We start from the raw sequence: 70,903 nt of genomic DNA, 5'->3' as shown, positions 1-70,903 counted from the left end.
TGATGTGATCTCGGCCGGCTCACTGCAACCTTCCAGGTTCAAGTGATTCTCCTGCCTCAGCCTCCCGAGTAGCTGGGACTACAGGCGCACATCATCATGCCCAGCTAACTTTTTTGGATTTTTAGTAGAGACAGGGTTTCACTATGTTGGCCAGGCTGGTCTCAAACTCCTGACCTCAAGTGATTCTGCACACATTGGCCTCCCAAAGTGCTGGGATTATAGGTGTGAACCACCATGCCCCCCCGGGGAATCTTTTGAATGCCACCTGCCATGGACATAATTCACACATGATGAAATTCACAGATCCTAGACGTATAGTTTTATCAGTTTTAACAATTGAATTTTTGTTTTTTTCGAGATGGAGTCTTGCTCTGTCACCAGGCTGGAGTGCAGTGGCACAATCTTGGCTCACTACAACCTCCCCCTCCCAGGTTCAAGCAATTTTCCTGCCTCAGCCTCCTGAGTAGCTGGGATTACAGGAGTGCGCCACCTCACCTGGCTAAATTTTGTATTCTTAGTAGAGACAGGGTTTCACCATGTTGGCCAGGCTGGTTTCAAACTCTTGACCTCGTGATCCGCCCACCTCAGCCTCCCAAAGTGCTGGAATTACAGGCATGAGCCACCGCGCCCAGCCCAACAATCGAATGTTCTAATATAACCCACACTCCTATCAAGGTTATGAACATTTTCATTATGTCAGAACATTCTCCCATCCCCTTCCCAGTCAATCCCCCCTCACCCCAAGTAACTACTGACCTTATTTCCATCTCTATATAATCCACAGTTTTGCCTGGTCTAGAATGTGATAACGTTGGAATCATAGAGTATGTACTCTTTTGTGTCCAGCTTCTTTTGTTCTGCATAATGATTTGAGATTCATCTATGTTGTTGTGTATCAATGGTTCATTTCTTTTGATTGTTGAGTTAGGCACTCCCACCTTTGTGTGGTTCTCACCCTTATTAAATGTGTCCTGTAACGTGACATCTGGCAGTTAACTCTTCATTTCTACTTCTACTAGACTGTGACCCACTCAAGGACAGAGGTTGTATGTATCTCATTTATTTCTGGGTCCCCAATATGAGCTCAGTGCCTGGAAGGCAGTAGACCTGGGAACTGTCACATCCTGGAACTTGGGAGTTGGCGTGATGGGAAGTAGGGGACCGCAGGGAGTTGAGGGGCACTGACAGGAGACCTGATCACTGGGGCTGGAAATCACTCCAAGACCCACCATCCACAGGCCCCATGAGCTCAGAGGGCTCTCCAGTGAGAAATTCCAGGACGGAGAGGGGCTTCCAGCCCAGTAAACAGAGTGGGCAGTGAGTCCACAGCTGTTACTCTAGGGCTCAGTCTTCCGGCCACTGGAAAACTCACCAACTGGGGACGGGCCTGAAAAGAAAGTAAAAATTGATTTTCTCTCACTTGCTTCTCTTCCCCTTTCACCCAGAGAGTGCACCTGACAACTAGACCCAACCCTCTGGCAGAGTTTGAAGCCCCCGCCCCCTCCAGCCCCACCCTCTCATGCTGCTCACACTGGCCCTACCCTCAGCAGGGCTATGAGGAGATGAGGGTTGAGGCTCCAACACCTACAGGCTTTCTGGAATTCCAGAAGCCCTAAAGCATGGACCTGGGGGTCAAAGCTGGCACTGAGTTCCTGCTCTACCACCCTCTGGCTGTGTGGCCTTGGCCAGATTACTTCCTCCTCTGTAAAATGGGACCATAATTCCAGCTAGCAGGGTAGGTAAAGGGCTACTTACCTGACAGAAGTAGAGGGCTAAGTGCAGCGGCTGGCAGAGAAAGGATGGGGTGACTTGGTGGTGGGAGGAGCCTGTGAGACCTTCCCTATTTTTCCAGAAAGGTAGAATTAGCACCAGAGGGCCAGGCGCGGTGGCTTATGCCTGGAATCCCAGCACTTTGGGAGGCCAAGGCAGGCGGATCACCTGAGGTCAGGAGTTCAAGACCACCCTGACCAACATGGCGAAGCCCCGTCTCTACTAAAAATACAAAAATTAGCTGGGCGTGGTGACGTGTGCCTGCGATCCCAGCTACCTGGGAGGCTGAGGCAGGAGAATCGCTAGAACCTGGGAAGTGGGGGCTGCAGTGAGCCAAGGTCACACCACCACTGCACTCCAGCCTGGGTGACAGAGCGAGACTCCATCTCAAAAAAAAAAAAAAAAAAAAAGAATTAGCACCAGAGTCTGCAACTGAGAACAAAAGCTGAGAAATGCTCCACCTTCCAAGCTCAGAAGCTCCCCTCAAGGGTTGATAGGAAGTGCTATTTCAGCAGAACTAGCACTATGTACAGTGCTGGAGCTATGCAGGGCTTGTGAAAAGAAGCCACCTGTCCCTGTCTCCCTCAGGGTAGAGCAGGCAATTCCCCCAAGACAGGTTCTGCAATATAACCTTATTACTTTGTCAAGGGGACCAGTCAAATTCTCCTCCTCTTGAATATGGGCTGGCCTTGGTGACTGCTGCTAACCCAGAGAATGCAGCAGAAGTTACAATGAAAGATTTCTCAGGCTAGGCCAAAAGAAACCTCGTAACTTCTTCCTTGGTCTCTTAGAAAGCTCAGTCTACAGGCACTTCTTTTTGGTACCCAGGTCTTATGCTGTGAGAAGCCAAGCCACATGGGGAGGCCACGTTTAGGTTCTCCAGGTGACAGTCCCAGCTCAGGCACTGGTCATGTGAGTGAAGCAACCTCCAGGTGATTCCAGCCCCCAGCCATTTGAGTCTTCCCAGCTAAGGTCCCAGACATCATGGCCAAGTGTATTAGTTATGTACTGTTGCACGGCAAGTTACCTCCAGAATGCAACAGCTTAAAACAACAAATATTTATCATCTCACACAGTTTCCGATAGTCAGGAATCCAAGAACAGCATATCCGGGTGATTCTGATTCCAGGTCTCATGAAATTGCAGTTAAACTGTTGGCCAGGGCTGCAGTCATCTTTCTCTGGGGCCAGAGGATCCATTTCCAAGCTCATTCACGTGGCCATTGGCAGGAAGCCTCAGTTCCTCTCCAGGTGGGCCTCTGGCCTCTCCATAGAGGCAGTTGGCCTCACAACCCGGCACCTGGCTTCCCCGAGGGAGTGATCCAAGAGACAGAGAGGCAGAAGCCACAATATCTTCTTTTTTTTTTTTTCTGAGACAGGGTCTTGCTCTGTCACCCAGGCTGGAGTGCAGAGTGGCACAATCACAGATCACTACAGCCTCTACCTCCTGTGCTCAAGCAATCCTCCTGCCTCAGCCTCCGAACTAGCTGGGACTACAGGTGTGAGTCATTGCACTGGCTAATTTTTTTTTTTTTTTTGAGTCTCGTTCTGCACCGGCTAATTTTTTTTTTTTTTTGAGACGGAGTCTCGCTCTGTCGCCCAGGCTGGAGTGCAGTGGCGCAATCTCGGCTCACTGCTAGCTCCGCCTCCTGGGTTCACGTCATTCTCCTGCCTCAGCCTCTCCGAGTAGCTGGGACTACAGGCGCCCGCCACCACGCCCGGTTAATTTTTTTGTATTTTTTTTAGTAGAGACGGGGTTTCACAGTGGTCTCGATCTCCTGACCTCGTGATCCGCTCGCCTCGGCCTCCCAAAGTGCTGGGATTACAAGCGTGAGCCACCGCGCCCTGCCTGCACCGGCTAATTTTTTAAAAATTTTTTGTAGAGACGGGGTCTCCCTATGTTGCCCAGGCTGGTCTCAAACTCCTGGCTTCAAGCGATCCTTCTACGTTGGAGTCCCCAAGTGCTGGGATTATAAGCATAAGACACCACGCCCAGTCTCACAATATCTTCCACAACCTAGCTTCAAAAGCGACATACTATCACTTCTGCCATATTCTATTGGTCACACAGACCAACCTGATATGGTGTGGAAGGCGACTACACAACGGGGTGAATACCGGGGGGAGGGGTCTTTGGGAGCCATCTTGGAGGCCACCTACCGTAAGCAAAGACCAGTCATCCCTGCTGTGCCTTGTGAAACTCCTGACCCACAGATTCCATGACCACGATGAAATGGTGATTGTGTTATACCTCGAAGTTGAAGCTGATCCGTTACAGTTACACAAGCTAACTGGAACAGAGCTAACTAGGACAGTAGCTAACTGGAACAGAGCCAAAAGAATCATTCAGCAGGTGTGGGGTGCCACCAGAGGCTGTCTGACTTCTCCTTCCCTGATGACTTTTGCTGAGCGACTACACTTGCCAACCTGTCCTGGTGCTACGGAAATAGGGGAAAGAGCATGGAGAGGGAAGGCCAAGGATGTGATCGGGTGGCAAGGAGTGGCGAAAGATGGATTCTGAGATTTTTTCTGAGACAGGCCTGTGTCCACAGGCCCCAGGCTGGGGCTGCAGAGGGTAGATGTGATGGGGCAGCAGGCCTGCGGGGGGCAAAGAGGTGCACTGTGAAAGGTGAGCCAGAGGCCACCAGCAGAGGAGAGCTACTTGGCACCAAGCCCTTTCGCAGCGTGCTACTCCGTCATCCCGTGTCTACAGATAAGGAGCTGAGCAGCTGTGATATCCAAGAGGACAGGAATACAGACACCTCACAAGAAGCGAAGAACAGAGGCTGAGGCAGGAGAATGGCGTGAACCCGGGAGGCGGAGCTTGCAGTGAGCCGAGATGGTGCCACTGCACTCCAGCCTGGGCGACAGAGCGAGACTCCGTCTCAAAAAAAAAAAAAAAAAGGAGGGGAAGAACAGGTCAGCCAAGGGCCAGCAGGGGACACCTAAGGAAACAAGTCCCTTTTTTCCTTCTTGTTTCTCCCCACCAGAGGGCAGAGAAGAGCGAGCAGACCCAACTCCCCTCCATGCCACAGGGCCTGCCTGCTGGACTGTGAGTCCCAAAGGAGACTGACCTTCGAAAATGGAAAGACCAAGTTAATGGCTGAAACAAGAGACTGCATTAATAACTAAAAACTACTGAAAAGTTTTGGAACCAGCTGGAGATGTCATCAAGGGGGCCAAATGTCCATCAGGAAAGAGGATGACAGATTACAGTTGGTAGAAATTATTTTTAAAAATAACTGTTAGGCCAGGTGCTGTGGTTTATGCCTGTAATCCCAACACTTTGGGAGGCTGAGGTGGGTGGATCACCTGAGGTCAGGAGTTCAAGACCAGCCTGGCCAACATGGGAAAACCCCATCTCTACTAAAAATACAAAAATTAGCTGGGTGTGGTGGCACGCACCTGTAATCCAGCTACTCGGGAGGCTGAGGCAGGAGAATCGCTTGAAACCAGGAGGCGGAGGTTGCAGTGAGCCAAGATCCCGCCACTGCACTCCAGCCTGGTGACAGAGCCAGACTCCGTCTCAAAAAAAAAGAAAAAGAAAAATATAAAAATCAGCTAGAGGTGGTGGCACCCACCTGTAGTATAGTCCCAGCTACTTGGAGAGGTCGGGGCTGAAGTGAGCTGTGATCACACCACTGCACTCTAGCCCAGTCAACAGAGTAACACCCTGTCTCAAAAAAAAAAAAATTTTTTTTTGTTTGATGTTTACTTTAAGATTTTGATTTTTCTCAATCAAACTTGTCCCCAGAGTTATTGTTATTATTGTCCTTGGCTGCTCCTTCTACCTCATTCATTTGCTCACACATAAGCACTTATTGTATGCCAGGTACTGTGCTTGGCACTGGCCCTGGGATTCTGTGATAAGCAAAACAGACTCAATCTCTGTCTTCACGGAGCTTATAATCCTCTTGGAGAGGGAGTTTTTTTCTTTCTTTTTTTTTTGAGACAGAGTCTTGCACTGTCGCTTGGGCTGGAGTGCAGTGGCGCAATCTTGGCTCACTGCAACCTCCACCTCCCAGGTTCAAGCGATTCTCCTTGCCTCGGTCTCCCAAGTAGCTGCGATTAAAGGCACCCGCCACCACATCCAGCTAATATTTCTGTATTTTTTTAGTAGAAACGAGGTTTCACCATGTTGGCCAGGCTGATTTCAAACTCCTGACCTTGTGATCCGCCCGTCTCAGCCTCCCAAACTGTTGGGATTACAGGCATGAGCCACCGCGCCTGGCCTTTTTTTTTTTTTTTTTTTTTTTGAGATGGAGTCTCACTCTATCGCCAGGCTGGAGTATGGTAGCATGATCTCGGCTCACTGCAACCTCCGCCTCCTAGGTTCAAGTGATTCTTGGGCCTCAGCCTCCCGAATAGCTGGGATTACAGGCACACACCAACATACCCAGCTAATTTTTGTATTTTTAGTGGAAACGGGGTTTCACCATGTTGGCCAGGATGGTCTCTATCTCCTGACCTCGTGATCTGCCCGTCTCGGCCTCCCAAAGTGCTGGGATTACAGGTGTGAGCCCGGCCTGAAACGGAGATATTAAATAGCTAATCGCACAAATACAGGCTATAAGTACAGTTAGAAGCATAGCCAATTAGTCACACATCCTGTCCATTCAACTTCTATATCTCATAAGCCTTCTGCCACTTCTCTCCATCCCGGATGTCTCTGCCTTGGTTCAGGTTATTTCCTTGGCTCTGATCTCTTACCATCCAGCCCTTTGTCCACCCTTCCCCCAAGAGATCTTTCCAAAAGGTAAACTCTGTTGCACACATCTAATTGTTCCCCAGCATCTATTCTTCCTTTAGTAATAGAGCCTCTACCTGTTGGCTAAGTACATGTCTGTCCAGAATAAAAGCTACATTTCCCAGTATCCCGGCCGCTAGTTGTGGCATTGTAATTAAGTTCCGGCCAGTGCAATGAGAGTGAAAGTAACAGGTGCAATTCCAGGTTATGCCTTTAGAGGGAAGGGGGGCGTCCCCCACTGCCCCATTACTCCTTCCTGCTGGCTGAAATGCAGAAGTGATGGTAGGAGCTGGAGCTGCCCTTTTGGACCACAGGAAGGAAGCCGCATGTTGACGTCAAACCAAGGAGACAGAAAAAGCCAGGGTTCCCTGATGGTAGAGCCACCATATCCACTCTCCCTTGCCTGCCAGGGTTTTGACATAAGCAAGAAGTAAGCGCCTATCTTGTCTAAGTCATTGTTATTTTGGAGTCTGTTATAGTAGCTGAGCCTGTTTCCTAACCACAGTAGTTTCCTATTATCCAGTTTCCCTTTCTGCAGTTTCACTTACCCAAGGACAAATGTGATCCAAAAATATTACATGGGAAAATCCCAGAAATAAACAATTCATAAGTTGTAAATTGCATGCTTTTATGAGCAGCATGATGAAATCTGGAGCCATCTCACCCAGGATGTGAATCATCCCTTTGTCCAGCGTATCCATGCTGTTTACACCACCCACCAGCTAGTGGCTTAGTAGCTGTCCTAGTTATCAGATCAACAGATCACAAGAAGGGTGAGCAGAGCACAAGAAGGGTGAGCAGAGCACAATAAGATATTTTCAGAGCGAGAGAAAGGGATTACATTCACATAATTATAGTGTATTGCTGTAATTGTTTTATTATTAGTTATTGTTATTAATCTCTTGCTGTGCCAATTTATAATTTTTTTTTTCTTTTTGAGGCAAGGTCTCATTCTGTCGCCCAGGATGGAGGGCAGTGGCACAGTCACAGCTCACTGCAGCCTCAACCTCCTAGGCTCAAGCAATCCTGCCACTTAAGCCTCCCGAGTAGCCAGCACTACAGGTCCACACCACCATGCCTGGCTAATTTTTGTGTTTTTTGTAGAGATGTGGTTTCACCATGTTGCCCAGGCTAGTCTCAAACTCTTGACCTCAAGCGATCCTCCCTCCTCAGCCTCCCAAGTGCTGGTATTACAGGTGCAAGCCACTATGCCTGGCCCTAATTTATAAATTAAATGTTAGGCCGGCCGTGGTGGCTCACACCTGTAATCCCAGCACTTTGATTCCCTCCACAAGGATTTCCTCACAGGCCGTGTCTAACGTGTAGCACTTCCCAGCTGAGGGTGTTTTTGTTGCTGTTAATATCATACGCCTTTTCTTGGAAGCTGGCGACTTTTATGGAAATCAGAATTTGGCCACAGTGACCTCAAAACAATAGTAGAAAGGCTTTGCTTGTTCAGGTGGCTTGGACTTAGCCAATTCTGTAGAAAACCACATCTCACAGCTGTAGTTTGGGTGACAAAGGAACAGGAAGCATGTTACAGAGATTGGGAAGGGGTCCTAGGTTAAGTGGGCTCGTGAAGCCCAAAAAAGACGCAGGAGAGATGCACTCTGCCAGGTGGGGGGGAGTTGGTCTGTGTAGGTAACTGGAACTTAAAGTCAAAAATCGCCTGGAAGTCAGTCTACATCTCTACTGGCCAAGGTAAGTAGGTCTTGGCATACTCAGCAAGAGCTTCCTGTCCAGCCTTTTTGGCTTTCACGAGGGATAGAACAGTTAGGATGGGTGAGGTTTTACAGCAGAAGAAACAATTGGGGAAAACTTAAGCTACTGGACCTCTGTAGCTTAAAAATAACAAAATAAGCCTGGGCACAGTGGCTCATGCCTGTAATCCTAGCACTTTGGGAGGCCAAGGTGGGTGGATCACCTGAGGTCAGCAGTTCGAGACCAGCCTCGCCAACATGGCAAAACCTCGTCTCTACTAAAAACACAAAAATTAGCCAGGCATGGTGGCGCGTGCCTGCAGTCCCAGCTACTCGGGAGGCTGAGGCAGGAGAATTGCTTTAACCCGGGAGGCGGAGGTTGCAGTGAGCTGAGATAGTGCCACTACACTCCAGCCTGGGCGACAGAGTGAGACTCCATCTCAAAAAAATAAAAAATTAAAATAAACAAAACCCTTGCTCATACTACGTGCTCATCTGAATTGACTAGGGGGCTCTGATGCAGGTTGTTTGTCTCTCAGGGACCTAGTCTAGTGGAGGTTCCATCTCAACACAGTCTGCCATGACTGCTGAGGTCAAAAGAACATGTGACTCCTGCCCTGACTCTCAAAAGCTTCTCCCTTGAATTGTCATGCACACTACTTCTGTTCGCATTTCACTGGCCAGTGCAAGTCATATGCCGTCACCCAAGTTCAACAGAACAGAAACAAATAATCCTTTCACAGGGAGAGACATCAAATATTTAACAGTACAGTCTGCCACAAAAGAAAATGCTGTGTGGTGGGAGATTTCACTAGCTGTGTGATTTCAAGCAAGCCAATTAACCATGCTGAGTTAAGCCTCAGTGTCCCCATGCATCAAGTAGGGAAATAATAGTTCTGACAAATTAGCCAGGTGTGGTGGCATGCGCCTGTAGCCCCACCTACTCAGCAGGCTGAGGCAGGGGAACCACTTGAACCTGGGAGGCGGAGATGGCAGTGAGCCAAGATCGCACCACTGCATTCCAGCCTGGATACACAGCAAGACTCCATCTCAAAAAAAAAAAAAAAAAAAATAGTTTTGACATAGCAAGTGTATTGTGATGACTCAGTGAGATTGTATGTAGAGATCTGATCACAGGGCTTGGTACCAATCCTTGCTCAATAAATGGTAACTTTTAAAAATTAATCTGTGGAGAACTCTGATCACCACAGGCAAGAGTAAAATAAACGTCACTTCCTTCAGCTGAAACTGCTCTCATGTTAAAGGTCACGGGCAAACTCCTTGAGGCCAATTCCAAGGGACTTTTCTAAGTCCTCACCTTTGACTCCTCCAAGAAGGAAGATCGTGCTATTGTTCATGAATATTCCCTGCCTCCCCTACTGAGTCCCTCTCAGTGGAAGAAGTACATTCCTGGCCCCATTGACTGCAGCTTGTCCATGAGACTTGCTTCCACAAGTACAATGTAAGTGCATGTGACCTGTAGCATTTCCATGGCCTGTGCCGTTTCTAGGCAGAAGGTTTAAGGGCCAACAAGAGATCCCATCATTTTCCTTTTTTTCCAGTCCTGTGCTGGTAAACATTTAACAACCACCTCTTCTAGGGGGAAAATATTTGCCACATTCTGTATTATAAGTACTTCCACCATAACTGATTTCAAGCTACCAATGTGACATCACTGAGCACAAAGTTGGGAAGAGATATACACTATCAGCTTTCTCTAATGCAAGTTATACCAGCACACCAGTGTACCTTTTCCCTCTCTTCCAAGCACAGAACCTTCAACCTGCATCCCCAGCGTATAGCAGAGCCATAGCTGACCTGCAGCTAACATGTAACCCTTTCTGTAAGCTGATATTTTGGGGTTATTTGTCACTGCAATATAACTTAGCTGAAGCTGACTAATACACTCCCAGAAACTTTTTATTTGGCTTTGGTAACACTCCTTCTTCATCATTTCAATCAATAAACACTAATCAGTGTCCCACTACATATGAGAGACAACGTAGCATAGTGGTTAATAGTATAGACTGGAGAGGCAGACTGGAGAAGCTCTACTCACAGTTTCCAAGTGTCTGGAAGTAACTATAGAGGCCTAATTTGCATATCAACTGGGAACTCCTGGAAATGAGAGTGTCTCCAACAGTTGATACATGTCCAGAGAATTCCTGAATGAAAGAATCTGGGATTGTCAAGCTGATATCATGAACCCCACATTTAACACAGTTAAGTGAAGAGATGGGACAAAGGCCAGGCTTGAGAAGGAAGGAAAGATCAACAAAGGCCTTACTGGGCATTTAAAAATTGATAGAATGGGCCGAGCGCATTGGCTCATGCTTGTAATCCCAGCGCTTTGGGAGGCCGAGGTGGGTGGATCACTTGAGTCAGGAGTTCAAGACCAGCCTGGCCAACATGGGGAAACCCTGTCTCTACTAAAAACATAAAAATTAGCCAAGTCTGTTGGTGGGCGCCTGTAATCCTAGCTACTTGGGAGACTAAGGCAGGAGAATCACTTGAACCCAGGAGGCCGAGGTTGCAGTGAGCTGAGATCGAGCCACTGCACTCCAGCCTGGGCAACAGAGTGAAACTCTGTCTCAAAAAAAAAAGGGGAAAAGAAAAAGAAAAAGAATGTGGTGGCCATGCACGGTGGCTCACGCCTATAATCCCAGCACTTTGGGAGGCTAAGGTGGGGCATCATCTGAGGTCAGGAGTTCAAGACCAACCTGGCCAACATGGTGAAATCCCACCTCTACTAAAAATACAAAAATTAGCCAGGCATGGTAGCAGGCACCTGTAATCCCAGCTATTCAGGAGGCTGAGGCAGGAGAATTGCTTGAACCCGGGAGGCAGAGTTTGCAGTGAACCGAGGTCACACCACTGCACCCCAGCCTGGAAAACAGTGAGATTACATCTCAAAAAAAAGAAGGATGTGGTGCGTAGAATGAAATTTCAGGTTTTTTTCTTTAGTCTCTAGTCATTCTCTGACTCCTTTCCCCTCAAGTGTTGGCTTCCCAGCTTTTAGTCGTCGTTCTCCTCTTCTCTCTACCCTCCCACAAAACAAACTCATCTCCTTTATGTCTTTGACGCAGGTAGTAATAGTTAACATTTGCTGAGTGCTTACCATGAGGAGGGCACCATGCTAAGTACTTTACATCCATGATCTAATCTGATACTCACTGTGATCCTGTGAAGTGGGTATCTGCATCCTGATTTCGCAAAGAGAAACTGAGGTCCAGCAGGGTTAAGTTACTTGCCGTGTCACATAAGGTGCTTTGGGCAGTGGGTATCAGAATACCGACACAGATGCGACTTGAACATTAGGGGTTTCTCTGTCATCACAAGAAGTGTGGAAGAAGGTGACATCTGAGTTGCTTAATTCAGCAGCTCAGTGATGTCAGACCCTAGGTCAGCTTCCCTCTGAGTCTTGCAGGTCTCCCCTCCCGGTCCCGAGACAGCTGTTACATTTCAAGCGCTGCATCATCCCTGAGGCAGGCAGGCAGGGAGTTTTTCTTCTTGTGCATCTCTTTTTCCTGGAAAGCAAAGCCTCCCACAAAAGCCCCCGAGAGAATTTCCCATAGGACCCTGTCTCCTCTCCCCCTTTTTTCTTTCCTTACCCTCTTAAGTTGTAACTCCAGCCAGACTGACCCTCTTTCAACTCTGTACCAAACAGAAGTCTTGGTGGCTAACCGGAGCAGTGAAGGAATTTATTGAATATTGTGAGGTTTTCGCCAATTCCAAATATGAGTAGGAACCAAAAGTAATTAGGCTAAGAACACAGCCAAAGACATGGCACAGGAAAAGCCTACCTGGACAGCCACCACTGGCCACGGTCCACCCACTGCGGCTGGACTCTCACCTCCCCACCAAGAACAGGCCCTGCCCCTTCCTCTCTCTCCCTCAAGAGTCGAAGTCCTAGGCAGGACATCCCACTGGCTAAGCCTGGTCACATGCTCACTCCCCTGTTGCCAAGAAGGCAGGCAAGAGTCTGCCCTTTCAGCTTCTGCAGGGTGGCTCTGTTTTCCCCCAAGTTCCTTACAGTGAAGGATTTCCACAACACAAGAGGGGTGTTCCTCTGCTGAATATCACGGTTCCCCTCCACTTTCTATAATCTTTCTTTTTTTTTTTTTTGGAGACAGGGTCTTGCTCTTTCCCTCAGGTTGGAGTGCAGTGGCACGGTCTTGGCTCACTGCAACCTCCACCTCCCAGGTTCAAGTGATTCTCATGCCTCAGCCTCCCGAGTAGCTGGGATTACAGATGCCCACCACCATACCTGGCTAATTTTTGCATTTTTAGTAGAGATGGAGTTTCACCATGTTGGCCAGGCTGGTCCTGAACTCCTGACCTCAGGTCATCTGCCTGCCTCAGCCTCCCAAAGTGTTGAGATTACAGGCGTGAGCCGCCACGCCCAGCCTCTTGTCATAATCTTTCTTGACCCCAGGCCTTTGCACATGCCATTCTCTGTGTCTAGAATACCCTTCTTCTCCCTCTTCTCTAAGCAAATCCTCCTTGTTCTTAAGGTTTCATCTCACTTTCACGTCATTTCCCCTCAAATCTGAGCTAGGGGCTCCTCTATTGTGCTATTACTGAAGCCTGTACCTTTCCCAGCACAGCCTCCATCAATGTCTTATTTGTTGTTTTTTTGTTTTTTTCCCCCACTTGACTGCAAGTTCTGTAGAAGTGGAGAGTTTTCTTTTCTTTTCTTTTCTTTTGAGATGGGGTCTCGCTCTGTCACCCAGGCTAGAGTGCAGTGGCACAATCTCAGCCCACTACAACCTCTGCCTCCTAGGTTCAAGTGATTCTCCTGCCTCAGCCTCCTGAGTAGCTGGGATTACAGGCACGTGCCACCACACCTGGCTAATTTTGGTATTTTTAGTAGAGACAGGGTTTCACCATGTTGGCCACGCTGGTCTCAAACTCCTGACCTCAGGTGATCCACCTGCCTCGGCCTCCCAAAGTGCTGGGATTACAGGCGTGAGCCACTGCGCCCAGCCTGAAGTGGAGAGTTTTCTAAAGGTGGAAACCTTGCTTTTGTTTTGTTTTTAGAGAAGGGTCTCGCTCTGTCACCTGGGCTGGAGTACAATGGGCTAATTATGGTTTACGGCAGCCTCAACCTCCCTCCTGGCCGCAAGTGATTCCCACACTTCAGCCTCCCAAGTAAGAGTTACGAAAGAGGAAGGAAAAACGAAACATGACTTAACCCCTTAAAGACAAGCTTATTTAGAGAAAAAACCTGAGAGGGGCTTCTGGCCAATTTCGGTCAGGAGCGCTTTCTCTTACAGATTAAGAGTATATATTGGTTTTAGGGTGAGGGGCTTATTACAAGCTTGCAATGTTTATGTGTGGGGGAGAAGTTTATGGCGGGATTGGAATGTTCTGGGTAGAGGGGAGGTTATCTTGAGGCTGACATCTTTTCAGCAGGTGTGGGGTTATATTCAGGGATGGCATCTTCCCAGCTGGAGGGGGGTTATTTCGGGGCTAGCATGTCTCTGGTTGAGGAGGAGTTTGGAATGTTTCTGGTTGCAGATGTTATTTGTGGTTTATGGTCATGCTGACCTAAGCCATTAGGCTGATGCCCTTTGGATTTAGGCAGTTTTTTATTAAGCTGAATTTTATTTTATTTTTATTTTTATTTTTATTTATTTATTTATTTTTTTTTTTTGAGAAGGAGTCTCGCTCTTTCACCCAGGCTGGAGTGCAGTGGCGCGATCTCGGCTCACTGCAGGCTCCGTCCCCCGGGGTTCACGCCATTCTCCTACCTCAGCCTCCCGCGTAGCTGGGACTACAGGCGCCCGCCACCTCGGCCGGCTAATTTTTTTGTATTTTTTAGTACAGACGGGGTTTCACCGTGTTAGCCAGGATGGTCTCGATCTCCTGACCTCATGATCCGCCCGCCTCGGCCTCCCAAAGTGCTGGAATTACAGGCGTGAGCCACCGCGCCCGGCCCTGAATTTTAAAATGACAGTGCTTGTCCAAGATGGTGATACTCCTGCTCTATCAGCTAGAACTAAAGGTGCAGACCATCACACCAGGCTAATTTTTTAAATTTTTTCTGGGGTTCTCACAAATTTCAAACATGAGTAGAAACCAAAAGCAATCAGGCTAAGAACACAGCCAAAGACATGGCACAGGAAAAGACTACTTGGGCAGATATGACTGGTCACTGTCCACCCACTGCTGCTGGACTCTCACCTGCCCACCAAGAACAGACCCTGCCCCTTCCTTTCTGTCCCTTAGGGGTCAAAGTCCCAGGCAGGACATCCCACTGCTCAAGCCCAGGCCATGTTGCCCAGGCTGATCTCAAACTCCTGGCCTCAAGCAATTCTCCCACCTCGGCCTCCCAAAGTGTTGAGATTACAGGCATGAGCCACTGTGCCTGGACCAACCCTGCCCTCATTATTCACCATTGGATCCTTAGCATCTAGCACAATACTAGACACATAATAAATGCTCATTAAATGTATGTTGAATGAATCAGCTAATGAATGAATGAGATGAATACTAATGGCACCATCATCCCCCCCAGTCAGTTGGCCCCCCAACTCAGTCATTCTTATCCCCATCTGGTCTGGTGTCAAGTCCCATTAATTCTACCTCCATAGTCTAGGCCCTCATTTTCCTTCTCCTGGGCCTTTGCAATAGTTCCCTGCAGAGGACATCTGTTGTTTCTGCCTGCTCAGTATCTCTTTCCTCTTATTTTGGAAACCGCCACAACTTGCTTCTGGGAAACTACTTCTTCCATTCTCTGTAGTCTGGAGGGAACTGTCAATTAAGGTCCTCTACACCATTGCCAAGGGATGAACAGGAGATCCAAGCCAAGCCAGAAATTAGAGTCTTGAGCAGAATGACACAGATATAGAAATTGGTTGGAACTGAGTCATTTAAATCATAGCATCCATAAGAAATTGTCTGTTGGGTTTTGGGGTGGTCTCACCCACATTTAAACCCAAATGAGGGGATAACCACAGAAGTAAGGCAGAGGGAGATCAGAATATCACTCTTTTTACTGATAAAGCTGCTTGACGTATGCATTTACTGAGAGAACAGTGGGGTTATGAATTCTGGACCCCCAAGTTAAACTTTTCCACCTGGTCCCAGGCAGTGCTAGAAAATCATCGTAGCCCTCCTTTCTTTTTCTTTTCTTTTCTTTTTTTTTTTTTTTTTTGAGACAGAATTTCACTCTTGTTGCCCAGGCTGGAGTGCAATGGCACAGTCTCGGCTCACTGCAACCTCCGCCTCCTGAGTTCAAATGATTCTTCTACCTCAGCCTCCCGAGTAGCTGGGATTACAGGTGCCCGCCACCACACCCAGCTAATTTTTTGTATTTTTAGTAGAGATGGGCATTCACCATGTTGGCCAGGCTGGTCTCGAACTCCTGACCTTAGGTGAACCACCCACCTCAGCCTCCCAAAGTGCTGGGATTATAGGTGTGAGCCACCGTGCCCGGCCTCTTCTCTTTTTTTAGACGGAGTCTCGCTCTGCTGCCCAGGCTGGAGTGCAAGTGGCACAATCTCGGCTCATTGTAACCTCCACCTCCCTGGTTCAAGAGATTCTGCTGCCTCAGCTTCTCAAGAAGCTGAGACTACAGGTGTCCACCACCACACCCAGCTAATTTTTGTATTTTAAATAGAGACGGGGTTTCACCTTGTTGGCTAGGCTGGTCTTGAACTCCTGACCTCAAATGATCTGCCCACCTCAGTCTCCCAAAGTGCTGGGATTACAGGCGTGAGCCACTGTGCCTGACCAAATCATAGCCCTCTCTGGGAGGGCTAGACTGTGGGAAATGTATTAATAGAACATGGAGGAAGAGGGCAAAAAATCATGCTTCTTAAGGGCAGGCACATTTGAAAGAGAAAAAAGGAGGAAGAGCTGAGTTGTGCTCAGTTCATTCTCCCCATACTCACTAATGAGATACAAGTTGAGTATCCCTAATCCAAAGTGCTTGGGACCAGCAGTATTTCAGATTTTGGATCATTTTCAGATTTTGGAATATTTGCATATACTTAATGAGATATCTTGGGGATGGGACCCAAGTCTAAATATAAATTCATTTATGTTGGCTGGGCACGGTGGCTCACGCTTGTAATCCCAGCACTTTGGGAGTCTGAGGCGGGCGGATCACGAGGTCAGGAGATCGAGACCACGGTGAAACCCCGTCTCTACTAAAAATACAAAAAATTAGCTGGGCATGGTGGCGGGCGCCTGTAGTCCCAGCTACTCGGAGAGGCTGAGGCAGGAGAATGGCGTGAACCCGGGAGGCGGAGCTTGCAGTGAGCCGAGATTGCGCCACTGCACTCCAGCCTGAGCGATAGAGCGAGACTCCGTCTCAAAAAAAAAAAAAAAAATTCATTTATGTTTTACATAGACCTTACACACATAACCTGAAGGTGATTTTATACAATATTTTTAATAATTCTGTGCACAAAACCAAGTTTGTGTATACTGAATCATGGGAAAACAAAAGTGTCACTTAGACATCCATCTGGAAAATCTGTGGTTGTTCAGTGTCACCATCATTCATGACTCTGAATTTATATGCTGTATCATTTTTCTTATACTTATTCATATTTATCAGTAAAAAAATAAAGACCATTAATACAGTGAAAAAATAATGTGTTCAGGGTAAATAGTAGCATCATCAAAATAATACCTGGAGATGCTGAAAAAACTGTGTTGTATGTCTATGTTTTGACTGCGACCTGTCACGTGAGGTTGGGTGTGGATTTTTGTCTTTTTTCTTTTTTTTTCTTTCAGAGACAAGGTTGCTCTGTCACTCAGGCTGGAGTGCAGTGACACCGTCATACCTGGCTGTAGCCTTGAACTCCTGGACTCATGCAATCCTTCCACCTCAACCACAGTGGCACAGTCATAGCTGGCTGCAGCCTCGAACTCCTGGGCTCAAGCAATCTTTCCACCTCAACCTCCCAAGTAGCTGGGACTACTGGAGTGCACCATCATGCCTGGCTAATTTTATTATTAGTAGAGACCAAGTCTCACTAGATTGTCCAGGCTTGTCTCAAACTCCTGGCCTCAGGCAATTCTCCCACCTCAGCCTCCCAAAGAGCTGGGATTACAGGTGAGAGCCACCACACCACCTGTTAGTGTGGAATTTTCTTTCTTTCTTTCTTTTTTTTTTTTTTTTTTTTGATACGGAGTCTCGCTCTGTAGCCCAGGCTGGAGTGCAGTGGCACAATCTTGGCTCACTACAACCTCCGCCTCCCAGGTCCTGGTTCAAGCAATTCTCCTGCCTCAGCCTCCTGAGTAGCTGGGATTACAGGCATGTGCCACCATGCCCAGCTAAGTTTTGTATTTTAGTAGAGACAGGGTTTCGCCATGTTGGCCGGGCTCATCTCGAACTCCTGACTTCAGGTGATCCGCCCGCCTCGGCCTCCCAAAGTGTTACAGGCATGAGCCACCACACCTGGCCTACTTATTCCTTATATCTAGATTACCCAAAGCAGCCCTGGCTCCTATCACTTTCAAGGCCTGTGGTTGTACAACTGAATCCTCTCAGCGAATTTTGTTTTTGCTTGATGTGGCTAGAGTCTGTTTCTATTGCTTGTATCCAAAGAATATGTACTAGTTTCCTACGGCTGCTAGTTTCCAATCACCACAAACTTGGTGGTCTCTAACAACGGAAATTTATTACCTTAAAGTTTTGGAGGTCAGAAGTTCAAAATAGGTCGTATGGGGCTAAAATCAAAATATCTTCAGGGTCGTGTTCCTGTGGAGGCTCTAGGGGAGAACCCATTTCCTTGCCTTTTCTGACTTCAGAGGCTATCGTCATTCTGCAACTGAAAAGCAGGCTAGTTGCTCACAACATTCAGAGTCCAGTTAAAAAGAGAAAGGTCTGGGACAAAAAAATGAATTTATTTTGAAGCTAGCTTGGGGAAGGGGCACAAAGCATCCTGCCTTATATGTGCCGCTTCCTTTTTGGAGCAGAAAGCGGGCCTTTTATAAGGTGGTGGGAGGAAGTGAGGTGGAGGGGGTCTCCGTTAGCTCTGGTGGCTTATCTGCTGGGCAGTTGAGTTAGTGCCTTCCTGGGCAGAAGTAAGTTATAAAAGTGGCCAAGTGGACATGCTTTCAACATTCCCTCTTGGTGGGTATGAGTTCGAAGCAATCCCCCAGAGGGTAGAAGTTCCAAGGTGAAAGTTCCCTAGCGGGCATGCTTTGCTCTGTTAACTTTCCAAGAATTAGATGAACTTGCCTTGAAGGGAGTGTCTGTTGAAGAAGCTGGTAAAATTTCTTCTTTAGAAATTCAAAGAAATTTGAATTTCTAAAGGATTAAATCAGAAGTGGGAGCAGGAAGAAAGGAGAAGAGAAAATGAATTTTAAAAGGAATTGGCCGGACACGGCGGCTCACTCCTGTAATCCCAGCACTTTGGGAGGCCCGAGACGGGCGGATCACCGAAGGTCAGGAATTTGAGACCAGCCTGGCCAACATGGTGAAACCCCATCTCTACTGAAAATACAAAAGTTAGCCGCGGGTGGTAGGGGCGCCTGTAATCCCAGCTATTCAGGAGGCTGAGGCAGGAGAATCTCTTGAACCCAGGAGGCGGAGGTTGCGGTGAGCAGAGATTGCACCACTGCACTCCAGCCTGGGTGACAGAGTGCGGCTCTGTCTCAAAAAAAAAAAAAGACTTGTGATTCATTACACTTCAAAGTGTATTGACTAGATCTTACACTTTGTGTCTTTTTTTTTTTTTTTTGAGACGGAGTCTCGCTCTTTCGCCCAGGCTGGAGTGCAGTGGCGCGATCTCGGCTCACTGCAAGCTCCGCCTCCCGGGTTCACGCCATTCTCCTGCCTCAGCCTCCCGAGTAGCTGGGACTACAGGCGCCCACCACCGCGCCCGGATAACTTCTTGTATTTTTAGTAGAGACGGGGTTTCGCTGTGTTAACCAGGATGGTCTCGATCTCCTGACCTCGTGATCCGCCCGCCTGGGCCTCCCAAAGTGCTGGGATTACAGGCGCTCGCCACCACGCCCGGCCTACTTTGTGTCTTTATAGTTAGTCTTCCTTACTTTCCCTCCTGGGGGCCCCAAGTCTTGTCAGAATCACTATAGGGATTGGTGGTAGAAAGGGAAGGCTGCTCCTACTCCCCTTGCCTGGTCCCTGTGCGTAGAAAATTTCAATAAACTCTGGTCTTATTGGACTGAAGTGAATTTTGGCCACAGAGAGGCTTCCTGCAGCTTGTTCTCCCATCCCTCTCCCCATAAGCCCTGTAATCTCTAGGGCACCTGCTTGTCATCCTTAGTTGTTCTTGTTTTTGTTTTTGTTTTCAGAGTCTTGCTCTGTCACCCAGCCTGAAGTGTAGTGGTGCCATCTTAGCTCACTGCAACCTCCGCCTCCTGGGTTCAAGTGATACTCCTGCCTCAGCCTCCCTGATAGCTGGGATTACAGGCATGCACCACCACACTGGGCTAATTTTTTTGTAATTTTAGTAGAGACGGGGTTTCACCATGTTGGCCAGGCTGGTCTCGAACTCCTGACTTCAGGTGATCTGCCCCCCTCAGGCTCCCAAAGTGCTGGGATTACAGGCGTGAGTCACTGGACCCGGCCCATCCTCAGTCTTAATTGTGAGTCTGCTACTGTGTGACTTTGGTCACTACGTATCTTCAGGCCTCAGCTTCCATTCTGAAAAATAGACATAACAATCCTTTCTTCCTTCAACGTCATTGGGAGTATCCAACAAGATTAAGCAGGTACACTGTAAAAGTCCAGCGTGGCGATGAGAAATGAATGTTAACTTTTTTTTTTTTTTTTTTTTGAGACGGAGTCTCGCTCTTTCGCCCAGGCCAGACTGCAGTGGCACTATCTCGGCTCACTGCAAGCTCCGCCTCCCGGGTTCACGCCATGAATGTTAATTTCTGTGTGGTAAGGAAGAGACCACAGCTGGGCCGGGCGCGGTGGCTCATGCCTGTAATCCCAGCACTTTGGGAGGCCCAGGCGGGCGGATCACAAGGTCAGGAGATCAAGACCATCCTGACTAACATGGTGAAACCCCGTCTCTACTAAAAATACAAAAAAAAAAAAAAAAAATTAGCCGGGTGTGGTGGCGGGCGCCTGTAGTCCCAGCTACTCAGGAGGCTGAGGCAGGAGAATGGCGTGAACCCGGGAGGTGGAGCTTGCAGTGAGCCGAGATCGCGCCACTGCACTCCAGCCTGGGCAACAGAGCGAGACCATGTCTAAAAGAAAAAAAAAGAGACCACAGCTGAAGGGATAGCAAATTCATCATCAAGATGTAGAAAATGAGTTGCTAGGAGCCTGTGGGGAAACATAATCGTTTCATTACACACTCTTAACTAAAGGTCCAAAGAGGCCCTTGGGACTGGATGAAACTTTCACACACCAAAAAGCTGTAGAAATTATTTCTCTATCCAAGAGGGTCATCTCTTTTGGGAAAAACTATCTTTTCCTGACTTTAAAAGGTTAACGTTTTTCTTATTGTAAAGGTAAAACTTGTTTTAAACTTATTGTTTTTAAACTTATTAAGAATTTACTATAGAACTTTAAAAAATATATTAAAATGTACAAAGGAGAGGTGCTCCTCTAATCACACTACACAGCGGTCTACACTTGTAACAAACAAAATCGGGATTTTTTGTGGGGGGTAGTGGGACGGAGTTTCACTCTTGTTGCCCAGGCTGGAGTGTAATGGCTCAGTCTCGGCTCACTGCAACCTCCGCCTCCTGGGTTCAAGCAATTCTCCTGCCTCAGCCTCCCAAGTAGCTGGGATTACAGGCATATGCCACCACTCCCAGCTAATTTTGTATTTTCAGTAGAGATGGGGTTTCATCATGTTGGTCAGGCTGGTCTCGAACTTCTGACCTCAGGTGATCCACTCGCCATGGTCTCCCAAAGTGCGGGGATTACAGGCGTGAGCCACCGCGTCCGGCCAAAATTCGGATTTTGTTGTAACTGCAATTTTGTATCTTGCTTGGCTAACATTTCCCCGCATGATTAAATTATCTTATACAACAGGGATATTCCAGGATACAAATTTGTTGCAATTTATTTAACCAATCTCTTATTGTTGGACATTTGGAGTATTGCCTTTATTTTATGGTTTGTCTCGGGCTTTTGGGCTAAGTGTTGCAATTAACATCTTTGTTACACGAATCTTTACTCATATTCTTGATTTTATCTATTGAATTCTTGGAAGTGGAATTGCTGGACCAAAGAGTATTTGAAACATATTGCCAATTTGTCTTCTAACAGTGATTTTACCCATTTAAACTCCCACGCTCAACTTAATAGGATTTCAATGTTGTTGCTGGTGTCATCAACTGTCAAATGCCGAAGTATACCTTCCCGCCTGACCTCCTGTCCTCCTTCGCGTTTTCCCGCCCACTCCGCACGCCCGCCGCCCTTAGTCCATGCTAGCCCGCCCCTTCCTTATCCCGCACCAATTCTGTCCAATCAAAAGCAAACTTCCTCAGTATCGCCGTGCAGTTGGTAAAGTGAAGTGTCCGTCGTGCTCGGGGGCGGGCGGAACGGGATGACGGACGCGGCGATGGGCCAGTGTGAGCGGCGAGTGGGCGCGCGTGGCGTGCGTGGCGTGCGTGGCGTGCGTGCGTTGGCCTGGGAAGCACTGGACCTGTGAGGTGTGCGAGCTGGTGGCAGTGAGAGACTTCGGCGGACATGGCTCCCAGCGTGCCAGCGGCAGAACCCGAGTATCCTAAAGGCATCCGGGCCGTGCTGCTGGGGCCTCCCGGGGCCGGTAAAGGCACCCAGGTGAGCGGCAGGACTGGGCTTGGCGGCGGAGCCTGCTGAACTCCAAGGTCAAGGCGGCCGGAGATCTAGAAGCCCTGGACCTGCCCGGAACGGGCCGGGGACTGAGGCCTGCGGGGAACGCTGGCTGGGGACTCGGTTCTGGTGAGGCATTTCGGGGAGGGTCCAAATTGGAGGTCGGGGCAGTCTGAGTTAGGATTGGAGTGCCCGAGGGATTCAGTGTTGAAGTGTTGTGTTAGGGAATGTGAGGGCCGATTAATTCCACTAAAGGTCTAGAGACTGGAAAGGTTTGAGGAGTAGAGTGAGCCCTGGGCCCAGGAATCTAGATTACAGGCTGAATGGAGGCAGTTAGCTTTATGGCCCAGGTTTCCTGCGAGTTGGAGGTGAATTGTCCAGAATCAGGGTTACATTCCAGGCACTGGAGGTCGGGAGATTTTGATAGTGATTTATGACTTAGGAGGAGGGGAGGAGGAGCATCTCCAACACGTGGGGCAGAGTGAGAGCTGACATGTGCTGTGTGAGCCAGTTGAATTGAGATGGGAGGAAACCTAAAGCTCTCCCTGTTTGAAAGTTGGGGGTGAATGTGTAGAACTGGTTTATAGCCTGGAGAGCCATAAGTCGCAACCTTTGAGTAGTGTCCACAATAAGGGTTGGGAGTGCTCATGGGACCTGGCTTGGAGTTAGGACCTGAGGCTACTAAAAGCTAAGCAGCTTGGGATGACTCAAATGATTTTAGATGAAAAGGAACTTGAATTTTTTTTATTTTGTTTTTATTATTTTTGTTTGTTTATATCTTTCTTCCCTTTGGTTTTTATTTATTTTTTCCTTTTTTTATTTTGTTGTTGTTTGTTGTTGTTGTTTATAGGGAACTTGAAATTTTAACTTTATCAATCAACAGGTTAAAAAACAGACCCAGAAAGGTCAGGTGGCTTTCCCAAATTAGTGAAATGAGTTTCATGAGCCTGAGACCTCAGGAGCCATGGAGTTAGAGTCTGAAGTTACCATCTGCCCTAGCAGGCAACAGGGGCCCCACTTGGGATCTGGGCCCCTTCTAGATCTGGGACATAATGGGGCCATAGATTAGGGTTGGGATCGATGATCTCATTTCGGATTTGGAAGCCCACAGGTTGGATTATTGATGCCCCCTTCTTGCTTGGGGTCTGGCATTGCCCCTGGGGCCCTAAGCCTCTGGCTTTTGTTAGGCTCCAAAGAGGGAAGTCTGAGCTCCCAAATGAAAGGGAATCAGGACTGTCCTGTGCCCGCTTTTCTCTTCCTAGCACTTGCCAAGTTTTAAAAATCTTGGCAAACAGACTATCTTACTCATTCTTGGTACCCCCTCTGGCACCTAGCACATTACTTGGCCCTTGATGGGGTTAGTGGAAGTGGATGAATGTCACAGATTAATGTGGGTGATAAGGAAAGAAGTTCTGGAACACTCCATTCATTCCTGTGACCTGGGCACTAGGTCAGAAAAGACAACTTTCTTTTCTCTCCACAGACTGAGATGATTCTTCTTTGGAGCTTACCTGTGCCTGATCCCTTTCTCCTTTATCCTCAGCGTTGTTGACGTCTCTTTCCCGTTGCAGCCACACTCATTTATTGGGTAATCTGCAGCTTAGGGAGGTTTAATCTTAGACTCTGCAGACTTTTGCTCTGAGTGATCAAGTATAAACAGAGTAGCTCAAATGCTTCATTGTTTTTCTTTTTCTTTTTCTTTTTTTTTGAGACGGTCTCACTCTGTTGCCCGGGTTGGAGCGCAGTGGTGTGAGCTCAAGCAATCCTCCCACCTCACCCTCCCAGGTAGCTGGGAGTACAGGCACATGCCACCATGCCCAGCTAATTTTTAAACAATTTTTTGTAGAGACAGGGTCTTACTATGTTGCCCAGGCTGGTCTTGAACTCCTGGACACAAGTGATCCTCCTGCCTTGGCCTCCCGAAGTGCAGGGATTATAGGCACAAGCCACTATGCCCTGAGATTTTTTTCTTAACTCATATCGAAGTTAATAATTTCAGTAATTATGGAATGGACAACCTATACTAGTATAGTACTGGGACAAGGGTTTTATAATTTAGCAAGCTGTGTAACTTCTGAGCCTCAGTGTTCTTACCTGAAAAATGGGGATAATACCTCCCTTGCTCATTCAGCATTTCATGAGCACCTAACGTTGGGGATATAAAGCATTGGGCAAGACTGATAAAGTTCTTGCCCTCATCAAATAAACATTCATAATGATACTGGAAGATTATTTTATATATATGTGTGTGTGTATCAAGCACCCACAACCTAGATGACAGCCTGTTATATAGTAGGTACTCAATAAATTTTGACTCCCTTTTATCTTAGTAACACATCTCCCTTCCCCTCCTTCAACTTGGATGTATTTCAGTGTAAGACATGATTTATCCAGGAAGTTTAGAAGAACATTATACTAATGAGTTGACTGATAAGGGTGCATGATGGTGAGAGTTGGTCAGAGAGGGCTTTGTAGAAATAGAGGGGATGTGATTAGAGCTGGGAGTTGAAAGGATAAGATTTACACAAGTCATTTAACCTCTGTACACTTTCCAGAGTTGGAACAATAGGAATACTGGTGGTTGTATGTATTTTTGTGGAGTTTAAAAAAAAGTTCAAGCCTGGGCAACATGGCAAAACCCCATCTCTACAAAAAAATGCAAAAATTAGCCAGGCATGGTGGTGCATGCCTGTAGTCCCAGCTATTCAGGAGGCTGAGGTGGGAGGATCACTTGAGCCTTGGAGGCAGAGTTTGTGGTGAGCTGAGATCTCACCATTGCGCTCCAGCCTGGGCAACAGAGTGAGATCTTGTCTCAAAAAAAAAAAAAGATCTTAAATCAGAGTTTGCAAATGGTAGCCTACAATAACATTTAGCCTGCAGACACATTCCATACACCTTAACTTTTTATTATGAAGAATTTTGAATACACAAAAGAAGACAGGATGGTATAATGAGCCCTTACTCAGCCCCAAGCATTAACTGGTGGCCATCACTTCTCCAGCCATTCTCCCTTCACAAATTATTATAAAGCACCTCCCAGGCATCATAATATTTCATCTGTGAATGATTTTAGTATGTATTGCTAAAAGATAATTTTTAAAAACATAAGCATAATATCCTTTAAAAAATCAACAATTTTTATTCAAATTTTCTTTTGTGTTACCAATGTGATAATTTTAAGTTTCTTTTATTTATTTATTTTTTTTACAGACAAGGTCTTGCTCAGTTGCCCAAGCTGGAGTATAGTAGCCCACTCATAGCTCACGGCAGCCTCAATCCTCCCACCTCAGCTTCCTGAATAGTTGGGATAACAGGTGCATGCCACCGTGCCTGGCTAACTTTTCTAGTGTTTTAAAGATGGGAGTCCTGCCATGTTGCTCAGGCTGGTCTTGAACTACCAGACTCCTCCCTCAGCCACCCAAGTAGCTGGGACTACAGGCATGTGCCACTGTGCCCATCCTTTCTTTTAATTTATAAATTCCCCTTCTCTTTTTTTTCTTGTGGTTTTGCTGAAGAAATTGGATTATTTTTCTTTTTCTTTTTTTTTTTTTTTTTTTTTTCTGAGACAGAGTCTCGCTCTGTTGCCCAGGCTGGAGTGCAGTGGTATGATCTTGGCTCACTGCAAGCTCCACTTCCTGGGTTCACGCCATTCTTCTGCCTCAGCCTCCCGAGTAGCTGGGACTACAGGTGCCCGCCACCACACCTGGCTAATTTTTTGTATCTTTAGTAGAGACAGGGTTTCACTGCGTTAGCCAGGGTGGTCTTGATCTCCTAACCTCATGATCCGCCCGCCTTGGCCTCCCAAAGTGCTGGGATTATAGGCGTGAGCCACCGCGCCCGGCCCCAGAAATTGGATTATTTTTCTGGTAGTATTATACCACTCTCTGGGAATTTTCAGTTGTATTCCTCTGGTGTACTTAACATTTTCCTCTGCTCTCTCTCTTTCCTGTAAATTGGTGGTTTATACTTAATTAGTATATACTTAATTCAATTCAGGTTCAATTTTTGGCCCAACTACTTCACAGGTGGTGGGTGCTGTGCTCTCCCTGAGGAGGCACATGGTATTTGCTTGTCTCTGTGGTGTTTACAGTCATGCTATTCAGTGTCTAGGTTCAGTAATTCGTTATGGATGGTGAAATGGTGGTATTCTAATTATATCGTTCCCTGGTCATTTATTAGCTGAAATATTTCTATAAAGAGAAACTTCCCCTCATCTACTGTTTTGTTACCCTGTGATATGGTTAGTATAGAAAAGTAAAGATAAATGCTTGATTTGTTCTCTTTGTCAGCTTTCAAAATAGTAAGTTGACCACAGAGCGTTTTCGGTTATGCAATTTCTCTTAAAAATTCAGAGCTCCAGTTTCTCTTGAGAAACCAGAAGACCTGGCAGTGATGCCTGCATTGCAGTGTGGCAGCAGTCACTTGCAGTTGTGTGGCATTGCTGCTCTGGATGGTCTGTGTGTCTTCCTGTCCCCTGCACGGTCCTCTTCACCGCCTGTTGCTTGCATTTGACTCATTTCATACAGTTGCATTGCCTGCTTGGCTCCCATTGGCAGATGTTTGCAATCTTACGTGTAAAATCCCTAACCTGGCGTTAGTGCCTAGTGCCTGCTCAGTAATGTTTGCTTTCTTCCTGTTATACTTCGTTATACCTGCGTAACTCAGTATTTTATGTGCTTTATGTTGCATAACTGAAATAATATTTCCTTTTAAAATTCCTCACTTTTAACTAAAGTAGTTAAATATTTCAAAACTACTTGCTTTTGCATCAATGTAATGTTTTAAAACATCTATAATACCTGGGTTTGTTATTTTATTTAAATAACTTTATTTCCTTGCCTCCCTTTTGGGGTTGGATGCTCCTTCGGTGTGGTCAAAACCAAAGGTATGTTTCTTGTTTTTTTTGCCAACCCCTCCTCATTTCTTCCATGTATCAAACTTATGCCCAATTCTTCGAGGCCAGGCACGCTTAGGCAGTCTTATGGGTCAGATGCATCAGTTATGTCATTGCAGTGATACTCGCAACATCTCTGAGACCCACACTCTTATTTCCCCTTTTACAGTTGGAGAAACTGAAGTTTGAATGGCTTGTTCTCTAGGCTACATAGCAAGTAATTTACAGAGCTTGCATCTGAATGACTCCAAAGCTCCTGCTCTTTCTGCTGTATCTACTGCCCCAGGTTAGATTTGTCTCCTACCCTATGCATGTCAGGAGGGTGTAATAATTACAACATAGTCACCCATTGCTCAGTTATGTGACAGACCCCCAAGCTAAAGATTTTACATGCGTCATCTGATTTAATCCTATAACACTAGGAGATAGGTCCTTTTTACTGACAGAGAAACTGAGGCTCAGAGACTTTATCTTGCCCCAGGACACACATGTAGTAAGTAGCAAAGGTAGGATTTGAACTCATGTCTGTCTGACTCTTGAGTAGTCATTATTTTACATTGCTGCTGTGTAATCTAGATGGAGGCAGAAATGAATATGAATGGAAAAATACATACAAGTGCAGGGTGCCAGGTGGGAAGCATCAGATGAGTGACTTTGAGTGTTGGGTTAGTTCAGGGATAGAACAAGAACTACAATTTGCTGAAGTTCTCCTCTTCATCCTCCTATCCACCCAGTGAGGTTGGTAATGATTTCCTCAGTAAGTCAAGAGACAGCTGAAATGCAAACACAGGTTTCTGTGATTAAAAAACAAAAACAAAAAAAAACCTTAAGCTATAAGATACCTAGAAAAAGGTACAAATATCATAAGTGAACAGCTTGATTTATTTTACAATGTGAACAGATTTGTGTAGCTTACACCCATTATCAAGAAACAGAATATTGCCAGCACTTTGAAATCCTCCTGTGCTCCCTTCCAGGAGGATAGCCACTAAGGCTCTGTGGGTTGTTTGTCTTAAAGCCTTATAGTGTCATGGCTAAGAGCTAGGGCTTGGTAATCTGGCCTGTTGCCAGTTCTTTTACTAGCTCTGTGATCTTGGGCAACTTAGCCCCTGAGTTTCATCTGTAAAATGCAGTTAAAAATAGTTCCTACCGGCCGGGCGCGGTGGCTCACGCTTGTAATCCCAGCACTTTGGGAGGCCGAGGCGGGCGGATCACGAGGTCAGGAGATCGAGACCACGGTGAAACCCCGTCTCTACTAAAAATACAAAAAATTAGCTGGGCATGGTGGCGGGCGCCTGTAGTCCCAGCTACTCGGAGGCTGAGGCAGGAGAATGGCGTGAACCCAGGAGGCGGAGCTTGCAGTGAGCTGAGATTGTGCCACTGCACTCCAGCCTGGGCGACAGAGCAAGACTCCGTCTCAAAAAAAAAAAAAAAAAAAAAAATAGTTCCTACCTCATGGGTTTATTATGTATTATGCATACTAAGTACCGTAAAACAATGCATGGAAAATTGCTTGGCATGATGCAGATGCTCCAAGTTAGCTAATGTTAGTATGAATCCTCACCGGAAGAAGGGGTAGTTGGGGAGGTGTTTTTGCTTTAGGAGACAGGGTCTCACTCTGTCACTCAGGCTGGAGTGCAATGGCATGGTCATAATTCACTGAAGCCTCGAACTCCTGGGCTCAAACGGTCCTCTCACCTCAGCCTCATAAGTAGCTGGACTACAAGTACCTGCCACCATGCCCAGCTAATTAAAAAAAAAAAAATGTAGAAGTGGAGTCTTGCTGTGTTGCCCGGACTGGTCTCAAACTTTTGGCCTCAAGTGATCCTCCGAAAGTGCTGGGATTACAGACGTGAGCCACTGCTTCCAGCCCAGTTAGGCTTTTGATGGGAGAAATGTACTCAGAAGTGTACTACAGAAAAGGCTTAGACCAATATTGGAGCAGAGAGGGCATTCCTGTGGAGTGAGGAGCTTGTGTTGAGGTCCTTGGAGAGGCATTTATGCTATGTATTTGGGAACCACGCATAAGAGCAGTTTGTCTGCAGTGGTGCAGGACGTAAACACAGGGCACTTGTGGAAGTAAGTTGGGAGGGCTTGGCAGGTTTTAGAAGTTGATTGTGAAGGGCAACTGAGAGCCAGGCTAAGATATTTGGACTCTTCCCCTGTTGTAGCACAGAGATGTTGAAGGCTTCGGAATGTGTACGTTTTGGAGGGTAGGTAGCATATCCAACAGTGTTTTAAGATATGATTCTAGCTGCATGTGTAGGAACATTGACAGCAGGAGTGACAAAGACAGGAGGCACAAAAATGATTGTGTTAGGCACAGTGATATGCGCCCATAGTCCCAACTACTCCGGAAGCTGTGGTGGGAGGATTGCTTGGGCACAGGAGTTTGGAGCTGTAGTGTGCTATGCTTATCAGGTGTCTGCACTAAATTCAGCATCAGGCCGGGTATGGTGGCTTGTGCCTATAATTCCAGCACTTTGGGAGGCTGAGGCAGGCAGCTCGCTTGAGCTCAGGAGTTGGAGACCAGCCCGGGCAACCTGACGAAACCCCATCTCTACAAAAAATACAATAATTAGCCGGGCATGGTACTGCATGCCTGTAGTCCCAGCTACCTGGGAGACTAAGGCAGGATGATTGCTTGAGCCCAGGAGTTTGAGGCCACAGTGAACTATGAACATGTCACTGCACTCCAGCCTGGGCAATAGAGTGAGACCCTATCTCAAAAAAAAAAAAAAGTTCAACATCAATATGGTGACCTCCCAGGAGCAGGAGACCACTAGGTTGCCTAAGGAGAGGTGAATTGGCCCAGGTCAGAAAAAGAGCAGGCCAAAATTCCCATGCCAATGTGTAGTGGGCTAACACGTGTGAAGCTACTGTGCTCCACCCTGGGCAACATAGCAAGACCTCATTTCTAAAAAAACATAAGAAGATGATGGTTGCAAGGTGAGAAGACCGGTGAATTTGGGATTAAACCAAATCTCTAGGACTGATAGTTTCCCTTTATTTCCTAGTTGTCAGGCGCTATGCTGGATGTCTTTGCATACGTAATCTTATTAAATCCCCACAACAGTTCAGCAGATAGACACTGTTTTCTGTTCTATGGATAAAGAAAACGAGACCTTAGAAAAGGTAATGTAATTTGTTCAGGATGACACAGTGAATACACGGTAGAACCTGTTTCCTAACCCAGATCTGTCCCACTACAAAACCCAGCTCTGCCACTACATCAGGGCTTCACAAACTGTATCCATCAGAACCTGAGGTGCTGCTTGAGAGCCACTCAATCATAAACTTTAAAGGTGGGCCTAGGAAATGCCCCAGATGATTGATAATACACTGAAATTTGAGAACCACTCAGCCCACCATGCTGTCTCTCTAGTGGTTTTAGCATTCCCATCAATTACCCCAGAGTCCTCCACCCCACACAGAGTTTTCATAGAGGTGAGGAGCCTGTTTCTTGGGCTCAGCAACAGTTTTTGGCTGACAGCAACAGACTATGACTGAGTGTGGGCTTCAGACCCCTGCTCTTCAAAGTGTAGTTTAGAGCCCAGCCACTCATCCAGGCCAGGAAGCTTGCTTAAAATGCAGGTGCTTAGGCCCTACCCTATTGAACTAGAATCTGCATTTTTTTTTTTTTTTTTTTTGTGACGGAGTCTGGCTCTCTCACCCAGGCTGGAGTGCAGTGGCGCGATCTCGGCTCGCTGCAAGCTCCGCCTCCTGGGTTCACACCATTCTCCTGCCTCAGCCTCTCCGAGTAGCTGGGACTACAGGCGCCTGCCACCACGCCCGGCTAATTTTTTTGTACTTTTAGTAGAGACGGGGTTTCACCATGGTCTCGATCTCCTGACCTCGTGATCCGCCTGCCTCGGCCTTCCAAAGTGCTGGGATTACAAGTGTGAGCCACCGCGCCCGGCCAAGAATCTGCATTTTTTTTTTTTTTTTTTCTTGAGACAGAGTTTCACTCCTGTTGCCCAGGCTGGAGTGCAATGGCACGATCTCAATCTCAGCTCACCACAACCTCCGCCTCCCGGGTTTAAGCGATTCTTCTGCCTCTGTCTCCCTAGTAACTGGGATTATAGGCATGTGCCACCACGCCCAGCTAATTTTGTATTTTCAGTAGAGACGGAGTTTCTCCATGTTGGTCATCTGGTCTTGAACTCCCGACCTCAGATGATCCGCCTGCTTCGGCCTCCTAGAGTGCTGGGATTACAGGTGTGAGCCACCGCGCCCAGCCGGAATCTGCATTTTAACAGCATTCCTCCAGTGATTTAGAGTCTGCGAATGGCTGCTCTAAAGCATAAGTTTGAAGTGTGAGGGGACTATAATAAAGTTATTTCATTAGGTTTTTGTAGCCTGTAAATAAAGAGTAATGCAAAGAAGAAAGACCATGGAAGGAAGCCTTTTATTTATTGAATGCCTGCTGCGTGTCTGATGTTTTTGGTACTTTATTTCATTTATCCTCATAAGAACCCTGTGAAGTAGTCATTATCCCCATTAAACTGATGAGGAAACTGACACTCTGAGAAGTTAAGTACTTAGCCCAAGATCACACAGCTACTGAGTGCCTTAGCTAGGAATCAGGTGTAAATCTGTCTGACTTCAAAACCCATACGTGCTCTTTACAGCCTACCACATTGACTCCCAGGCAGCCAGCAGACAATGAAGGAATTCGTTTTCTTTTTTTTTTGGAGACGGAGTCTTGCTCTGTCACCCAGGCTGGAGTACAGTGGCGCGATCTCAGCTCACTGCAACCTCCACCTCGTGGGTTCAAGCAGTTCTCTGCCACAGCCTCCTGAGTAGCTGGGATTACAAGCACCCACCACCACGCCTGGCTAATTTTTGTATTTTTAGTAGAGACGGGGTTTCACCATGTTGGCCAGGCTGGTCTTGAACTCCTGACCTCGTGATCCACCCACCCTGGCCTCCCAAAGTTCTGGGATTACAGGCGTGAGCCACCGTACCCGGCCGGAATTAGTTTTCTTCCCTATTGGCGTGTGTTCTTTCATCTAGCTGTAGAATCCAATCACCTGGAACAGTGCATAAGAGTCCTGCAGTTTGGGAGTGATAAAAATAGAACAGGTTCTGTGCTAACAGCTCTTCTCTGTGGTGTTTTGGTCAGCCTTTCCACTTGAGCAAGCCTGACCTCCAAATTGTTTACCCAGGTTAATTTCAACAGCAATGAGAAAGATTGGCAGAAAGCACTCTCTAGATGTATGGCCACAGTGCCAGCCTGGTTTTTCATTGTCAGGGCTCCTGACATTCATTGGTTTTGCAAAGTACAGAATTTTAGTTTTTTTGGGGTTTTTTGTTTGTTTGTTTGAGACGTAGTCTTGTTTCTTCGCCCGGGCTGGATCTTGGCTCACTGCAACCTCCACCTCCTGGGTTCAAGCAATTCTCCTGCCTTGGCCTCCCAAGTAGCTGGGATTACAGGCACATGCCAGCACGCCCAGCTAATTTTTGTATTTTTAGTAGAGATGGGGTTTCACCATGTTGGCCAGGCTAGTCTCGAACTCCTGACCTCAGGTGATCCGCCCGCCTCAGCCTCCCAAAGTGCTAGGATTACAGGTGTGAGCCACTGCACCCGACCCAGAGTACAGAGTTTTTTTTGTTGCTGTTTTTTTTGTTTTTTGTGAGATAGAGTCTTGCTCTGTCTCCAGGCTGGAGTGCAATGGTGCAATCTCAGCTCACTGCAACCTCCAACTCCTGGGTTCAAGCGATTCCCCTGCCTCAGCCTCCTGAGTAGCTGGGACTACAGGCATGCACCACCATGCCCGGCTAATTTTTTTGTATTTTAGTAGAGACGGGGTTTCACCATGTTGGCCAGAATGGTCTCAATCTCCTGACCTTGTGATCCACCCGCCTTGGCTTCCCAGAGTGCTGGGATTACAGGTGTGAGCCACTGCACCTGGCCAAGTACAGAGTTTTTAATGCCTTCTCACTAGATTCCATTTTGCTACAAAGTCATTTCTTTGCTTTAACCGAATTGGTCCATGAATCACAAACCAGCCTTATCTATGTACCTTTTATTGTGTGCACCTAAGCATGCACCTAAGAAAACTCCCAATTATATAAAAATTAGCCAGGCATGTGGCGTGTGCCTGCAATCCCAGCTGCTGGGAGGCTGAGGCAGGAGAATCACCTGAGCCCAGGGAGTTCGTGGCTGCATTGAGCCATGATCGTGCCACTGCACTCCAGCCTGGGTGATAGAGTGAGACTCTGTCTCAAAAAAAAAAAAAAAAAGAAAGAAAAGAAAACTCCCAGTGAACTGATTTGTTGGAATCGGGATCTAAACCTACTTAGTTTATAAAACCATTGAATAGAAAAAGCTAAGATCGAGCTCCTTGAACTGATTATATTCCTTGTAAATTCTGCATTCTTTTTTTCTCACTGCAAAGCCAGTGTTGGGCTGTCTAGGGTCTCTTCCTGTTTGAATTCTGCATTCTCATCTATAATTCACCAAATATAAGCTCTTTCAGAGCTATGCCTTTTATTCATCTGTTTCCCAGGCTCCCGACAGGGTTCTTGGGAAAGGCATTAGTAAATGTTTTTTTTTTGTATGAATGAATATAGGATTAGGACAGGGGTTATGGTAACAGCCAGTGCCCACTGAGCGCTTACTATGTGCTAGGGCCTGCATATACTGAATTCTATATAATCTTCTCATCAACCCAGTGATACAGATACTAATACCATCTCCATTTTACTTAGAGGAAATTTGAAACCTAGAAAGGTGAAGTGACTTCTTAAGTCAATTTTACATAATGGTTAGTGGACCTGGAGTCTGAAAACCAGGCAGTTTAACTCTCAAGCCTGTGCTCTTGACCAAAATACTAAAATGCCTCTTAAAACTAGTATGTAAGTGCTTATTATTTGCCAAGTGCTCTTTGTATATATCTCATCTAATCCTCACAGCTACCTTCTGAGATGGAGCCTTTTTTGCCTTCATTTTAAACAGATAAGGAAACTGAAAAGTGAGATGGCCACCATAATACAGCTACTTAGTGACAGGGAAGGAGGAAAACCCAGTTCTGCCTGGGGGCAAACTGCTCCTAGTTGCCTCCCTGACCCAGTAGCTGTAGTACATGACAATTATACATTCATTCCTTTGGCAAATGTTTATTCAGCACATGTTATGTGCCAGGCATTGTACCAAGTGCATTATATACATGATCTCATTTAAACCTCACAGCAGCCATGTGAAGTGTTGGTACTATTTTTATTCTTCTCTCTTTTTTTTTTTTTTTTGAGACCAAGTCTCACTGTCGCCCAGGCTGGAGCTAGAGTGCTGTGGTACAATCTCGGCTCACTGCAACCTCTGCCTGCCAGATTCAAATAATTCTACTACCTCAGCCCCTTGAGTAGCTGGGATTACATGCAGGTGCCACCACACCCAGCTAATTTTTGTATTTTTAGTAGAGACGGGGTTTCCCCATGTTGGTCAGGCTGGTCTCGAACTTCCGACCTCGTGATCCGCCCACCTCAGCCTCCCAAAGTGCTGGGGTTACAGGTGTGAGCCACCATGCCCAGCAAGTCTTCCCATTTATAATGGGGAAACTGAAACTTATGTGTCACTATTGTGTTGAGTGGAAATAGTGATAATAGCTAATATTTATGACTGCTTCCTGTGTGCTAGTTGTACTGTTTTAACTGCTTTACATATATTATTTCATGTAATTCTTACCATAACCCTATAATCACTGTATGTTAGAATGTAATATAAGGTACTTTTATCCCCATTACAGGTAAGGAAGTAGGCATTTGCCCAAGTTTACATAGCTAGTAAGTGGCAGGGCCAGGTTCACACCAAGGCAGTCTGACTCCACAGCCTGTAATGTAACGGAATCTTGGTTTTTGTCTTCCTCTCCATAGGCACCCAGATTGGCTGAAAACTTCTGTGTCTGCCATTTGGCTACTGGGGACATGCTGAGGGCCATGGTGGCTTCTGGCTCAGAGCTAGGAAAAAAGCTGAAGGCAACTATGGATGCTGGGAAACTGGTAGGTTTGGTGGTACCAATGAGTGTTGCTATTCCTCAGAATCTACATCTGCACTGTCCGGTATGGTAGCCACCAGCCACAGGTGGCTATTTAGATTAATTTTAATTAATGTAAAAATCAGTTCCTCAGTTGCACTAGCCATATTTCAAGTATTTACCAGCCAACACTGATAACAGAACTTTCCATCATCAGACAAAATTCTGTTGAACAACCATGTGCTAGAGGGTGTTGTAACGAACTGGCAGATTATAGGAATTTTTTTTTTTTTTTTCCGAGACAGTCTCACTCTGTCGCCCAGGCTGGAGTGCAGTGGCACAATCTTGGCTCACTGCAACCTCCACCTCCTGGGTTCAAGCAATTCTTGTACCTCAGCCTCCCGAGTAGCTAGGATTACAGGCACCTGCCACCACGCCTGGCTAATTTTTATATTTTTAGTAGAGACGGGGTTTCACCATGTTGGCCAGGCTGGTCTCAAACTCCTGACCTCAGGTGATCCACCCTCCTTGGCCTCCCAAAGTGCTGGGATTACAGGCGTGAGCCACCACGCTTGGCCTTATAGGACTTTTTAGAGTGCAAGTTACTTTGTTCTGAATTTATGGCACTCATTCATAGTATTCTTGAAGTTTTTCTGTGCTGATGTGTTTTGTTATATACCCAAATTTTAGAGCCAGAAATGAAACTGCTGTCCCTAGGCCAGAACTCAGAGATGTATTCAAGAGAGGATTTAGGAAGTCACAGAAGTGTTTTTTAACCTGCTTTATGGCTCTGTGTTCTGTTCTGTAACAAAGCAATTACTTCGCAGTTGTGACAAAGATAATCTTTCTTATATGAGGACTATAATTGCATTTTCTCTCTCTTTTTTTTTTTTTTCTGAGACCCAGGCTGGTGTGCAGTGGCACAATCATGGCTCACTACAGCCTCGACCTCCTGGACTCAAGTGATCCTCCCTCTTCGGCCTGATGAGTAGCTAGGATTACAGGCACACACCACCATGCCCTGCTACTTTTGTTGTTGTTGTTGTTGTTGTTGTTGTAGAGATGGGGTCTCACCGTGTTGCCCACACTGGTTTTGAACTGAGCTCAACCCAGGAGCAATCCTCCTGCCCCAGTCTCTCAAAGTGCTGGGATTACAGGTGTGAGCTGCCATGCCCAGCCACATTTTCTCCTTCTTTAGGCCAGTTGACCTGATTGGACAAATACAATCTATTATTTTCTGGCACTAATCAAAGATTGCTAGATTAATTATAACTGAGTTATTCTGGAACTTGGCCTCTGAGAATCACCTTCAGAAGTCATTTTGTGCTTGGTCTTCTGGTCTTTTTTGATCTTAGAATGTTGGTTGGGGAAGGAGCTGGGCTTTACTTTAATCCTCAAGTTACCTTCTGTTAGGCTTTGAGATTCTGTAGCTGTATCAAATGATACCTCTGCCTGCCCACCTGCCTGCCCATTTCTATCTAGTTTTCCCTTCATGTAATTGAATCTCTGAGTCAAACCAGAAAGCTAGATATTTTGGACTTTGAGTCTTGACAGAAGACTCTGTACTAAGAAAAAATTGAGATGTGGCAATGAGATTGCTGATCTCCAACCTTCGCTTAGTGGCAGAGTGTGTACTTTGTCCCCAAGTTCACAGTTAGCACCAAGAAATAAGAGCATTAGCTGCCAAGATGGGCAGGCTTCACTACGGGCTGGAGACTTTTCTTTCTATAACAGCCCAAGAAAAAAACCAGTTTCTGAAAACTGGGAGAGGTCCTTATTGGGGTTTTAGAGAGACTCAGAAGTGTATTGGCTTAGGGCTGGACACGGTGGCTCACTCCTGTAATACTATTTTTGGGAGGCTGAGGCAGGCAGATCACTTGAGGTCACCAGTTCGAGACCAGCCTGGCCAACATGGTGAAACCCCGTCTCTATTAAAAATACAAAAAATTAGCTGGGCATGGTCATGTGCGCCTGTAGTCCCAGCTGTTTGGGAGGCTGAGGCACGTGAATCACCTGAACCTGGAAGGCAGAGGTTGCAGTGAGGGGAGATTGTGCCACTGTACTCCAGCCTGGGCAACGGAATGAGACTGTCTCAAAAAAAAAAAAAAAAAAAAAAAAAAAGTGAGGGGAGAGTGTTGGCTTGGCTCTTCAGTTCCTTGATTCTGACCCAATCTTGCCAATTCGGTGAACTTCTCTGTTTCCTCATGTCCAGGATGGCCCAGATATGTAACCAAGTGCACACATCAGTCACGTTACTGTTAGCCTAATGACAGCTGTGGAACAGGGAAAGCTGATGCCTGTGTTTTGGTCAACCCCATTCTCTCCTGGCACTCTCTCAGGTGTTCTCTCAGCCATTTGTCCTCACATTTCCTATGCTTTGAGGATCACTGATTGCTGATAAGCTGTTATCTGACAGTTTGGACTCTGGACTCTAGGGGCAGGAGGGACCTTCAGGACCTAAGATACAAAGCTCTCCTGATGAAGTAACAAGTAATGGAATCTGTCTTCCCTCACCCAGATTTTTGGGATACAGGGGAATTTCAAGAGACGAGAATGTGTATCTGGCAACCACAGAGATACAATTATGAAACTGGATCTTCCAAATGGAGCCATTTCACATTTGCTCTTATTTTTCTTCTTTGGGTCCAAGAAAACTTGCCGTTTAGTAATAAGGTTATATACACAAACTTTTGGCTGTGGAGTTGGGCTAATGTCAGTCACCTAGGTAATGGATTTAAACCCAAGGCTATTTTGTTCCTAACTTCCAGGTGAGTGATGAAATGGTAGTGGAGCTCATTGAGAAGAATTTGGAGACCCCTTTGTGCAAAAATGGTTTTCTTCTGGATGGCTTCCCTCGGACTGTGAGGCAGGCAGAAATGGTGGGTAGCTTAGTTTTTATATTACTACTGCATGAGACCAAACTCTTGTCCTTTGTCTTCTCTTAATTCCTTTGAAGGAGATGGGTCTAACCAAGCTCTGGTAGCTTAGGTGGGCCACACATTCTTTTACAGCTCGATGACCTCATGGAGAAGAGGAAAGAGAAGCTTGATTCTGTGATTGAATTCAGCATCCCAGACTCTCTGCTGATCCGAAGAATCACAGGAAGGTATTTGTCCCTTGAAGGTCCCTTTTCATGCTTCTCAGAGCTTTCTCAAACTCTGAGAATTGCTCTTGCCTAATTCCAGCCATGAAGCTTAGTGCCATTTCAACACGGATTGATTTTATTTGGTGACATCCACTGAAGTGGTGAGATGGGATCGGGATATGGAAAGAAGAGCAAGGGATTTGAAGTCAGACAGCATCTCATTCTTGTCACTGCACTCCAGCCTGAGTGACAGAGCAAGACTGTCTTGCTCTGGGAGTCTAACTCTGTCGCCCAGGCTGGAGTGCAGTGGCACAGTCTTGGCTCACTGCAACCTCCACCTCCTGGGTTCAAGCAATTCTCCTACCTCAACCTCCCAAGTAGCTGGGATTATAGGTGTCTGCCACCAAGGCTGGCTAATTTTTTTGTGTTTTTGGTAGAGACAGAGTTTCACCATGTTGGCCCGGCTGGTTTTGAACTGACTTCAAGTGATCCGCCTGCCTCGGCCTCCCAAAATGCTAGGATTACACGTGTGAGCCACTGCGCCCGGCTCTTGTTGCTTTTTTTTTTTTTTTGAGACAGAGTCTCACTCTGTCACCCAGGCTGGAGTGCAGTGGTGCGATCTTGGCTCACTGCAACCTCTGCCTCCCCAGTTCAAGTAATTCTTCTGTCTCAGTCTCCCGAGTAACTGGGACTACAGGCATGCACCACCATGCCCAGCTAATTTTTGTATTTTTAGTAGAGACAGGGTTTCACCATGTTGGCCATGCTGGTCTAACTTTTTTTTTTTTTTTTTTTTTTTTTGAGACGGAGTCTGTCTGTGCCCAGGCTGAGTGCAGTGGCCGATCTCGCTCCTGCAGCTCCCCCCAGTTCACCCATTCCCTGCCTCAGCCTCCCGATAGCTGGACTACAGCGCCCCCACACCCGGCTATTTTTGTATTTTTAGTAGACGGTTACTTGTTACCAGTGGTTCGATCTCCTGACTCGTATCGGCCTCCCAAAGTGCTGGATACAGGCTGAGCCCCGGCCTGGTCTCAACTTCTGACCTCAAGCGATCCTCCCGCCTTGGCCTCCCAAAGTGCTGGGATTACAGGCGTGAGCCACTGTGCCTGGCCTCTTGTCATTTTTTAACTGTGACCCTAGGCACATTTCTTAACCTCTGAGGCTGTTTCCTCATATGTAGAAGGGGGTTGATAACACCTGCTTTGAGAAGCTATTGCACGTGTTAGGTAACATAAAATGCAAGTTCAAAGTCTTGCCTATATTAGGTGCTTAAGAAATGTTAATTTCTGGCCGGGCACGGTGGCTCACGCTTGTAATCCCAGCACTTTGGGAGGCCGAGGCGGGCGGATCACGAGGTCAGGGAATCGAGACCACGGTGAAACCCTGTCTCTACTAAAAGTACAAAAAAATTAGCTGGGCATGGTGGCGGGTGCCTGTAGTCCCAGCTACTCGGAGAGGCTGAGGCAGGAGAATGGTGTGAACCCGGGAGGCAGAGCTTGCAGCAAGCTGAGATCGCGCCACTGCACTCCAGCCTGGGTGAGAGAGCGAGACTCCATCTCAAAAAAAAAAAAAAAAAAAAAGAAATGTTAATTTCTTTATATGTGTATCTCCTCCATTTTAGTGCTCCTTAAATCTGATTTCAGCTGGAGTTGCCATACTTTGCTGTAGACTTTTTATTAATTATAAAAATAACATAACCATCTGTAGAAAGTTTAGAAAATGGAGGAAGAATTTGCTCACAGTACAGCCACTGTGTGTGTGTGTGTGTGTGTGTGTGTTTTAACATGTTTGTTTCTCTGTAATAGCATTGAACACAGAAATGCCTCTGCTTTTGGACACGTTTGTTCTGACAGACCAACACTGCTTTAGGCTACAGTTTTCTCTACCCTATTTCACTAATCACTGCCATCTGCTTTGTGCCTTCCAGAAGTATGACAGAGGCTTTCAACTGCAAATGGACCCTCCATTCCCTTTATTGTGGGCTGTAGCTTTTTTATGTCTTTGTCATTTTAATGGTGTCTCAGGAAAGTGGTCAGCCAACCATCTTGAACCAGACATCCATGACCATTACTTTTAATTGCTGTGTGATATTTCACAGTAGGTAAACCATTGTTTACTTATTTCCTTATTGTTGTACATTTGTGTTTCTTCCAGTTAGCCACTGTTAAAATGATACTATGGCCATTATAATGCATGTAAATTTTTGGATTAGGGAAAAAATGTTTTCTTATTTCAGACATTATTACTTTGATTTCCTAATGAGGTTGAACATCTCTTCCATGTGTTTATAGTCCGTACCTTCAAGAAGAGAGACAAATGTGAATAGACAGTACAGGGTTATCACTATTATCCTGGAAAGTGATATGAAATACAGTGGGCTCTACCTTGTATTCATTTTCTTTTCAAATGTCCAGGTTACCTGTCTCCAGCTATTCCATAAGCTCCTTTAATGCAGGAACTTCTGTTTCTTTGTATTCCCACTGGGCACAGAGTAGACAAAGTTGATGTAGGTCCAGAAGCAGTAGGGTTAACAGTAAAGACATCACCAGGCCTGGGGTCTCTGAGGCACTAAGCACATATTAGCAGAACCAGGTGATACTGGAGACCTTTGATTCTATGGGCCCAGCTTCCTGAGTACCTGCTTCCTGCATAGCACAGTACTAGACCCTGGGAGCAGAGGACCACGAGAGGCTCTAGGATAACCTCAGAGAGTCATATATGAAACTTGGGCTGTTCAGTGTAGTAGGAAGTCCAAGAAGAAAGCCTGGGGACAGGGAAGAAAGGCTTCCGAGGATAGAGATAACATGAAACTCTTCCTCGATGAAGAGTATTTCAGTGAGCCTTTCCCAGAAGGGAGGAGAAGCCGGAATGAGTATGGGTTGGGCTTTCGCTGAGGCTAGTAGCAGACGTGTCTGCCCAGTGGTCTGGGGGGCAGGAAGGTAGAAGGAATGCTGTTGAGAAGAGCTTTACTGGGGAGATCTGCCAAACCAAAGAGGGTAGATAGACTTGACAGGGTTCAGGACTCATGAGATATTCTTGAGCCACTGGGTGTTGTGGCAAAAACAGTATTCTAAGAACATTAGCTTGGTCCTGGTGTCCAAGGTAAATTAGGGCAAGGAGAAACAGATAAGGATACCATCTAGGAGCCTGTTTATGATCCACATGATGTGATGGAGATTTCTTTTTTTTATTATTATTATTATACTTTAAGTTTTAGGGTACATGTGCACAATGTGCAGGTTTGTTGCATATGTATCCATGTGCCATGTTGGTGTGCTGCACCCATTAACTCGTCATTTAGCATTAGGTATATCTCCTAATGCTGTCCCTCGCCCCTGTGATGGAGATTTCTAACTGAGGTTGGGTGGGAGAGAACAGAGAGATTCTGAAGAACAAACAGCAGGATTGCTGTAAAGGGTGAAAGAGAGAAGATTCAGTTCCTCCATTTGGAAGTAGGTGGTTAGTGTGACTTCCTCCCTCACAGAGAGAAGGACCCCCTTCCTCACAGAGCATGTCACTGCTGAAGGTGTTTTTCCAAGTTTACCCAGCAGATGAGTGGCAGGGTTAGCCCTGGAAGCCTGCTTTCTGCCTCCTAGTCCAACATGTTGATGGTTAGAAGAAAATGAGGCAGGAACTAGTCAGTTTAATACTGATCTTTTTCTTTTTCTTTTTCTGTTTTTGTTGTTGTTGTTGTATTGTTTTTGAGACAGAGTCTCACTATGTTGCCCAGGTTGGACACAGATGTCGGCTGTTTGAAGATGCTGGGGAATGCACCCCAGACCTCACACAGGATCTTTTTCGAGTCTGAGATGATACGGACCCATTGTAACAATCTTCTGAATTAGCTCTGACCTCACTTCTAGTAATTTTGAGTCATTGTTCTGTTTCTTAAATATGAATAGTTGGTGGTTGTGGTTTTTGTTTTTAACTTATTCAATATTGGCTCTCTCAAATCCTAATTATCCTACCAGTTGGCTCTCTGATATTATCTTAATACCTAGTACCATCCCAGTTTTGTGGTTGAGAAAACAAGTGTTTAAAGTGTCACACTGAATGTTGGGCACAGTGGTTCATGCCTGTGATCCCAGCATTTGGTGGGGACCTAAACAGGAGGATTACTTGAGGCCAGGAGTTTCAGACCAGCTTGAGCAACATAGCAAGACCTCGTCTCTACTATAAAGCAAAAAAAAAAGCCAAGTGTGGTGGTGTGCACCTGTGGTGCTGGTCCTACTTGGGATGCTGAGGTGGGAGGACTGCTTGAGCTAGGGAGGTCAAGGCTGCACTAAGCCGTGAGTAGGCCACTGGACTCCCGCCTGGGTGACAAAGCAAAACCCTATCTCAAAAAAATAAAAATAAAGTATCACACTCACGGTAGCAGTGATTGTAGATTCCCAGTCCTGATGGTACCTCCAAGCCAGGCTCAGTGGCTCATGGAGCTATTTTGATTGGTACTTGAGACCAGTCCCATATTGAGAACCTGGAGAGTGGGGTTTGTTTCATTTACCTTCTATGGAATGAGCCTTGTATTGTTTTAAAAAGTGGTATTTGTGAATGGCAAAAGAGCAGTGTGTGGGAGTCATATTTGTTGCAGCCTGGCTGCTATGTGCCCTGTGCTCTTTAGAAGGTAAAAAAATATCCTGGTCCATATCTCATGCCCCTAGCCCTTCCCAAAGTTGCTGCTGCTGAGCCCAGCAGCCTGCTGTCTCCTCTCCCTGGCTCTCCCAGTGGATGCCATTTCTGAATGAATGCATCAGAGGAATCCTTCCAGGCACTCAAATGATGGAAGGTGCAAGTTCACAGTACAGGACTGCAGTCACAGGAACCTTTACTCCTCTGTCCAGTTGGCCTTCCATATCCATGGTTCCCTCATCCACAGATTCAAGCATTTGTGGATTAAAAATATTCAGAACAAAACCACCAATAAATATAACCCAGGAAAGCCGAAGAAAATAAAAAATAATACAAATTTTAAAATTCAGTATAGCAGTTCTTTACATGGCATTTACATTGTATTAGGTATAAATAATCTAGAGATGATTTAAAGTATACAAGACAACCAGCCTGGGCAACATGGTGAGACCTCATCTCTACTAAAAATAAAAAAATCAGATCAGGTGCGGTGGCTCACACCTGTAATCCTAACACTTTGGGAGGCCGAGGTGGGTGGATCACGAGGTCAGGAGTTTGAGACCAGCTTGGCCAACATGGTGAATACAAAAAATTAGCCGCGCATGGTGGCAGGCACCTGTAATCCCAGCTACTCAGGAGGCTGAGGCAGGATAATTGCTTGAACCCGGGAGGCAGAGGTTGCAGTGAGCCGACACCATGACACTGCACTCCAGCCTGGGCAACAGAACGAGACTGTCTCAAAAAAAAAAAATAATGGCTGGGCGCGGTGGCTCACGCTTGTAATCCCAGCACTTTGGGAGGCCGAGGCGGGTGGATCACGAGGTCAGGAGATCGAGACCACGGTGAAACCCCGTCTCTACTAACAATACAAAAAACTAGCCGGGCGTGGTGGCGGGCGCCTGTAGTCCCAGCTACTCAGAGAGGCTGAGGCAGGAGAATGGTGCAAGCCTGGGAGGCGGAGCTTGCAGTGAGCCGAGATCGCGCCACTGCACTCCAGCCTGGGCGACAGAGCGAGACTCCATCTCAAAAAAAAAAAAAAAAATAATAATAATAATAATAATAATAAAATTAATTAGTTAAATAAAATAGAAGAATTAGCCAGGCATGGTGGCGCATGCTTGTAGTCAGCTACTCCAGAGGCTGAGGCGGGAGGGTCACTTGAGCCCAGTAGTTTGTGGTTACAGTGAACTATGGTCATTGCCATTGCACTCCAGCCTGGACAACAGAGCAAGACCATGTCTCAAAAAATAAAATAAATAGACCAGGCGCAGTGGCTCACACCTGTAATCCCAGCACTTTGGAAGGCTGAGGCAGGTGGGTCACGAGTTCAGGAGATTGAGACCATCCTGGCTAACACGGTGAAACCCCGTCTCTACTAAATGTATAAAAAATTAGCCAGGCTTGGTGGTGGGCGCCTGTAGTCCCAGCTACTTGGGAGGCTGAGGCAGGAGAATGGCGTGAACCCGGGAGGCGGAGCTTGCAGTGAGCAGAGACCGCGCCACTGCACTTCAACCTGGGTGACAGAGTGAGACTCTGTCTCAAAAATAAAATAAAGTACACAGGAGGATATGCATAGGTTATATGGAAATGCTGTACCATTTTATATCAGGGACTTGAGCATCTATGGATTTTGGTATCCATAGAGGGGGATCCTGGAACCAATCCCCCCGTGGATATCAAGGCATTACTCTAGCTTATTTTCTCTACTGTCACCTCCCTCCTGCCCATAACCCAGTGCCACTTTATGCCATAAATGGACCATCTTGTCCCCCAAAATATGCTGTGATTAACAAAAAAGAAAGTAGCACATTTTACAGAGGTGCTACTTCAATAGTCTAAATAGAATTGAATAGAATTCGTATTTATTTTTTTGAGACAGTCTTGCTCTGTCACTCAGGCTGGAGTGCAGTGGTATGATCTCGGTTCACTGCAACCTCCACCCCCAGGTTCAAGCGATCCTCGTGCCTCAGCCTCCCAAGTAGCTGGGATTACAGGTGCCTGCCACCCAGCTAAATTCTTCATATTTTTAGTAGAAACGGGGTTTCGCCATGTTGGTCAGGCTGGTCTCGAACTCCTGACCTCAGGTGATCTGCCCACCTCAGCCTCCCAAAGTGTTGGGATCACAGGCATAAGCTGCTGGGCCCAGCCCAAATATTGCTATGCCTGCCAAATGGTGAAAAATATTAGGGAGCTCTAGTCTAATAGACCTTCATGAAAAAAGCAGCCATTAGTTAAATAAGCAAACAAACACTTGGTTGGCAGAGAATTGAGAAACCACAGAACTGAAGCAAGGCCTGGCTGCTGAGCAGAGCTTGGCCTCCTTTCCTTAGGTTTCTAGGCTCCTGTGGTGTGGTCATTCCCAGTCAGGAACGCTGTGGGGACTCAGCACAGATGCAGCTGCCCGCTATACATTCAGTGCCAAATAAATGCCTGTTGTTGAGCTCTGTATTCCACAACTTGTTTAATAAGTCATTTTTCCCGATGACTTGAATATTGCTCCATAAGGGTTAGGCTGTCTTTTATCTGTGTGATCAAAAAGATGTGTTGCATTATCTGGCAGTGTTTGCATCCATGGGACTTATTTTTCCTGTTAGTACCTTCCTGGTTTTGTAACCAAACTAGGTTAGAAAGTAGAGTTCATTTCTTTGTCCTCTGTCCCCCATAGCACTTTGTACAAATCTCTGTTAAAGGATTATCATGTTTGTTATTTATTTCCACATTTGTCTCTCCCACTAAGCACTACTTGTGAGCAGGGATCATTACTCATTGCTTTGTAGCCTCTGAATTCAGCTTAAGGCTTGAATGGGATACTTATTAATGTTTGTTGAGTAAATGGGTGAAGAGAATGGATGGCTGTGTGAGACCAGCACCAGAGTTCCTTCTCTCAAGTCCTGAATTAGGTAGTTACGCCAGCAGTTTGCTCTTCAGCCAGATACTCATAATAATGTTTGGGCAAAATAGAAAATATACTCTGCCACTGGCATAAGCTCTCCTGGAAGCCCAGTGATTTAGCTGGATTTTCTGCTGGGTGCTGGGTCCTTGCATCCAGCGTCCCTGTCTCTGCTTGTCATTCCGGAGCCCCCTAGAGTGGAGTGCAGGCGTGTGCTGTCAGTTAACCTAACTCATATTCATTTGCTGTCTTTCAGGCTGATTCACCCCAAGAGTGGCCGTTCCTACCACGAGGAGTTCAACCCTCCAAAAGAGCCCATGAAAGATGACGTATGTAAACTCAGGACAAAAAATTTCCTTTTCTTTCCTTCCCCTTTCTTCACCGTTTTCTTTTTCCTTTATTCTTTCCATCTTCCTTTTATTTCTACCAATATTACTAACTTAGTCATGAAAAATAACACTATCAAGTAAATCACATGGCCTGTGTCAGATCTATTCAGTGTCTCCTCAGGTGGTTTATTGCTTGGCCTCAAGGTTGCTACCAGTGGTGCTAGCTTTTCGCAGTGCCCAGATTGTACCTGTCTTCTGTCAAGAGCAGCCCCTTTCTGGCATCATGGCCACCTAAGTGATCAGCTAATTAGGAGAAGGTTTCTTAAAAGCCTACAATTGGAGAGTGGGGAGAGTGTGGCACTGAAGAGAAGTTTGATGACCAGTCCTCCAGAAAAATATTCTCTTTTTATAGTTACTGCTGCTGTACTGTGTCCTGGGGTTTCATACATGGTCACTGCACCATTTGCCATAGTCTATATGGTCTGTTTTAAAGCATGCAGGCAACAGTAAGAATTTCCTGGGTTTACCTTTGTCCTATGAAACAAGTACATCAGGTCATCCAGGTTCTATAAATACAGGTTCCAGAGCCGTTATGGCAACTTTGTCACGTTTTGCAAACTTGCTAATTCTACTATTCAAAGTTCTTTCTCATTTTACTTGCCACTTTTAGAATGTTGATGGGTGACACTGTAGTAAATATGCTAAATATTTAAGCAACTAAGATTACAATTGCTAATGTATCTTTGATTTTGACGTATTCTCCTGGTTTTAGGGGCCTTTTTGACTTACTTTTGACCCTAGAAGTGTTTATCTTGGAAGCTGAATCGCCTGAGCACAAAGATGAGAAAGTCATTGCCTATCTTCCCCTCATGAGCCCCTTTCCTCACAGTTGGTGTTTCTGACAAACTCTCTGACTTCTGTTCACCAACTGCTCTGCTCCTGGGAGTAGCAAAGTTCTTCATTGGAGAGGGTCTGGATTGCCTGTCTTTGTCTCTGATGGGCTTTGGGAACAGACAGCATCCTGGGCAGAATGGTCCCATCTCAGATCTGCATCTGGCATGGAATAAGAAAACCTTGCTAACAGTCCTAGCCTTTCATCGCTGTCTTCCTGTTCTCAGATCACCGGGGAACCCTTGATTCATCGATCAGATGATAATGAAAAGACCTTGAAAATCCGCCTGCAAGCCTACCACACTCAAACCACCCCACTCATAGAGTACTACAGGAAACAGGGGATCCACTCTGCCATCGATGCATCCCAGACCCCTGACGTCGTGTTCGCAAGCATCCTAGCAGCCTTCTCCAAAGCCACATGTAAAGACTTGGTTATGTTTATCTAATGTTGGGTCCAAGAAGGAATTTCTTCTTCCTATCCCTGTGAGGGAATGGCTGGGAATGATAGGACAGGCAAAGAGAAGCTTCCTCAGGCTAGCAAAAATATCATTTGATGTATTGATTAAAAAAGCACTTGCTTGATGTATCTTTGGCGTGTGTGCTACTCTCATCTCATCTGTGTGTATGTGTGTTTGTGTGTGCGTGTGTGTGTGCATGCATGTACGTATGTGTTCACTCTCCTACTTTGTAAGTTTTAGGCTAGGTTGCTTTACCAGCTGTTTACTCCTTTTTTGTTGTTTTGAGACAGGGTTTCACTCTGCCACCCTGGTTGGAGTGCAGTGGCGTGATCTTGGCTCACGGAAACCTCTGCCTCCTGGAGCTCGAGCAATTCTCCCACCTCAGCCTCCTGAGCAGCTGGGACTACAGGTGCACGCCACAACACCTGGCTGATTTTTGTATTTTTTGTAGAGACAGGGTTTCGTCAAGTTGCCCTGGCTGGTCTTGAACTCCTGGGCTTAAGCAGTCCACCCACCTTGGCCTCCCGAAGTGCCAGGATCACAGACGTGAGCCACCACACCCAGCCCAGCTGTTTACTTCTTTAACCATACTTTTGATTTTATTTTTTGACCAAAATGATCTAACCCAGGTAATCTTCCAGGGACCACAATTCCAGAACCTCATAGTATTTCTTCCATTTCCAGCAGCTGAATAGAAGTCCAGGATCATGTGAAGTCAGGCAGGGTCACAGTTCCTAATGGCACATTATGGACAGAGAATTCCATTTTGTTTTCTGACCCATAATGAAAACCCACATGAGTCAGTGTGTGAACAGGGATCATTAATTTTTTCCCCCTAGGTGGAAGGAAAAAGGCAGTTATGTTGCAAGTTACAGAAATTACTGGGAGAGGATATCGTCATAAAAAGAGCCAGGCCAAATTGGAATATTTTTGTGATCTGCATCATGATGCTGAAAAGTAGCGATTATTTGGGAATTAGGTTTGAAAACTGAATTGTTGCCAGAGAATTAAACCAGGTGAAAGGTCCTTTTGAATTCAGATTGTCTTCTGAACATCCAGGCTGATCATCTGAGAGCAGTCAAATCTACTTCCCCAAAGAGAGACCAGGGTAGGTTTATTTGCTTTTATTTTTAATGTTTGCCTGTGTTTCCAAGTGTGAACAAAACAGTGTGTGATCTATTCTTGGATTCATTTTGATCAGTATTTATTCAAACCCAGTCTCTCTCCAGGACATAAAACTGAAATCAGATATGTTCTTTTTAAGCCCAAACCCTCTCCCTTCTAGATCCAACCCTTCACCCCTAATTTTATGATGGCTATAGCCATGGACTTCCCAAGAAAAGATCACCCAGAAATAAGACCACCTGTGACAGTAACCAGCTTTTATTCATAACCTTAGCTTCCCAACTATTGAGCATTTTCTAAGGTCCCTGCTATGTCTTTTGGTCTCGGTTTGATTTGTGGCAAACAGATGAAGTAACAGACTGCTATGAAGGACCACAAAAACAGCAGCCTCTGGAAAAACCATTAGAAAGTCAGTGGCAGATCCAGTAAATAATATTGCCAGCCTCAGCATAATCTGCTGCTGACTCGATTCAGTGGACTCTAAAGTGTCCAGCCTCCTGACCTGAGCTCTCCTGCCGTCTGTGAGACTACCAGAGGTCTTATCTGCCATCCACATGGCAACTGGGCATGAGTACCTGGCCACCTTGCTTCCCTCTTTGCCTAGTCCATGTGAGTGTCTGCTGCCTCTGTCCTGCTTTGTTTTCCTGGCTCTAAACTAGCTCCACCCACTCTTAATGGAAACTCAGTCTGGCTTTGTGTGTTTCTGGGAAGCACATGACTTCTGGGAATGGGCAAAGAAGAGGAGTGAAACAAAAACTGTCAGCTGTGTGTGCCTGGTCTGGGATCCCTCTCTGGGTGACAGTGGCATCATGAATCTTAGAATCAGCTCCCCTTTAACTAGGGACAGTTGTAAGCACTTGGACTCAAAGTTGAGGTCCCTGAATGTTTGCTAATTGAATGTGCATGATTCTCGCCCAAATATTTGTCATCCATCCACATAGATTCACGTGTGCATACAACATGTACAAGTAATATGTGGGCTGCCCATAAGAACTAGAAGATTCATAGGGAATGCATATACCCTTCTGAGTATGGTTAGGATTCTGTTTTTGCTTCGTTTAATTCCAGTGTTCCTCAGCCTCAGCAGGTTCTGCTTTTACCTGTCAGAGAAATGTCCAGTGTTTAATGCGTTTGGTTGCCGGGGCTTACATGCCAGCCTCCTCTGATATGTACTTGGTTTTTAAAAACCCATTTTGTTCTCTCTTGTTTCCTCTCTATTTCAGCCTAGTATCAGAAGGCCAGGCGAGACTGCAACACTGCTCATCACCCCGCGGCGTGATCCCTGCTCTTAGGTGCTGGGCAGAAGGGAAGGGTGGTCAGGGTGAGGATGGTGAGGGAGGGCTGGTGAGGGGCTCAGAGGAATACTTGGAACAACAGCAGTGTTATTGTAGTGTAGCAGTTTTTTTATACATAGGTGAGAGTTTTTAAAGTGTAAGGGAAAAATTAATTTTTTAAAAAACACCGTGCTTGGAGGGTGGGGGTAGAAATAGAGAGATACAATATTATTTCTAAGGAATCGGGTTTTCATTTACTCTGGACTGGTGAAAATATTTTTTAAAGCCAGTACTCTAAGACCTCAGCTTTTATCTCAGAACCCCATGGGTTCCAGACCAAGAGTACAGGAAATCAAATTGTTGTCCTGTCTCTCTATAGCTTGGAACAGGGAGGCTTTGATTACTGACCCTGGTTCCACACACTGTAAGATCAAAAAACCATCTGCACATTTGAAAGAGATGTAAGGTGTATTCATAGGGATGGTGGCTCAACAAATCAAGCAAACTGGAATCAAGGGGAGGGGGAAGGGAATGAAATGGAAAGGGAGGCTGATTCCCTTCCCCTGACTTACCACTAATTTACTAGGCTACCTACTCTCATGAGTAACCTCTCACAGCTACCCGGCACATGCCACAATCCTATGCTCTTGCCTTCTTTTATCTGCAGTGTGTGAAGGGACTCTTTTAAATAAATGAGCAAGTGTCCTAAGCTATGTCATCCAAAGATTGTCCTTTCCATTCTCAAATCCTGTGACTGGGATCACTCAACAGCACTGTGATGTATTATTTTCAATGAGGTGCCTTTCTTAACTGACCAAATGCTGCCTTGTTTGGCCCCTAAATCAATAAAATATGTTAAAATTTGTATCCCCTGTTGTGGCATTTTTTTTAGATAATCTAAGCTAGAAAAATGACATTGAATTCTGGACCTGGCTGGAAGGAAAAGAAGCCCTTTCTTGTGGTCGCTGGCAGCTTATGGTAGGGAGGTCCAAGTATGTGCACATGAGATAAGCCTGCAACCTCTTGACCTTCAGCTCCTATGCAGGCTTCTCTTGAGCCCAGAGACAAGGCAGCTTGGTCTAGTGGAGATAGCACTGTGCTTGGAGTTCAGGGGACCTAGGACAAATCCCAGCCAGTTAGTTATTCACTGTGCTCCTGTTTCCTCAGCTGAAAAAGGAAGTTGGTTATGCCACCTTCTCGGCCTTAATGGCATTAAATGAAATTTATAGGAAGAAGGTTTTTGCTCAGTACCTGGCATGCAACAGATATTGGATAAATGTTAGTTGGATCCAGATATACACAGAAAAATATCTGCTTCCTGCCAGGCTGGATAATTGTTGAATGGACACTTGTCCATAGTATAGAAAGTCAGTGCTTCTAATCCCTAAGCCAGATCTTTGACTACCTTTTCAGTTGCTTCTTTAACACTCTTTGTTGCTTCTCTGTGTGTCCTGGTTTAAATTCATTTCCTCTCCAGCAAAAGTGAGCTTAAATAATTTGTCCAAACTAAAGCTCTCATGCTTTCGGAAAGGCTGCCTTTGCAAGTGAGGTTTCTGAGAAATGACTGTTATTCCCAAAACAAGAGGGAGCTGGGCTGGAAGCACCACTATTCTTCTTTAGGCATCTTGTTACAGAGAGAGGCAGGGTCTTCACTGACATATTAAATCCTGTTCCCTGAACCAGCCCCTCCCTCTTCTGCTCCACTTCCTCACCTGTGCAGTCATTTTCAGGTGTCAGCCTTACTGATTTGCACTGATCTGTTTGTTCCCTGAGCTTTTTAAATACCCTATGAAAATTTTCTTTCCTCCCTTGGTCGTCATGATCTAATTGCGGGGAAATGTTTGTCAAACCAACCTGCGAAGAAGCAGCGTGGTGTAGTTGAGAATAATAAACAGAGAAGACTGGGTGAGCTATTGTTTGTTTGCTTCTTTGGGCCTGGGTTTCCTCATCTAATCTGCAAACCAAGAATGCAGACTAGTCCTACCACTCCCGGAAGACTGACGTTATGCCAGGTACTATGCAAAGGCTCCATGTAACCCTCGACTTCACGTAACCCTCACACAGCACCCTGTGGAGTCAGAACTGTCCTTCACTTTTATAGGTGAGGAAACCAGACTCAGAGAGGTGAAGTGGCATTCCTGAGGTCATGCAAAGAGGCAGTCAGGACTGAAACACAGTCTCTACCACTTATCCGTCCCCTTGATCTTGTTGCTGAAGTGGTTTAGTTACTCGCGTAGCTCTGCAGACAGGAAGGGCTGCTCCGAATAAGAGCTCTTTTCCATGGACACTCAGCGCTGCCAGAACTGATTTTGAAGAAGTCACTGCCGGCTCTGAGGGCCTAGGTTATGTGTCTTAGGATCTCCTGTGTGCACAAAGTGTCACTGACAGAACACAGCAGGATGGAGAGCAGCCTCCTCAGAAGCCTCACAAGTCTTTCCTCAGATGAAGACAGAGCAACGAGTCAGAAGACAGATTTCAACAGCAACTTCACCATGCGACCTTGAACAAGTTATCTCACCTCATCAGTAGAATGGGAATAATCCCTACCCCTCAAAGGTGCTGATGACACTGGTGACCAAGATACTCATGTGGGTTGGACTGCCCAGGACACAGCAGATGCTTAGTAAACACAGATGGAATTCAGAGGGAAAATGTAGGCATTGATGAAAGTTGTCTTACTGACCATCTGGAACCAGGCTAAGGATCCCCTAGAAATCATGGACCTCTGAAATTATATGCAGCATTATTTGTGTTTTCATAATTACTAATAGTCTAACATATTAAATTCTTAACCGTGTGGGAGGTTCTGCATGCATTATCTCATTTATTATTCTTGATAACCCTGTGGAGGTAAGTACTGCTTTTATCTCTATGGTATGTCTGTAGACTTTGAGGTTTAGACATCTGATAATGGCAGAACCAGAGCCTGAGTCCAAGTCTGGCTCCACACCCCAGCCTCTTAACACTGTGCCAATTGCTTTGACACTTCGCTGGGGAGAGACGAAATGATCTCAAAGGCACTCATGATACAGAAAAGGCTATAAGCCATGGATCTAAACAAAAAGAGAAACTCGAGTAGGTTTGCTCTGTTACAGTGAAGGACCTGCCACAGGTAAGACCTTTTTCTGTTTTGCCATCCTGTGTTGTTTCCTTGTTGTTGGTATTAAAGCTTGAATGTGCGGGATTTACATAGCTCCTGGAATCACCCATATTCCAGAAAGGCCAGAGGGGCGAGTTATGTTGGGGGAAGGAGCCGGTTCCCATCCCCTGTCCTCCACTGTTATCTCCTGGTTCTGGAAAAGGTGGCCAGGGGAGGGTGTGTATGTAGGCTGTTGAGTCACAGGCAGCTCTCTCAGACTGCAGCTCTGTGTGGCTGATGGTGTTGCATTATTCATAACTCCAGAGGGAGCAGTGTGTTTCTGATGTCTTGGGAATGCAGCAGTTCTGGGTTTAGAGTCATCCATGGCAGTGTGATGATGAGCTGCTCTCACAGAGGGCCCCCTCCAGGTGCCCAGTCCAGATTGAGGTGCCCCCAGCAGAAAGCAGGTGGAAATGGAAAGACAAAGTATCAGAGGGCAAAACAACATTGGCTTAGATCCTGTGCCGATAGCCCTCAAGCCAATAAGCCAAACGGATCTGCACTTCGGTGGTAAAGTTGCTATGGAGCAAATAATTTGATTGTGTGGTGTTCTGTAAGGGTTTTCCAGACAAATTCCTCTGAGCTTAGCCAGGAGTTCATTATGCTTCCTGTTTAGCTGGTCTTCTTTCTTCTACTAGATAAGAAATGCTTCGTTTTTGGCTGAGCACGGTGGCTCATGCCTGTAATCCCAGCACTTTGGGAGGCAGGGGCATGCGGATCACAGGGTCAGGAGTTTGAGACCAGCCTGGCCAACATGGTGAAACCCCGTCTCTACTAAAGATACAAAAAAATCAGCCGGGCATGGTGGCGCCCACCTGTAATCACAACTATTCAGGAGTTTGAGGCAGGAGAATTGCTTGAACCCGGGAGGCGGAGGTTGCAGTGAGCAGAGATCGCGCCATTGCACTCCAGCCTGGGTGACAGGGTGAGGCTCTGTCTCAAAAAAAAAAATAAAGAAATGCTTCATTTTCTACTGTTTTCCTTCTTGTCCTGGCTGTGAGGAAACTCAAAACTACGTCTTGTGTTCAGTTGTTAATCATTCCTCAGCCATGGTTTCTTAATAAAATTCCAACACCAGCCCAATCTTAGTTCTGTGTTTAGCATTTTTGTGCTCATGTGTGTTGTAAACTGCCTTGAGTCTATTTTGGAAGAGAAGCAGAGTGTAAAGGAAGGGCTAATTATGCGCAGGAGGTCAGACTGCAGAGAAGAAGGTAGCTTTGTGAAGGAAGTGGGATCTGGGTGACTCCATGCAGAGGGTGGCAGCATTCCAGCTGAGGGCACAGCACAAGGGAAGGTACAGCGGCCACTGGTGCTCTGGGCTGCTTTAACCTCAAGCAGGGGTCCCCAACCCCCAGGCCACGACTACCACCAGCAGGAGGTGAGCGACAGGCAAGTGAGCATTACCGCCTGATCTCCACCTCCTATCAGATTAGCAGTGGCATTAGATTGTCATAGGAGCACAAACCCTATTGTGAACTGTGCATGTGAGGAATGTAGGTTGCCCGCTCCTTGTGAGAATCTAATTAATGCCTGATTATCTGAGGTGGAACAGTTTCACCCTGGACTGTGGAAAAATTGTCTTCCACGAAACTAGTCCCTGGTGCCAAAAATCTTGGGGACTGCTGACCTAGAGAACCCCTACCAGAGTTCTTGGGAAATCTGTATCTGATTAGAAGTTTTTCAAACAAAGCACAGTGACCATAGAAGGGAAGTTTTTCAACTCATGAATAATGTCAAGAATGCAGAAGAGCAAAAGACAAGGATACGTACATAGAGATTTGATGGGCCGCTTTAAGCTCAGCCCATGTGCCACTCTTCCTCCCTCCCCTAAACACACCCCACAGTCTGTGCTTTGACCATGAATCAGGCGATACTTTGCTGTGGGGCTGAAGCGGGGGAAGTCCTTCAATTTTATTGTCAGCTCTCTTTTCCAGTCATGTGTCTAGTGGTATGGGCATGAGTTCTGAGGATGACAAAGATGGTCTGTGGTTAGATCTTGGCCCTAACAGTAGCTTACTATGTGCCTTGAGGGAGATACTCAACCTGTAAGCCTCAGTGAACTCATCTGTAAAATGAGGGTCATAGCACTCATCTAGAAGAGTGGTGAAGTTCATATGAATTGAGAAATAGCAGCTGCCCAATAAATGCTCCTTTCTGTGTCCTTTCCCAAGGCCGTTTGCTGAGGAAAAAAGGACCTTACCATGGCTACCAGCTATTTCAGAATAGGTATCTTTACCCATTCCTGTTCCTCAGTGCCACCTCATCCCCTTTGGAATTCTGTACCAAACCCGAACAGGTTGCTTTTCACTGGGGTGTTTCCTGAGCTGCCAGATGTGCCCCTGAGTGGAGATGGGAATCAGTGTTATCTTCCCCAGGGATGCTGATTCTACTCCAGGCTGGCAGGAGACATTGTGGTCCTGACATGGCAGCCAACCAGATAGCAACGGTCTTGGCACCCCCAAAGCTTACTGAGAGTAGGACATTCTATAGTCGAAGATGAGGGGAGCATCTTCAACTGCTGAAACCACACCTTGGCCTGGCTGTACCTGCTCCTATCTTGAGGCCAAAATAGGAGGGAGCACAAAAGAACATGATGGGGTAGATCTGTGTGCACGTGACACCAGTGAGGTGCTGGAGTGGGCCGTGAGAGTCTTTAGTGAGAATATGTGGGCTCATGTTTTGGAAACCTTTGAAAATTGTCCTGTGGTAAGGGAATGAGAACAGTACCTCTCTCTTTGTGCTGTTGACAGGATGAGTTCATGTCTATCAGGTGTTTTAGAACAGTGACTCCCGTAGTGCTCAGTAAGTGTTTCCTAGCTAGCAGCTCTGGCTCAGCAATTCCAGTTTGTACATGTCCCCCAAGGAAATGACTAAATATGTGCAGAAAGCATTCTTTATAACAGGGTTAGAATTGGAAACAACCTAAATTTCCAACAAAAGGGGAGATTGGCTGATTCATTCATGGGATGGAATAGTATGTGATCACGAAATAAGTCATTTTAAGACAGATTTTATGGTAAATTTATTAAGTGAATAAACAAAGGTTTTAAAACAATACAGAATGGAATATGCTTCTTTTTTTTTTTTTTATCCTCCTGGAGACAGGATCTCCATATGTTGCCCAGGCTGGTCTTGTGCGCCACCATGTCTGGTTAAAGAATGGATCTATTTTTAAAAGGAAACTTTTTATTTTGGAGTAATTTTAAGTTTACAGAAAGGTTCTAAAAATAGTATAGAGAGTTTCTGTATATACTTCACCTAGTTTCCCCTAATGTTAACATTTTACTTAAGTATGGAACATTTGTCAAAACTAAGAGATTAACATTGGTACATTACTAGACTGACTATATTTGGTTTTCACTAGCTTTTCCACTAATGTCTTTTCTATCCAGGCGCCAACCCTTTATACCACATTGCATTTGGTATTTTTTGTTTGTTTGTTTAAAAGTTTATGTACATAGAAAAGCGTCCGGGTGCATATAGATGAAAATGTTAACAATGATCATAGCTGAGTGGTTGAACTAAGGGAGATGTTTGTTTTAAAATTTTTAGTATGTCTTCTAATTTTTCTATGTTTAACATGTCACATAATTTTAAAACACAAAACTAACAATTCAGGCTGAGTTGGTGCCCTCTGATTACCCCTTGTATGGCTATACTGTGTATGTTTAGCTGAGTCTCGAAAGGTAAATGAATAAGTCTGCCTCATCCCTCTTTTCCTATCATGCAGCCCAGAGCCAGGCATGGAGGAGGCACTAATAATATCTAGTTGAATAATGGGTGAAGTCAGAAAAGTTTATTGCTACCAACTCTCAGAGATTAACTAGTCTTAGCACTCTTTTTCAGCTTAAGGAAACCCAGGCTTATGTTTCCCCAGTTTAGTGACCCCAGCAGGAGAGGACCTGTTGTTAAAGTTTGCAGTCTCACGGCTGACTTTTATGCCCATCGCTGAATTAGTTGCTGTGGCCAGGAGCATGGAATATGCCTCTTGACCAGGCTTGGGTCCACTGACCAGGCCTTTAGATGGCTTCCCAAAGAAAAGTCAGGGTTCTGCTATCCAAAGGAGGTAAGATGGATACTGAGGAAGTTAAATACAACATCAGAGCCATCCCCTAAACCCAGGCATTTTAATCTCTAATTCTTTTTGCCATACTATACGTCATGCTTGGGCTCCCTGATGAGAATAGTACCACATTAATGCTGTTCATCATTAAATCCTAGCATCCAGCACAGTACTTGTATGTGGCAGGGACCTAGTCAACATACAAGTGAATAAATACATCTCTTGGTGACCTAAACAAAATCATTTAACTAGATGTTTAAATCAGAATGCTTTGAGTTGTAAATAACAGAAAACTGGCTTAATAAAGGACATTTGTTGACTCATGCAACTGAAAAGTCTAGTGGAGCCCAGCAGTCAGGCATGGTGTGGTCAGGACTTCACTTATGTGCCAGTCTCTGACTGCCCCCTTGGTATCATCAGGCTTGTCTGTGTCACGGTAGCAAAATGACTGCAGCAGTTCCAGACGTCATATCTGTACTCCACAACATCCAGAACAAGAGAGGAAATACAGCGACCCTGTATCACAGAATTCCCAGCAAAAGTCCTGAGAGTCACTGTGAACTGAATAAGATTACATGCCCACCTCTGAATCAGCAATTAGTGGCAAGGGTTGTTTACTGGCTTAGCCTAGATCATGTGCCTCACCCTTAGAATTGGGGAGATAGGGGAGGGAGAGAGTAGAATCAGCTTCCCTGAAACTACATAGATTCCTGATGGGAACTGAGACTTTGGGGAAGGGGAAAGCGGTCTGGATCCTGAGGATGTAACCAATAGGAATCCAGCTCAATTGAATACCCTGAATTGTGTGGCATAAACAAGGGCTGCTGGAGTTAGAGGGCTATGAGTGAAGGTTGCAGCAGTCAGAGCAGGGAGACTTCATGGAGGAGGATGAGAGACTGGAGCCAAACCCTGAAGAGATAAAAGATTTGGGCAATGGGGTAGGGAGGTGGGAAGGAAGGAACATTTCCCATGTGCCAGACATCGTGCTAAACCCTCTGTATGCCAGGCGTGGTGGCTCATGCCTGTAATCCCAACACTTTGGGAGGCTGAGGCAGGTGGATCACCTGAGGTCAGGAGTTCGAGACAAGATTGGCCAACATGGCGAAACCCCGTCTCTACAAAAATACAAAAATTAGCCAGGCATGGTGGTGCACTCCTTTAGTCCCAGCTACCCGGGAGACTGAGGTGGGGGAAATGCCTGAACCCGGGAGGCAGAGGTTGCGATGAGCCAAGATTGTGCCACTGCACTGCAGCCTGGGCGATAAAGCAAAACTCCATCTCAAAAAAAAAAAAAAAAAAAAAATTCTCTGTATGCATTATCTCAACCCTTACAATGACCTGCAAGTTTGGTATCATCATTATTCCCATTTTACAGATGAGAAACTGAAACCCAGGGGTCACACAGTAAGTGTTGAGGTTGAGACTTGGACCCAGCTTGTCTGGCTGAGAGGCTTGTGCCTGGAGCTATGACGCTGGTGAGTAAAGTAGACAGTGGTCACCTGGGAAGTTTGCATTAGTGAAGTAAGTGGCCTGACCTCAGGTCATCACAGAGGTAGTGCAGAATGTGAAGTTCTTCCCTCAGCTGTGCTGTTTTCGGGGCAGCGGGGATCAGAACCAAAGCACAATTCCTTTGAACGCTCGCCAAACTCTGACCTTAACCATGTGAAACCTTGTGCCTTCCCTCCTCACCAGATGGATTCTTCAGACCAGGCCTAGGTCTTGGTTCTGCTCCTTACTAGGTGGCCTTGAATGTATCACTCACAGTCTTTGAGCCTCAGTTTCCCTATTTGCAAAATAGACACAGTAATACCACATTTATTGATTCAACAGATTTACTCTTGCCTTATCTTTGCTGGGCCTTGGAGACCAAGAAACAAAGATGACTGAGACAGTGCCTGCCCCCAAGGACCTCCCAGTCTAGCAGAGGAGATGGATATAAAATCAGAGAGACTTAATGGAGAGCAATGGAAAACATAGATCAGGGAGCGATCAACTTAGCTTAAGTGGATCTGGGAAGGCCTCAAAGTAGGGGACATCTGAGCCACACCTTGAAGGGTTAGTAGGAGTTTGCCAGGCAGCCACTTGGGGCAGAGTTTTGTGAGAATCAGATAAGCTGTGTCAAATTAAATGTGTGTTATAAATTGGGCTGCCTTTCCCTTCTAGGTTCATACCTCAGCTTGTATTGCTGCTGTAGGAAACAAAGAAATGCCCTAGAAACCCCTCCTTGGGCCAAGAGTTCCTAGAATTAGGGGCCGGGGAAGAGTTCTGCATGCATGCTAAAGTCTAGACTCTTCATCTTGCCACACAAGGCCTGTCTGGCTTCATCTTTCTCTTAATTTTATGCTCACGTAAAACAACCACCTAGAGTTCCATGAAATCATTACCTCCCTGTTTCTCCTCCTATGTCTTCTTCCTCTCCACACCCACCTGGCAACCTCTAATTTGTCTCCTGAAAATGTGATTGGCCGACACTCCACTCATGCAGCCTCAGCACCCTTTTATTTGTAAATACATGGACTCATCTTCTCCAGGGGACTGGGGCTCCTTCAAAGACAAAGAGTAGGTCTCAGTCTCTACCCTGCCACGCCTAGCACCAACTGATCAGAGCTGCGTCTCTGATGCAGGGATAGGTAGTTGGGAGTCTCGCTTCTTCCACAAACATTGAGGTTCTGCCACAGGCCTGCTGGCATCAAGGCAGGCAAAAAGGATTCAGGAAGCAAAGGGTACAGTCCAACCCTGGAAGCACTCACAGTCCAGAGAGAAACTCACATGTAAACAGTCCATTGTAATACTGGGTGATGTGTGCTGGGATGAAAGGATATCTGGAGCATGAAGGGGACACAGGAGAGATCAACTACTTTGGACACACGGGAAATTGAGCAGGAATCTGCTGGGTGGTGAAAGACAGAAAGACACTAGAGCTTGTACTAGGCATGGAAGCATGAAAAAGCACAGCAGGTTCCAGGGTCAGTGGGTATGCGTATGGCTGAAGGAACATGGGAAGAATGGAAGCGGGCTGGGAGAAGCAGCTAGGGAAGCAGGCAGAGGACAAGGAAGAGCAGACCTTACTCTCATGCAAAGGGTTTGGATGCACTTATCACACTGGGTTGTGATAAGTGATTTTAGAGCCAGTTATTGAAGCTTTTCAAGCAGGGAAGGGACGATGTGGTCAGTTTGTGTTTTAATGTGGAGCAGGAGAGAGAGGCCAGGGCGGAGGCCAGGGGTGTTCTGTTAGCCCAAGGCTTTTGGCCACTTAATAGTATTAACAACAGTTAACACTTACTCTGATTACTCTCTGCAGGCCCCATTCTAATTACCTTATACATTTATTTTATTTTATTTTTTTATATAGACCCTCACTGTGTTGCCCAGGCTGGAGTGCAGTGGTGTGATCTCCACTCACTGCAACCTGCGCCTCCTGAGTTCAAGTGATTCTCATGCCTCAGCCTCCCATGTAGCTGAGACTACAGGCGCACACCACCATGCCCAGCTAATTTTTACATTTTTAGTAAAGATGGGGTTTCGCCATGTTGGCCAGGCTGGTCTCGAACTCCTGGCCTCAAGCAGTCTGCCCACCTTGGCCTCCCAAAGTGCTAGGATTACAGGCATGAGCCACCGCGCTGGGCCACCTTATGCATTTTAAATAATTTAATTCTCCTAGGGCCCTATGAGACAGATACTATTATTCTCCTTTTAAGTTTCAAAAACTGAGGCATAAAAAAATTAAATAACTTGCATAACTTGGTAAATGGCAGGCCTGACTGCACTCTGGCTGGCACACTTCAGGGCCTGTGCTTTTAGTTACTGTGCTGGGTAGGATCTCACCGTCGTCACAGTAATAATGATACGCTAATGAACATTTGTTGAACTCATATTCCATACTGTGCTTTGCTCTGTGAGCTTCAGATTGTTACCTCAGGTTTAACCAGGTTCTAATCAAGTTGGCAAGAAGGACACTGTCCACCTGGGACACCAGCCTCAGAGCCCATAGTCCAATAGAGACGCTGCTCCAGGTCTTGCTGTGTCTGAGGGAAGTGGCCTGGCCACCTTCCCAAATTGCTGAAGGCGTGACCTTTGGCAGGGGCAGCCAGAGCCTCGTGCTGCCTTTGGCTGAGAGCCGGACCAAAGGGGCTGAGCCAGAGTGGAGTGATCAGCTGCATGGGTTGGTCCCCTGGGGCCTCCAGACACCCTGGCTCAATGCCTGGACACTGTTCAAGGCTGCTACAGCTAGAGCTGGGGACCAAGCACCAGGACCCCTGAGTTCCAGGCCCAACTTGGTGGCTGATGTGCTGCGGGAGCTTGGGCAAATCCCTACCCCTCCATTGCCCTCAGTTTCCTGGAAGGCAGTTGAATAAGATTGCTCCTGTCCGTGACCTTCCTCCCTAATATCATCTGTGACAGGCTGGACATTTGGGATACCACAAAGTAGTCCCTCCTGCATAGAACCCAGGCCCCAGGTTATTTAGGATCTCTCCTTGGTACCAAGGCCTGCTGGGCACTGGGGCCACAGAGAGAAGCTGAGCTGATCCCTGCCTTCAAGTAGCTCCCAGTTGGTTGTCAGGGGGTGATGGGGGTGGAGGGGGGGTGTGGAGCGAGACAGACAGGAAAACCAGCCATCAACCCAGTGTGGTAAGTGCTGCACTGCATAGAGAGAAGGAAGTACTGCACTGCATAGCGAGAAGGATGCCCAAAGAGCTGCAGGGCTCCATGGAGAGAGCAACTGACTGTCTGCAGTGTCCTGGATGGCTTCCCTGTAGGAAGGACGTGGAGCTACTGCACCTTCCAGGTAGAGAAGGGGATGTGCATTCCTATTGAGGGAACAACCTGCGCAGTGGTCTGGAGACAGAAAAGGCCAGGTGTTGAGGAAAGAGTGAGCTCCATGTGGCAGATGGTGGGGAGGAGTGTGAGTGCAAGGAGATGGGGCTACAGGGCAGGTGGGAGGCCGCAGGGACTGGACTGAGTGCCAAGTTCCTGAGCCACAGCTCAAGGCTACAAGGAGCAGAGCCCACACACAGGCTTCACAGGCACTGGGGAGGGCCTCGAGCCTCTGGAGTCCCAGCTTAGTAACACTCTTCCTCCTGCTGCTTGCATTTCCTCCTGTGTCTCATACTTCCTCCCTTCCCTGGAGGCCAAAGGCCACCCTGTGCCTTCCTGTTCAGGGCACTCTGCCCCCTTCCAACCTCAGGTAAAGTTCTTCACAGGGTAGCCCATGCATTCCAAATGCCTCATACTTGTGGGTCTCATCGTCTACCTTCTGGGTTTCTCCAGCAGCCTAGCGAGGCAGCCGAGACTGAAAGAACTTGTAGGTGTTACAGAAACAGGGAGCACCTATGGGCCAGGCCCCATGTTGGCGTCTGGAGAACAGGCCAGACAAAATTCTTGCTGGGAGCCCTCAGTCTGGCTGGGAAGACAGATGCTAAAGATGTGATCATACCAATAAGCTGACCTCCCTGCACAGACAGGGACAATATCCCTGAGTTGCAGTTTGAACATGAGGTTCTAGAGAACCGGCTTCCTGAAACAGCACAGGAAGAGTGTTACCAAGTACGAGATGACCTGTTTCGGGTCATCTGGCCAGTAAGGGAAGTCCGGAGCCAAAACTCTGGTCTGTCTGACTCAAGGCCCACTAATTTGCAGTTCCCTCCCACTGGTATTTTTCTCCCATTATTCAAATGTCAACAGCAAAGAATTTTCATATCTTTAATATTGCTGGATCCTCTGTGAGATAGGGCCCACTCCCCCTATTCACAGGCATACAGACCTGGAAAGTCTAAGTGATTCATCCGTGGTCACAACAAGCTCAGAACTAGGATGAGAACACATATCTCTGGGCTCCAGGATAACCTGGTGAGATCATGGAGGAAAATTGTTGCTGTCTTTCCCAGCTTTGCCCTGAGCCAGGCTACCCCTGAATGACAGACACACGTTCCCAGTTGTTTTCCAGGGACTTTCCTGGGAAACAACTTCCTGGAGGAATACCATAGTGGCCTGAGAGATATGTTTGACTTGGGAGCAACCCTGTTCTGAGCCTGAGAGTGCCCAGGGTCCCCAGAGCTCAGTGCAGACATTCAGAGCAAATTATGGTATTTCTGCCCTTGAGATTGCAAACAGAACTGCTTTTGGATGAAATGGAGCATGAGCCCCATGCTGGGCAAGCAGTGCAGGCCCCTGTAATCTCTCTAAGGGATGTGGGTGCCACCATCAGAGACTTGTAAGCTATAGGAAGCTCCAAGCCCTTGAACACTGCGCCCTCAAGCCCTGAAGTGGGAGGGGGTATCTTTGGGCCCTAAGAAGGTCTTGATCCCATTCAGGAGCTTTTGTGGTACTGGGAGGGCCTCTAGGCCCTTAAGGAAAAGACTTGGGTTCTGGTGATGAGTTTTTAGAGGACCTGGGGGAGGGGGTTCTAACAATAACAAATCACTTGTCAGCAAGCTGGGAGCAGTTGAAGTGTTTGAATACATTTAGGGGCATGTATTTGCCATGTCTATAGTTTCTTCAGTCCCTTTCATTCCCAGAGCACCCACACTTTGATTATCTTATACATTCCACTTTGACCTTCAGAGCTACCTCTTATGGAGGTAAAAACGATTCAAGAGATGGAAGATTGAGAAATGAAAATTGCAGGCCAGGCATGGTGGCTCACGCTTGTAATCTCAGCACTTTGAGAGGCCAAGGCGGGAGGATTGCTTGAGCCCGAGAGATCAAGACCAGCCTGGGCAGCATAGTGGGACCTTATCTCTACAAAAAAGTAAAAAATCAGCCTGGTGTGGTGGCATATGCCTGTAATCCTAGCTACTTGAGAGGCTGAGGTGGGAGGATTGCTTGAGCCCCGGAGGTCAAGGTTGCAATGAGCCGAGACTGTGCCACTGCACTCCAGCCTGGGTGACAGAGCAAGACCCCGTCTCAAAAAAATAAAAAAGAAGAAGGCTGGGTGCGGTAGCTCACACCTGTAATCCCAGCACTTCGGGAGGCCAAGGTGGGTGGATCACTTGAGGTCAGGAGTTCAAGACCAGCCTGGCCAACATGGTGACATGCCATCTCTACTAAAAATACAAAAATTAGCCAAGTGTGGGGGTGCATGCCTATAATCCCAGCTACTTGAGAGGCTGAGGCAGGAGAATCACTTGAACCTGGGAAGCAGGGGTTGCAGTGAGCCAAGATCGCGCCACTGCACTCCAGCCTGGGTGACAGAGCAAGACCCTGTCTCAAAAAAAAAAAAAAAAAAAAAACAAGAAAAGAAGGAGGAGGAGGAAGAAATGAAGAGTAGAAGGAAGAAGAAAGGAGGAAGGGAGGGAGGGAGGAAGGGAAGAAGAAAGAGGAGGAAGAGAGAAGAAAAGGAAAAGAAGTGAGTGCTGCCTAAGGCCCCACAGAGAGGTATACATCTGAAATCAGATCCAGCCCTTTCCTGCCTGCCCCAGACCTGACCCTTTCCTGTGGCCTCCATCTGCCCTTGCACCCTCTGCCAACCTGCAGGCCCCAACCTCCCTAACTCCTGCTGAGCTGGAAACCTTAGATACCAAAGAACCAACCCCCACTCCCCACTGGACATCTCTTTACTGAAAAAGCCCTGGCTAGGAAGGTGGGATGAACTGGGGGCTTTAATCTTGGCTCTGTCTCCTTCCCTGAGTTGCGATGAGTTTAAGTGAGACCAAGGATCTTTTTTTTTTTTTTTTTTTGAGACGGAGTCTCACTCTGTCGCCCAGGCTGGAGTGCAGTGGCGCAATCTCGGCTCACTGCAAGCTCCACCTCCCGGGTTCACGCCATTCTTCTGCCTCAGCCTCCCGAGTAGCTGGGACTACAGGCGCCCACCACCACACCTGGCTAATTTTTTGTATTTTTAGTAGAGACGGGGTTTCACCGTGTTAGTCAGGATGGTCTCGATCTCCTGACCTCGTGATCCGCCCGCCTCGGCCTCCAGCAAATCAGGAGCTAACTCCAAAGGCTATTTTCCTGGCCCATCCCTTGGAGTGGCAGAATAGAGGCTTGGCTGGCAGGACCAGCCTCCAGATGACCCTAGTAATTGCTTGCAGGGAGGGAGGTTCTGAGGCCCAGAAATGGCAAGTGGTCTGAGGTTTCATGTTAAAACCTGTTTCTGCTCTAGCCCAGCAGTCGGTGAACACCAGGTACTTTCTGATAGTGAATGAGGTTGGTGCAGGGCTGCATTATCTGCTCCACATCCCACCATGAGAACATACCAGGAGTGGGGGCTTTCCACCCAGATCCCCAAGAAGTTGCTCCATCATTCTGTCTCACCACAACCATTTCCTTCTCTAAAAACTCCCTTCCCTGCAAGCCCTGAGACCAGCCAGGCTCTCACCACAGAGTATATGCAGACTTGCTTCTTCAGCTGTGGCCACACCAGGCTCAGGAATGTCCCAGGAGGCCCTCCCATCTCTGCTGCTGCCACAAGCTGAGGGCGTGTGGGGGGCTGGCCTCAGGAAAGGTTGGGCTTGAAGCTACTGCCTCTCTGAGAGTGAGAGTCATGCTCCCAACCCCTGCAAAGCAGTTTACATCCAACAGCTCACTTAATCCTCACAGCTATCCTGTGGGAATGGAAATAGTCATTATCAATGGCCATTTTACAGGAAAGGAAACTGAAGAGAGGGAAGTAACTTAGGGTAACACAGCTTTTCAGCCTGACTCTGAGCTCTCTGCTTCTCTTAAGGGGCTGCTTGGTGGACTCAAAAGAGGTATCGAGTATCAGGTTTTGGTTTTTGTTCTGCTATCAGAAAATTTTTTGAAGATTGCCTGGGAGAGAGGTAAGACTTCTAATGATGCCAAAGCAGGAAGAGTCCCCCAGGATGGGGAAACTGAGGCGGGGGGAAGAGACATGTCTTAGCTAGGGTTGCACAGCAGGTGAACTGGCTGGCGCTGGACCTGGCAGCAGTAAGTACCCGCTAAGCTTGGACCTGGATTCATCGGCCAGCCAGCCAGGCTGCCGCCCCTTATCCCTAAGGCCTCTGTTTCTCTGCTCTGTAGGCCAGGTCCTCCTGTAGGTCACACCTCAGTCATCAGTGATGGGGTGACAGAAACTGTGAGAGCCAGAGTGCAGCTGCAGTAGGAAACCAGCTTGGTTGCATCAGTACTCGGGTTCTAGCCCCACCAAGTTAGACAAGGCCACCCCCCTACCTGGGCTACAAGTCTCCCACCACTCCAGCCCCACCCTGCCCCCCTTCCTTCACCCCTGACCCGTGATGGCTCTGCCCCTAGCGACGCTCTCGCTATGAGGGGCAGAGCCTCTCATCCCAGCCTGTGCCAGGCAGGAGCCCTGCTCCTTCATTCATGCATTCAATCTCTTCTAAATTTATTCATTCCATCAACACATTCTTTTTGTTTGTTTTTTGAGATGGAGTCTGGGAGGTGGAGGATTCTATCCCTAGGAGAAAGAGGATTCCACTGGTTGATACCTGCTATTACTCATTCATGCATTCGTCCATTCATGCATTCAATCTCTTCTAAGTTTATTCATTCCATCAACACGTTATTTTTGTTTGTTTGTTTGAGATGGAGTCTCTCTCTGTTGCCCAGGCTGGAGTGCAGTGGCATGATCTCGGCTCACTGCAGCCTCCACCTCCTGGGTTCAAGCAATTCTCCTGCCTCAGCCTCCCGAGTAGCTGGGATTACAGATACGCACCGCCAAGCCCAGCTAATTAATTTTTTTTTTTTGTATTTTTAGTAGAGACAGGGTTTCGCCATGTTGGCCAGGCTGGTCTCAAATACCTGACCTCAGGTGATCCACCCACTTCAGCCTCCTAAAGTGCTGGGATTACAGGCATGAGTCACAACACCCGGCCTCCATCACAAATTCTTACCCAGCCCATTCTAACCTGACAGCCACACTGGGTCATGCCTTCTGCTGGACCCTGGGGACACAGAAAAGAATAAGGTGGACATGGTCCTGCCCTGGAGGAGCTTATAGGGTAGAGGGGCACTGTGTCGTGTCTGATGCTATAACACAAAGATAGACACGGGACAGCAGCAAGACAGAGGGGGAGTGTGATGTGTGAGAGCAGCAAGGCGGGGAAGATACAAAGGGGGACAGCATCTAACTTGGAGGAAGAAGGGAGCAGTAGTTGGCCAGATGAAGAGTTAATAGTAGCAAGCCCAATACAAACTGAAGGCATTTACTGTGTGCCAGAAGCTTTATTCTCATTAATTTCTTTTTTTTTTTTTTTTTTTTGAGACAGAGTCTCGCTCTGTTGTCCAGGCTGGAGTGCAGTGGCGCAATTTCTGCTCATTGCAAGCTCCGCCTCCTGGGTTCACGCCATTCTCCTGCCTCAGCCTCCTGAGTAGCTGGGACTATAGGCGCCCACCACCATGCCCGGCTAATTTTTTTGTATTTTTAGTAGAGATGGGGTTTCACCTTGTTAGCCAGGATGGTCTCGATCTCCTGACCTCGTGATCTGCCCACCTCGGCCTCCCAGAGTGCTAGCATTACAGACATGAGCCACCACACCCGGCCTTTTTTTTCGAGATGAACTCTGTCACTCAAGCTGGAGTGCAGTGGCATGACCTCCACTCACTGCATCCTCCGCCTCCCAAGTTCAAGTGACTCTCCTGCCTCAGCCTCCCGAGTAGCTGGGATTACAGGCGAGCACCACCACGCCCAGCTAATTTTTGTATTTTTAGTAGAGATGGGGTTTCACCATGTTGGCCAGGCTGGTCTCGAACTCTTGACCTCAGCCGATCTGCTCACCTCAGCCACCCAAAGTGCTGGGATTACAGGTGTGAGCCACCTCACCTGGCCCTCATTAATTTCCATCTTTACAACAAACCCGGGAAGCAGATATTATCAGCTCCCTTTTACAGATGAGGAAATTGAGGCTTCAGGAGGTTAAATGAATTTCCAAAGTGGTATAACTCATAAGTACAAAAGCCAGAATTTGAATCAGGTTTGTCTATCTCCAAATTCAGTGCTAAATTTAGACCTAGAGTTAAGTTAAAAAATACAGGATGGTAACTGCAAAGGACTGGAGACTATATCCAAAAGAGTAGCAATGGTAGTCTCTGGGGGGATGAGTTTACACTATTATGCATTGATGTACATTTGAATTATGAGACAAGAGATGTCCATATATGCTGGAATTCACAATTATTCCTATGGTAGATTAGTTTCATTTTCTCTGATTCTTTTCTTTACCCCAGAAATGGAAATTGCTTAAGTGGGGTTTTTTTTTTTTTCTTGAATACCAGAATCTAGGATCCTTTTTTTGAAAATTAGATGTCAATTTTAGGATGATCATTACCAGTGAGGTTTCTTCCCTTTGTGTTTTCCTAACTTACTATATCAAGCATGTCTTTCATAATTTGAAAGTAATGTTATTTTTAAGAAGTGAATTGCACACATCAAGGGCTGGAGTGACCCAGCCGACACAAGTGCCTGCAGTTCCTGAGAAAAAGGCTTGGGGGTTTTGGGTGACCTCAGACCAGAGTGAGTCAGCGGGGTGAAGTGGCTGCCAAAACACCAGGCAAGCAAGTAGAAACATGGTCCCAGATTTGAGAAGGAAACTTCCCCTGCTCCTCGGGGCTGATCAAGCTTCATTTGAGGCTCAGACATACAGGACAGCTACCCTGAAGCTGAAGAGAGACCTAAGCACAGCTGAGGGACCTTGGAGAAGAGGCCTTTAGGGGAAGGTCTTTACAGTGCATACGCAGTTGGCATGCCTGTATGAACAGGCTTGACCAGGGGGTTTACCCTGCCCAGACAAATAGTGAGCTACCTATTACTGCAAGTATGCAAGGAAAGACCAGAAGACTACCTTATATTAAAGGGCAGCTTTGTGGGTGATAGATTGCATTAGCAGACAAACCAGATATTAAGACATACAGTGTTTGTAGGACATGAGGGGGAAAAGATACATACCTAACTCAACATCTCAGAGGGAATATGCTAGAACTGTCAATAGTAAGCAATAGTGATGACAGTGAGGATCATTTGTTGAGTGCCAATTGGGTACTGGGCGTACTACATATATATCAGTGGTTTTCAAACTTGAACTACACCAGAATTCCTGGAGGGTGTGTTGTAACACAGATTGCTGGGCCCCATGCCCAGGGTTTCTGATTCAGTATGTCAGAAGTGGGGCTACTTCACAGGTGATGTTAATGCAGCTGGTCTGGAGACCACACTTTGATATACATGATCTTATTTATTTGTCACAGCCACCTTATAATGGAGGTTCTGTTATCCCCATTTTCCAGGTCAGAAAAACAAAACCAAACAAAAACATCATCTGAGGCTTCTCAGAGTTAAAATTACTATTTTTAACTAGTAAGTGGCAGAACCAAGATCTTTGAATCCAGACCTTTTTTTTTTTTTTTTTTTAACAGGCTTAATTCATTTTATTTTTTTTTTGTGTAAAAACTCCGTTGACCAGGGCAGTGGCTCACACCTGTAATCTTAGCACTTTGGGAGGCCGAGGCATGCGGCTCACTTGAGCCCAAGTTCCAGACCAGCCTGGGCAACATGGCAAAACCCTGTCTCTACAAAAAACACACAAAAAAAATTAGCTGGGGGCGGTGGTGCATGCCTGTAGTCCCAGCTACTGGAGTTAGGGAGTGGCTGAGGCAGGAGGATTGCTTGAGCCCTGGAGGTTAAGGCTGCAGTGAGCCGTGGTCATGCCACTGCACTCCAGCCCGGGCAACCCTGTCTCAAAAAACAAAAACAAAACAAAACTCTATATTGTATACATAGCTGGAGCCTGGGTCCTCCGCACAGAGACTCTGGTCTGGGTCTTGATGAGATGGTCAGTGAACTCCTGATAGGGAAACTTGATGAATATGGTCTCTCTTCAGAGGTTGGGGGTCAGATAGCTATAATTCTTGGAGATGGCACCAAAGGTGGCCTTGGCGAAGTTGCCCAGGTGGCAGTGCAGCTTTGGGTTATGCTATGCCCATGATTTATCAGCTTATTTTTTTTTTTTTTTGAGATGGAGTCTCAGTTGCCTAGGCTGGAGCGCAGTGGCGCCATCTCGGCTCACTGCAACCTCCACCTCCCGGGTTCAAGTGATTCTTCTGCCTCAGCCTCCCGGGTAACTGGGACTACAGGCGCGTGCCACCACACCTGGCTAATTTGTTGTACTTTTAGTAGAGACGGGGCTTCACTATGTTGGCCAGGCTGGTCTCGAACTCCTGACCTGGTGATCCGCCCACCTCGGCCTCCCAAAAGTGCTGGGATTACAGGCGTGAGCCACCGTGTCCAGCTGATTTCTCAGCTCTTACAGCTCCAGGGTACTCAGGTTGTGGGCTGTCTGCTGGGGTAGTACTTTTTCTTTCTGTTGTGATGCAGTACACCTGGCTAAGGTGTAGCACTGGTCTGTACTAGCCATCAGCAGCATCTTGGGCACAGGGGCCAAGGTGATGCCATTGCCTCAGTGGGGCAGGGATAAGGCACACCAGCACAGAGCCACAGGAGCCTGTCACCTTGCAAGGGATGGAGTGGGGGCTAACTGATCTTATTCCCCCAGTAGCTTCTCTGCACAGGGACAATGGAGAGACTGACCGGGGTGATGGCCCCTCGGATGGCAGTGGCTACCTCCTCGGAGCGCTTAACACCCAGACCAACGTGGCCACTGTAGTCCCCAATGGCAACACACACCTTGAACCTGGTGTGCTGGTCAGCGCAGGGCTGCTTTTGCGCAGGCATGGTCTTCAAAACCTCATCCTTGAGAGATGCCCCCAGGGAAAAGCCAGTGATCTGAGACTCCTCGATGGGCAGAGAGAAGAGCTGGATTTCCTCCAGGGACTTGATCTTCATGTCCTTGACCAGGTAGCCCAACTTGGTGACAAGCATCCATTCCTTGTCTTCATCCTTGCCTCTGCAAGCTTCATGGCCCAGGCCCTGACCCCAACCACTATCCAGGCCCCAGTGCTACTGCCAAAGCCTCCGTGAAAACCACTGTGACCTCCCATTCCAGGGCCCCGAGGGCCTCTGAGTCCTCTCTCTGCACCAGTCATCTGCAATTTGGTGTTTTCTCAGGGAAGAAGTTGAACCACGATCTTTCTGACTCTGAAGTTCATGTTCAACTAAAATGGTTAGTTCCTTTTCTCAATTAATAAACAGAAATAAAGATTCTAGGCCAGGCACAGTGGCTCACGCCTGTAACCCCAGCACTTTGGGAGGCCAAGGTGGGCGGATCACCTGAGGTCAGGAGTTCAAGACCAGCCTGTCCAACATGGCGAAACCCTGTC

The 70,903-nt window shown here is 46.8% G+C and overlaps 1 protein-coding gene and 1 long non-coding RNA gene across 6 annotated transcripts; one reads left to right on the top strand and one right to left on the bottom strand.

Moving 5' to 3' along the window:
• Nucleotides 1-21,769: 21,769 nt before the first annotated feature.
• On the top strand, nucleotides 21,770-51,424 carry AK2 (adenylate kinase 2). Of its 5 annotated transcripts, XM_004089740.3 has the most exons (8): nucleotides 21,798-21,945; nucleotides 27,021-27,137; nucleotides 34,727-34,852; nucleotides 37,596-37,706; nucleotides 37,839-37,933; nucleotides 45,688-45,760; nucleotides 46,879-47,074; nucleotides 49,461-51,424. In XM_004089740.3, the coding sequence occupies exons 2-8, from the start codon at nucleotides 27,093-27,095 to the stop codon at nucleotides 49,463-49,465; spliced, it is 651 nt and encodes a 216-aa protein (XP_004089788.2). In that variant the 5' UTR covers nucleotides 21,798-21,945; nucleotides 27,021-27,092; the 3' UTR covers nucleotides 49,466-51,424. The 5 variants fall into 5 exon arrangements, with proteins under 5 accessions (XP_012366856.2, XP_003276442.2, XP_012366853.2 ...); XM_012511402.2 differs by having other exon boundaries at nucleotides 21,770-21,945; nucleotides 46,879-51,420; XM_003276394.4 differs by lacking the exon at nucleotides 27,021-27,137 and having other exon boundaries at nucleotides 21,791-21,945.
• Nucleotides 26,217-70,555, bottom strand: LOC105740624. The gene is made up of 2 exons (XR_004032553.1): nucleotides 70,311-70,555; nucleotides 26,217-27,645 (listed from the first exon to the last, which is right to left on the bottom strand). It is a non-coding gene; the product is annotated as an uncharacterized LOC105740624 (long non-coding RNA).
• Between the last annotated feature and the right edge of the window lie 348 nt (nucleotides 70,556-70,903).

Source organism: Nomascus leucogenys, chromosome 12 (assembly GCF_006542625.1).
Source record: "Nomascus leucogenys isolate Asia chromosome 12, Asia_NLE_v1, whole genome shotgun sequence".
NCBI classification, from domain to species: Eukaryota; Metazoa; Chordata; class Mammalia; order Primates; family Hylobatidae; genus Nomascus; species Nomascus leucogenys.
This window is presented reverse-complemented; position numbering and strand designations above follow the sequence as displayed.

Coding starts and splice junctions, on each gene's coding strand:
- AK2 (XM_012511399.2), top strand. CDS start 21,853: ATGGCTCCCAGCGTGCCAGCGGCAGAACCCGAGTATCCTAAAGGCATC. Junction 21,946..34,726: donor GGGCCGGTAAAGGCACCCAG/GTGAGCGGCAGG, acceptor TCCTCTCCATAG/GCACCCAGATTGGCTGAAAA. Junction 34,853..37,595: donor CTATGGATGCTGGGAAACTG/GTAGGTTTGGTG, acceptor CCTAACTTCCAG/GTGAGTGATGAAATGGTAGT.